This window comes from Colletotrichum siamense (genome assembly GCF_013390195.1).
Source record: "Colletotrichum siamense strain Cg363 chromosome Unknown KSG_Cg363_contig05, whole genome shotgun sequence".
Classification (NCBI taxonomy): domain Eukaryota; kingdom Fungi; phylum Ascomycota; class Sordariomycetes; order Glomerellales; family Glomerellaceae; genus Colletotrichum; species Colletotrichum siamense.
The window spans coordinates 1,371,606-1,424,193 of record NW_023501018.1 but is presented as its reverse complement, the minus strand read 5'-3'; the positions used below and the strand labels follow the sequence as shown (position 1 = coordinate 1,424,193).

At 45.7% G+C, this 52,588-nt stretch overlaps 9 protein-coding genes across 9 annotated transcripts; 6 read left to right on the top strand and 3 right to left on the bottom strand.

Moving 5' to 3' along the window:
• Positions 1-3,723: 3,723 nt before the first annotated feature.
• CGCS363_v008008 (uncharacterized protein) lies at positions 3,724-5,634 on the top strand (the record flags this gene model as incomplete). Its single annotated transcript, XM_036639857.1, has 1 exon — positions 3,724-5,634. The coding sequence occupies one exon, from the start codon at positions 3,724-3,726 to the stop codon at positions 5,632-5,634; it is 1,911 nt and encodes a 636-aa protein (XP_036495209.1).
• Positions 5,635-7,959: 2,325 nt separating this feature from the next.
• Positions 7,960-8,469, bottom strand: lyrm5b (LYR motif-containing protein 5B; the record flags this gene model as incomplete). Its single annotated transcript, XM_036639856.1, has 2 exons — positions 7,960-8,111; positions 8,418-8,469. 2 exons carry the CDS (start codon positions 8,467-8,469, stop codon positions 7,960-7,962), a joined length of 204 nt encoding a protein of 67 aa, XP_036494968.1.
• A 341-nt stretch (positions 8,470-8,810) lies between these two features.
• On the top strand, positions 8,811-10,064 carry CGCS363_v008006 (uncharacterized protein; the record flags this gene model as incomplete). The annotated part of the gene is made up of 3 exons (XM_036639855.1): positions 8,811-9,371; positions 9,439-9,660; positions 9,717-10,064. 3 exons carry the CDS (start codon positions 8,811-8,813, stop codon positions 10,062-10,064), a joined length of 1,131 nt encoding a protein of 376 aa, XP_036494967.1.
• A 6,393-nt stretch (positions 10,065-16,457) lies between these two features.
• acrB (putative ubiquitination network signaling protein acrB) lies at positions 16,458-19,445 on the top strand (the record flags this gene model as incomplete). The annotated part of the gene is made up of 1 exon (XM_036639854.1): positions 16,458-19,445. The coding sequence occupies one exon, from the start codon at positions 16,458-16,460 to the stop codon at positions 19,443-19,445; it is 2,988 nt and encodes a 995-aa protein (XP_036494970.1).
• Positions 19,446-22,408: 2,963 nt separating this feature from the next.
• On the top strand, positions 22,409-24,290 carry CGCS363_v008004 (uncharacterized protein; the record flags this gene model as incomplete). The annotated part of the gene is made up of 2 exons (XM_036639853.1): positions 22,409-23,157; positions 23,210-24,290. 2 exons carry the CDS (start codon positions 22,409-22,411, stop codon positions 24,288-24,290), a joined length of 1,830 nt encoding a protein of 609 aa, XP_036494969.1.
• A 905-nt stretch (positions 24,291-25,195) lies between these two features.
• On the bottom strand, positions 25,196-26,776 carry CGCS363_v008003 (uncharacterized protein; the record flags this gene model as incomplete). The annotated part of the gene is made up of 1 exon (XM_036639852.1): positions 25,196-26,776. One exon carries the CDS (start codon positions 26,774-26,776, stop codon positions 25,196-25,198), a length of 1,581 nt encoding a protein of 526 aa, XP_036494972.1.
• A 3,472-nt stretch (positions 26,777-30,248) lies between these two features.
• MCA1 (Metacaspase-1) lies at positions 30,249-31,817 on the top strand (the record flags this gene model as incomplete). The annotated part of the gene is made up of 2 exons (XM_036639851.1): positions 30,249-31,741; positions 31,811-31,817. The coding sequence occupies 2 exons, from the start codon at positions 30,249-30,251 to the stop codon at positions 31,815-31,817; spliced, it is 1,500 nt and encodes a 499-aa protein (XP_036494971.1).
• A 1,543-nt stretch (positions 31,818-33,360) lies between these two features.
• FT (Protein FLOWERING LOCUS T) lies at positions 33,361-34,190 on the top strand (the record flags this gene model as incomplete). Its single annotated transcript, XM_036639850.1, has 2 exons — positions 33,361-33,511; positions 33,565-34,190. 2 exons carry the CDS (start codon positions 33,361-33,363, stop codon positions 34,188-34,190), a joined length of 777 nt encoding a protein of 258 aa, XP_036494973.1.
• Positions 34,191-35,077: 887 nt separating this feature from the next.
• Positions 35,078-36,912, bottom strand: CGCS363_v008000 (uncharacterized protein; the record flags this gene model as incomplete). The annotated part of the gene is made up of 4 exons (XM_036639849.1): positions 35,078-35,447; positions 35,514-35,612; positions 35,653-36,038; positions 36,907-36,912. 4 exons carry the CDS (start codon positions 36,910-36,912, stop codon positions 35,078-35,080), a joined length of 861 nt encoding a protein of 286 aa, XP_036495210.1.
• Positions 36,913-52,588: the final 15,676 nt, after the last annotated feature.

Sequence of the window (52,588 nt, the reverse complement as noted above, 5' to 3'; positions counted from 1 at the left end):
GCGATCTCATCACCAGAACTCGTCTCAACTCCTGCACCCAGCCGCTCCGTGACTACGTTGGTCACCTTGCCCACGGCCGCAATAAAAGACCACACACTAGGAAAACGACTCTCCATCAACGGGCAAGCAAACAAGACTCTTCAGCTTGCCCAGGTTTCCACTTTGCACGGGTAAACGAGTGCACCAACCAGGACCCGTCAGTTACCCGTCATTCCATCCACCCCGGCTCCGTCTCCACCGGGGAACGTCCGCCCGGTATCCCGCCGTCTCAAGATTTCAGAAAGGACCTGAACCCGGTTCTAGAAGGACGGGGCTGGCTCCAACCCGTCTTGATTTGACTCTTTTCGTCTCTCTGCAAAGTACCAGTACCGCCGCTGAACGTTTTGTTCGTGGCCGGGTGACGCAAAGCATTACGGATACAGCTTCTCACGTGGTGGACAACTGACTAAGGTCAAGCCAAAGCAAGGCGAGACCAAAGACAAGACCAGTCGGCGGCAGTCCAGTCGCAAATCAACGGCCCGGTCCACTCGGGGCGCCCAAAAAGCAAAAAGGGATCAACACAAAACACATTGTCGAAAGTGGCCAGCCAGGGCAGTGCGCCTTTTCTGGTGTCGCTGTCATTGACTCCGCCTTCGGTGAGTGGTGTTGGAAGCCACTCTGTCTGCTTTGGCTCAGCGACCCGTAGCGGTAGATTGAGCGATTCGATTGATTGATTGCTTCTGTGCCTGGATTTACCAGGGGCCTGGTTCCTGGGCTGTCGGATTCTGGCTCACCGTTTATCTGCTGGGCAGAGTTTTCTGCTCGCAACCGTTCTTGAAGAATCCTGGCTGATACCTGGCTTGCGGCTTGTCTTGCCTTGTCGTATCAAATCAGGGGCGAAGGACGACTGTGACGACTGTGACGACTGTGACGAACGACGGCCACTGACCTCAGGATCTGTCTGGTGGAGTTGCGACAGGTCGCAGGCTTGTCACCAAAGGGTGTTGTGACTTGGTTTATCCGTCATCAAGCTATCCGTACTTCTGCGCTACAACTCGGCACAGAGCCGGCAGTTTGAGACAGAGACATCTGGACAAAAGAAGTTCAAGGCCAGGAGATAGGCTAAAGTGCCCCGTGGACAAAGAACCAAGAGGGGGAAGCAAGACGATTGGGGTAGGGTTTTGTCTCTGCGTCGATGAAGAAGTCAGACACAACTGTGGCTGCGAGACAACCAAAGAAACTACCCCAACGAAACGCCTCCCTAAGCCCCCGATCCAGCTCCTCGGTACGCCCGGTGCCGTAATCCTTCCAGAGGAGAAGCAGGACGACAGCAGAGACAAGGGCAAGCTTTGAAGCGAGCGAGGGACAGACACACGTTCCAAGGAAACCATCGACGCCATCGTGCAGCGACTACTGGGACTATCCAGCGGGCCAACGACTTGTGGACTGGCGCTCGATCTGTAGGCAGTGTTGCCGGTGTTAGTGGCCCTGTCACGACGAGCTAACTGAAGTCCGTCAGTCCGCCGGGTCCAAGTTGGAAGCTTTGACGACGCCAGACAGGAGCAGCGGCAGCAAACAACGTCAACAAACGATCTGTGCCGGGGCAAACACACACCAACCAGCAAAACAAACAACAACAAACTGCCGTCATTACGGCTGGCTAGGAGTAACATAGCGGCTGCCAAACGGGCTAGTGCGCCGTCCCCTACGACAACAGGCAAGTCGACAGTCATTGTTCATTCGGCGGAGGTTGCTCGCAACAGTCCGTCCGACGTGGATGTCCTTGTCGGGGCAAACACACTGCAGGACGACACAAACATTTCAGGACCTGAGGACACGGGCCAATTGCAGGCCGGGGAAAGGAGCAGCTCTGGGATTGCGCAGAGTAAGCTGTGGACAGTGACCAGTGGCACCCGTCCGGATACCGTACCGTCCAAACGGATCTCCCCTGCCGGGACGGAGACCAGGGCAGAAAGCGACCCGAGGGCCAAATTGGAGTGGACTCTGCCAGGTCTCCCAGGACAAGAGTCCTTGTGCGTGTGTCCTTGGGCAAAGACTCGAGAGGCGCTGTCACTGGCTGAGGTCTGTCTGAGGCGCGCGAGGTACCTGCCGGCCCTAGTGTAGCGGCGCCGGGCGCTGCAAGGTACAACCCGCCCAAACGAACCTGTGGTGGGGCTGCGCCCAAGTCATTCAGGGCCGCCGACAACGAGGACGGTACTTGTGGCCGCTGCAGAACATCTGCGAGGGACAGGTCTCTGGCCGTCTCGCGAAGTATCTTTCTGGGTCAGGCCGCCGTCTTTCTGCGCAGCAACAGTGCAGTAGCTGCGCAGCAGTGCTGCTGCAGTGAGAGAGCCAAAGAAGAGGGCCGTTGGAGAAGAAGACGCAGCAGACGCAGCAATCAGCCAGCCAGCAGCTTATCGGACCTGCTAAAGAGACAAGAGAAAGAGACGGGAAAGTGATCTTTTTTGTCCCTGCCGCCATCCTTTTCATTGCCTCTGCTGCCGCCGCTCATCTGGTCATTATTCTGATCCTTCCTCCCCTCTCTTGGACTTTGACCTCTCTTTACAAGGTCATATTTCTGATTCTCAACCCCTTCGGCTCTACGATTACTATTCCACAACTGCAAGACTCTTGCTGGTGATTGGGCTGCTACACGAACGAGCGGCGACACGAACAGAGCAGTCCTTGTCTGTTTGCTCTGTCGGCGAGTCCCAGCTCCAACAACTCGCGCGGTCTTTTACTCTCTCGTTTTCTCCAGTCTCCATTCCCGCAATTATTATTTTTTTGCCCTCCTCCTCCTCCCGAACACCCCCGGCGCAATCCACTCAAATTCAGCGCCGACCACCAAAAGCACCCGGCATCGAGCACCAACACCCCCCTCCCCTGTTCTTCCTTACCGGTCACTGTTACGGTCTGCGAATACCACCATCTGCCCTGCCCGCCTTACCTTGCTTGCCTCGCACCCGCTTGCTTGCTGGCTTGCTTGCCTGCTTGCTTCCTTGGCTAGCTGCTTGCTTGCTTGCCTCAGCTGCTTGCTCCTGCGACCTGCGCGCATTCCGCCATCCTCCCTCCTCTGGGACCATCTTGCGCCAGGCCCAGTGCTGCTGTTTATGCCGGCTTGTTGTTGCTGCTGCTGCATGGTACGTACTGGCGCCGCCGTCCAAGTACCTACACACACCCAACGGACAACAACGGGACGGTGGACAGGACAAGACGGGACAGGCGCGGTACCTCGCTCTACTTTCCGGTGGACGGGCATGCTAAATTAAAAAAACATCCCCCTTCCCCTCCCCTTCTCCCCCCTTCAAAATCCTTTCCCCCCCGGTGCTCCCCTCCACCGACACACCCCCTCCCCTCCCAAATTCCTCCCCCCTCCCACCCTTGACGTCTCCCTACAGCAAACCTAGACGCACCCGCCGACAGAGAGAGAAGGAGGAGGATACACTGGCCACCAAAGAACAGCAACGTCGCAGTGGTCAAAGTCACACCCAATCTTCCTCCTCCACCAAATAAAAAAACCACTCTCTCGATTCGAGGGCCCCGTCCACTCAGACTGGAGCTCCCATCTGCGAGCTGGGTCTCGTTGTCCTCCTCCCGGTCCCAGAAGGGTCAAGACCAGGGCAGAGAGGACCCAAGTCCAAGACCAAGAACCCGACAGACCCAAACCGCCCAAACCACCCCAAGGCACCACGGGGACCACGGGGGACCCAACCGCCCCAGAAAACAGAAACAGATTCTGCAAACATGTCTCAATACATGTACACCAGTCTCGCCCCTTTACCTCCCGTCTTCTCTCACCTCCCCGACTCGAGAAGGGCGAAGGCGACGCCCTCCAGTTCCAACTCTTCTGCAGTAGCAACCTCCAACCAGCCCAAAAACACCTCGTCTGCCGCAACAACAGCAGCAGCACAACCACCAACACCAACAGCTGCCTCCACGCCGCCAATCTCAAAGGCAAATCCCGCAGACTCGTCCCGCCTACCGCCCACGAGCAGGACAAAACACCACTACCACCAGCACCACCCCTCCACTCGCTTGCAGCATATCCGCACTTCTTCTTCTTCTTCTGCGTCACGATCTTCTAACGAGACCTCGATCACCCCCACGTCAACCACCCTCTCGATCCCGCAGACAGCGTCTCCCACCGACTCGCGCGCGCCGTCCTCGCCATCGTCGCCGAAGAAGCTCAAGCACAAGCACCACCACTCGCTCCAGGAGACACGTGCTGCCGGCGACCACGGCTTCGGCTCCCTCCGCTCTAGAGCGCCGGCGCGCCTCCGCAAGGAAAGCGGCAGCTTGAGCTCCTACGCCAAGTTCGCGCTCGCCTCCCCTCCGACACCCCGCACCACGGGCCTCACTCCCACGGAGATAAAACATGTCGCCATGCTCGACATGGACATCTCGGGTCGTCATTTGACTGCCGCCAAGGCGACAGGCACTTTGCCCTTCTCCCGCACAGATAGCTTGTCCTCGGCCGCGCCTTCAACAGCGTCCATCTCGGCCCGCACAATGACCTCGACCGACCCCACTTCGTCGTTCGACGCCTCGCGTCCCTTCGTCTTGAAGAATGGGCGCCAGTACTTGTCCGACAACTCCCTACCCTACCCGCTGCCCGTCGATCTGGTCGAGCTGCATCGCCAGTCAATGCGCACGCTCATGCTGATTCAAGTCTTTGGCTCGCCATTGTGCTCACAGGGAAACGAAGTCAAACCACCAAGTCGCGTGCTCGAGATGGCATGCGGCTCCGGCTTCTGGAGTCAAATGTGCTTCCGCTACTTCAAGGGAAAGGGCCACACGGACACCGAGTACACCGGCATGGATATTGGTCCCATGGGCGCAACCGCCGGCGACGTGGATCGCGACATGAAGTGGCGCTATGTACAGCATGACATGCGCACGATGCCCTGGCCCTTTGCCGACGGCGAATTCGACCTGATCATGGTCAAGGACACCAGCTTGGTAGTGACAAGCCCGCACTCCGTCCAGTCCACCATGGACGAGTACATCCGCATCCTGCGCCCTGGCGGCACCATTGAATTCTGGGACAGTGACCACCAGATTCGCATGCTCCGGCCCCACGCCGCGCCACTGGCCCTAGACACCCCAGAAGGCGCCGCCGCCGTGGCGCTCGGCGCATACCCCCTGTCCTCCAAGACACCGCTCAGCGCGCCGCTGAACAACTACCTCGTCGAATACAACTCGTGGGCCCACCGCGCGCTCGAGTCGCGCAACCTCAGCCCCGTGCCGTGCACAATCATCGGTCCCGCGCTCATCCAGGAGTGCGAGGTGCTCAAGGACATACAATCGCGCCGCCTGGCGATCCCACTATCGGAAGTCCGCTGGGAGCGCGAGGGCGTCGGCGGTGTCGTCACCAAGGATGGCAAGTCGTACATCGAGACGGGCAAGGGCAAGTCCAAGCCGGACTCGCAGAAGAAGACGCTCACGCCCGCGCAGGCGGCCCTCCGCCGCACGGCGCTGACGACCGTCGTCCAGCAGATCCAGAGCTTGGAGCCGCTCCTTAGAGAGACCTCGGGCAAGAGCCAGGACGAGTGGGATGGCTGGCTTGGCAAGATGATGAACGACTTGACCAGGGAGAACGGCACGAGTTGGGGAGAGTGCCTGGAGGTAGGCGCATGGTGGGCGAGGAGGAAGTAGTGAAGCACGGCTTGATGAAACGAAAGGTTTTTATTGCATTACTATTGGAGCTATCTCACAGGACCATCTCATCCTCCCCGCTTGAGGCGACCATCACGCCCCGGGAACATACCGCTTCCTCAGCGTTCGGTATCGTTTGAGGTAGTACCTGTGGGATCGTTAGCGTGCCAATCAGTTGCAAAGCAACAGCAAGACACAGAAACAGAAGCAAGGAAAAGCGCAGAGGCAGAGGAACGGTTGAAGTGTGCAGTTCAACATCGAGATACCCCCCATCATCAATCTACATCACATATCAACCAATATTTACATACACCTATATCTCATCTTGACTTATTGACATGTGAAGCGACGTATTGACCTGAAGTTGATCTTTCGATAGTGCGGCAGGTGGGGGAAGGGAAAGGGGACATGGGACTTCGACCGGTAGATGCTCGCTCACGTGGCAGGAATAATATGGAGCTTGTGCTTGCGGCGGGGACGATTCCGCGTGTTCAAGTGAGATCGACATGAGGAAGGCGTGGCGACAGGGGTGGGTAGGGCGGTCTCGGTCCCCTCCCCAGCGTGAATCCACAAAGGGTGCGGAAACAAAAAGGGTGAGTTCAAACTTACAAGGCTTCGATTTCTAGAAGGGGGGAGTGGTTAGCATTGGCCTTTGAGTGATCTTGCTCGACGATGTTCAGGTAGGGGAGGTGGGAACGGGGCAAGGGAGTGAGATATGGATGGATTGACGTTCAGGAGTTGCGGGAGATGTGGGCCGCTGGGCTCTGTGTTTCTTTGTGAAGGGTGATGGCCCTGTGCGAGGCGAGATGAGGTTGGTGTTTTGCTCGAGGGGTTATATGATGTGGAACTGGCTTTTGGGAAGCGACTTCTTCTCCTGGGACGGGGGTCATGAGGGACGGGTATGGAGGGCTGAAAGTATGTTGGGCGTGTTGATGAAGGGGAACATGTTGTGTCGCTTGACACTGTGATGTACATGACGTTGTGATATCTCCTGCGGCTGTGAGGGGCTCGAAAAGCCCCCACGGCCCGCTGGTGTGTCGAGAAAGTCGAGATGTAGGTCCGGCTGCCGCTGGATATCTTGACTCGAGAACGGGATGGTATGCGACAGTGACATCGGATGTGTCCATGTTGTCGAATGGTGGAGAGTTTTTTTTTTTTTTGCCGGGACTTGTTTCTTGAGACAGGAGCGGTTGTTGCAGGTCATCCTTTGGTTCGGGTTTTGCTCTATTTCTCTCTGGAGTCGTGAGGCTCTACGTGGGTTGGTCGTTGATAAGCACCAGTCTGAGCGTGCTGGTACGCCACGGCCATGAGGTGCCGCATGGAAATGCGGTTCTTAGTCCGGATTTTCAGCGGACAGTGGGGTTTGAGGATGTCTTTCGTGTTGGTTGAGCCCCGTGACACTGCTTCCTCGGGAGCAAGACCGTGTGCTGGGGGCTTGGCCAAGTTTCTCGGAGGAGTGCCGTGGTTCCAGCTGAAGCCAGCGGAGGAGGGACAATCTCTTGAGGGGCGGCTCTTAAAGGTGCTGGTGAAGCCGAAACGAGAGGGTTCTCATTCAACATCGACGCTGGGCCGGTTGGGCCTGGCCCTCGGGCTTCTCGTCACCCAAGACACATAGCTTCTGGGCTGAGATACGAGCACACCTTGTCGTGGATGAGCCATCTACCAGGAGATCCGGACAGCCGAGGAAGGAGTGTTCTGAACTCGACTCGGAGGAAAGAGAAATTGGCATCAGCGCCAGATGGAAGTCCGCAGGGGAGTGTTGTGCATACAGCGTATCCTCTAAATGGAGACACACCTCGTGGACCTAGACTCAGAAGTATCCTCGAGGTATCGACGTCCAAGGAACAAGAAAACAATGCCTGTCCGATAGCGGTAAAGATGATGACGCTGATGACCCCCCCAGCCAAGAACACAATCCCATCTTGCCGAGAGCGTAGAAAGAATGAATCAGAGTCCAACTTGGGTCGGCACTTGTTGAACAATAGTAGTCATCAAGGTCGAAGTTTGAAGATGAGGATCGTGCAGGGAAACCGTCGACCAGGCCAGTATGCGAGGTAGCTTCCACCTGGTGCTCCAGGAAAATAGAAATGAGGAAGGGGGATTGCAGTGACTCCAGGTAAACCACCAACCAAACCGCGTCTAACAGCGAACACGGCAGACCTGCCCACTGGACGACGTCACTTGACAACTTGACAACAGTCCACAGAGGCCTTGATAATAGTGAAAGTAATGACCTAGACGGCCCGGTAGAAGAAAAGACGCGAGGCGACAGACGGGAAAAAGGGAGGACAGTACTGGATGTGAAGACACAAGACGAATGGAGCATCACCTACCCTTCTTCACAAACTCGGCCCTCTGGATGCCCTTCTCGATCGCCTCTTCGTCTTTCAGCCCCGCGTTGGCGCTGAAGGCCCGGTGTAGGCGTGGGCGGAAGTAGTCATATCCGAGGGGGTACTCGCGTCCGAGGAAAAGGAGTTCTATGGGCTCATTAGCGACGTTTGGAGGTAATAATGATGTGATCGTAAGTGGCAACTGGTTGAGGACGATGGGCCTTAGAACCGAGCAGCAGGATTCAAGCTTGATTTGATGTGATTTGACGGTTTCCGGTGACTGAGAACGTCAAGCTCACATGCCCCGTTCATTCATCTGACGACTCTTGCGTGTATCCACGGGAAGTATTGTAGGCAACGTTGCGTGCCGCTCATGAGCAGGTATAAGTCATTGACACCCAAGACGGCCCTTGAACAAGACCAATATGCAAGCAAGGATGAAAGCCCACCAACCTTTGTAAATGGTAATCACCCGCCTCCTCAACTCAAGATTTAGGGAGCTCATCTCGAATTGCCGAATGCTACCGCGTAAGCAATCCAGAATTCAGTCTGCGACGGGATAGCTGATGGTGTAGGTCAACGCCGCCGGGATGTCGTCGGTTCCGTGGCGATGAGGTCGGATCCTTGACGAATGATGCAACACCCCTCCGTCCAATTGCGGCCCCACAGCACCGCCAATCCGCTTCTCCAATTGGCCGCACCAAAGCTCAGCTCCTTATCTTATCAGTCGCCAGCCAGGTCCCTCGCTGCTCTGGCCCGATCTACGGCTTCAAGCTTCGCGACAGAAACCAACCATCGATCCGCTGGCGCATACCAAATCGACGCACGAAGCCGATAATCGACGAAATGTTCTGCGCGAGGGCAGCTCGCACAACGCTGCTACGACGCCCGGCACTCCTCCTCGCTCGCCAGACCCCTTCCGCTGCCGCCCTCCGCATCGCAGTATCGAGTCCCCGACCGTACAGCCAAGCCAGCAGCATCACAAACCCCCAGCCGGCAGAGTTGCGGAACGCCACTGAAGACCTCCTCTTGGCTCTCGATCAGGCGGAAGCGGCCGACCTGGCAGCTGTCCAAGACGTTGACGAAGTCGAATACGAGCTTCCATCAAGACCAGATGACGGGCTGACCGCGAAAGAAACAATCGACAAGCTCCTGCTCAAACCGAAACCCGCGCCGCAATACCTCAACGCCAGCTTCTTTCTCAAGCGCATCGGGAAATGCCTCATGTTTGGCTGCAACGAGGAGCAGGTCGCTGTGGCGGCCCGTCTTGTACGCCAGATCGCAAAGGACTTTCCTCGACTGCAAATGGCTCGGTCCAACGCCGTCGTGGACCCCAAGGCCGTGTATACAGAAAGGCTGGACATGACGAAGAGAATCCAGCTCGAGCCTTTGTCCAAGACGTTCGGAGTGAGAAGCAATGAAGCCCCCCAAAACTTGACGCGCTCATCACTGACCCTGTTAATCAATCTTGCAGGGAATCCCGCGACCATTTCCACTCCCGAAATTGGTTGAGGTGGCCGTCTTGCGATATCTCGACTACGTCGCTTCGACTTCCACCTCTGACGTACAGGCAAAATGGGATCAGATTCAACGAATGCAACGGAAGGCCTGGAAGGTTGATTCCCACTCGCTGATCCATAAGCCGGTGTCGCCGCTGGCCATCCAAAACATGCAATGGCCGTCGAACTTGCGCTACGTGAGTTTAGTTTACTAAAAGGGCGTTGTCCCGAAGAGGGCTAAATGATTGCACAGGATCGGACACGTAAAACGCAGAACATCTCTCTGTATACCCGTTTGGAGAGCTTCACTGAGATGGATCGCCGTGTCAAGTTCATTCTCGACGTGGCCTTATGGTCACATTCGGCCAACGCTTTTCTCGTGAACGCAAAAGTCACACTGGTGTTTCTCTACCCCCGGAAACAGTTGCAGGGCAAGTCAACCCGCTGGTTCGCGGAAGAGATGGAACGCATGCTGAATCATGAGACGCCCGAGGTCTGGCAGGAGGGCAGAGACTTGATAGACGCGATCCGCATACTGGAGTCGCAGACTTGGAATAGGGCGGATGCGGTCGAGGACTTGGGCAGTGCTTCGTCGGCTTGAGATACACTGAAACCCGAGCGGCCCATTCGACAGCAACAAGCAACTTCCCACGAGGATATAAATCCAAGGGGTAGTATCCCTCGATGCTAACCAGATCCAGTATCTACCAGAGCCAGGGCACCTCTGCCAGAAGTACGGCGTCGAGATATCTGGACGATGTCTATTGGTGTCTTGGCCAGCCAATGCCAAGTGCAAAGTTGTGGATTGTTGCTTGCAGTGGCCTGGTGGACCTCATTGACAGTACGATCCCCCGCCGAAGAGAGGAGGCAAGAATTGAGGTTCCTACAAGACCTGGCGGATCTCAAACGCGAATGCCATATCATTTGCGCTAGCCGCAGAGTGTCCAAAGCATCAGGAGCCGTTCGCATGGTCTCTGGTCATACTGCGAGCCATAGTCGGCTCACGGCCAAGCAGGCGACAGCCGCTTAAACCTTCCGTGAACTGCAATGATAAGAACTGTCCTGCGTGATACAAATGCGACAATGTTGAAAGCACGCCATGGTCAAACATGAATACTTGTGATATCTGATCTCAACGCAACATTGGCTGGAAGCGCAGACATGACATGGATGCTGTTGTATGATTGGCGGGTGGTGATTGGTACGGATGAAAAGGGTATCCCCCAAGTGAATAGGCCTTGTGGATTGCGCAAGGAAATCTTCCTACCCTGCCGGCGTGACTCCGGGCCCCATCACGGGACGGATCCAGTTCGGCGGGACGAGAAATTCGGCGAGGCTAGCAGAGAAAAATTCTCCTGAAAATTCTGCCAATAATTCACTGCCAAAGAAAAGTCTTCTCGGTCATGGTCCACGACGAGACGGTCTCGTGTCCACTGTCTGGCGCTGCAAAATTCAGACTGGCTTTAAAGGGTCGCAAGCCCACCGAGAGATCCGCATCGCTCGGAGCTGCCCTGGCGCTATTACGTTGTGTCGCCTCACGTCGCCGTGCAAATGTGTGCGCCGCCATCGAGGGGCAGCTCCTCGCGGCCAGACCGCCTTCGAGATTGGGTGTCACAGTGCGAAGGGTGACTTCGAGGGGTTCATCAACCCCGCTAAGCAGCCGCAGAAATATAACGGTCTGCAGGGCACCAATCACGGCCCGACATGCCCGTAGGTTGCCAAGCTTTATTTGCTCTCGACGAGATGGAGGGGAGGTGACCAGGAGGAAGCGGAGGGAGGGGTGAAGCCCTCTGAGTTGCATGGGAGGCGTGCTGCACTGCAGGAAGCTGGCGCCCTGAAGTTTATTCCCGAGTAGTCTCGATGTTAGATCAGGCGATGGTCCTCTGGAATGCTGCTGCAGGCGGTCGATGATTGGACAGATCCTGAAGAATCACAGTCAACAGTCGATAGTCAACAGCGCAATACTTATTCGTAGGTGACATCGCATCTCGTTCGTCGTCCTCGCCAGCACAACTCTAACAAGCTTAGAGCCCCCCGCAGGACGGCCGTGCCACTGACTCTCTGGGAGGATTGTCGTCGGTACCACGAATCAGACATCGCGACTGCAAATTGCTCTCCACGACATTCCGAGTCAGCAGTCCACTGGATTGAATGGGCTGTGACATGGGAGGCAATCTGGCAGCAGGCTGGGAACGGCCAAATGCCGACAGGCAGATCGACTTGCTTTACCGCTCTGCGCCTAGCTCCTTTTCCTTTCTCGTTGTTTATGCTCAAGACCTGGGGGACGAAGTGGGGGTAGCTGAGGCCCTCAGGTTGCATTTGCCAATTCCCTCTGCTGTGACTTGTCAAGTGAAGGGCAGCAGCCGGGATAGGGTGTGCTTGCTCTGCTGAGCGCTGCATCTTCCTGGACTGTTCTCTCCTTTCTTTCGGCACGTTACGACGTGCTAATCGGAGGATAATTAGCTAAACAGGTGGATATGGCGGCAAAAAAGCTTGACCCTGCAAGCAATGCTGCTGGCACCGTACACTACGCCGAGGTCGAGCACCGCGTGTGAGATTCTCCGTTCGATCCAATCTCGAGTGCCCCGCGAGTTCCGTTGGCTTGCAAGAAGGTAAGGGTAATGTTGGTTGACTGCGGGCGAAGCATCGGGAGCGGTCAGCAACCGGCATCCGTTCGATGTCTCGCCGGGTCGTTCGGAGGCCTGAGAAGGAGAGGAGCAGCGCTGTCTTGCATTTTTCCAGAAATGGTTTGTTATGTTTCGAATCAAAGGAGACCAACGCCACTGGCAGAAGGTTTGACAAAGACAAGGGCGACGACGGTCTTTGTCTAGGGCCTGCGACGGGTCGAAAACAGCCATGCGGATCTCTCGACGACAGGCCAGACAGCACAGCGTGTGCAACTGCAGGGCTCGTCCGGTTCATCGCTCGTCGTCTGGACCACCATGAGTTGCTGTGGGTGGTGGGTGCCGCCGCAACAGATGCAGAGTGCAGAGAAGCATGCAAGCGGCATTCCTGTCCTGGTCCAAGATCGACGCAGGAAATTAAACCCCCAAGCCTATCGTCATTCTTGATAGGGCGAGGGGCACGGGTGGGAGGCAGCAGGTGCAGTAGCAGCAGCATTGCGTCTTGCGTGTGTGATGGTGCGTTGTCAACCACGAGACAGGACGAGACGAGTGCGCATTGCGCATTCGAATGTCAGTCGTCTGCCGCCGCCGGCTTGTCACAGTTGAGGTCCAGGTCCACCGACGATGCTCCCATCCCGTCCACCTTGTTCGCATGTCGGACGGCGTGATGGCAACCGTGACTTGCTTGGAACACGACAAGCAGGAATGTCTCTGGCCCTGGGACTAGAGACTGGGCCGTAGTGTTCGGTTGCACTGTAGCGAGGGCCAGGCTAGCTAGCGGCGGACGAACAAAAGTCGCGGGTAAGCCGCTAGTGGCCATGCGTCGCCGCCAATGCTCATCATGCTTTCCACTGTGCGAGGCGCTCAAGGGGTCATGGCACCCGTTTTGCCAGGTTTCTTGGTTTCGTCTCCACGCTACGTGCCTCGTACCTCGCCGATGGCGTTTGGCGCGGCCCCGGTGGTCGGCCTCACGATGTTGATCTGGGACGGCGAGTCACCGAGCGTCGGAGGCAGATGCAGACGCAGATGCAGTCGCAGTGCGAAGCACGCACAGTGATTACAGGTGCGTGCAAGGACCAATGGCGGGTGCTGCTCAAAGGGGGAAGCCGACGACGGCGAGTGGAAGCACTGTACTTTTGGGGCGAGTTGATCTTCCGCCGGAGAGCAAGCTTGCTGCTGCACTGTACGGTACGAGTGAGTGTACGAGACGAGCGAGTGCATTGCACATTGAGTGGTGTGGAGCTGCATTGCTGATCGTCGTCCTGCGGCTGGGGGAGCAATTGGGAACCGACAGTTCACCGCAAAAGACTCGGGCACGGCGGACAGGCGATGGCTGTCGATGGAGTGCCCTCGTGTCTCTTTTTTCCTTTTCTGATAAGCAAATCTGGATGGCGCGGGGTCTGCGATGGGCAGATGGAGGCGGGGAGAGCCCAGTCGCGTGCTGACAAGGAGGTGCAGCCAAGGGCGAGGGTACGGATAGAGTTGGCTCGACATGTGCAATGACGACGATGGGCTGGTCTCCTGCTGGATACGGCAAGCAACGGTAGTTGGCGGTGACGGTAGTTGGTAGGCCTTGATATTTGGTTGCGCTCATGTGCAGTGTCATGGAAGCGCTTGGTACCGCGCACTTGGTGCTCTCGTCCTTGGTAATTCGTCCTGGTTATCCTTGGTTGATGGTTAGCGAGACCAGAGGGCTAACATGCGTCGGTATTACCCTGAACTGAGGTTGGCACGGCCGGGATGAGAGCAAGAAAGCTGACTCGGGGATACTGTGCGGTGAAGGCTTCGGTAGGGCAAGCCGACAGACCGAAAACATGGTTGCGGCGGGCATTCAGGGTGATTGGAGGCGGTGCCGTCTCTTCTCTGCGGTGGGCAGGGTCGTCATGCGAGCAATGAACAACGATGATGGATGCTGCGGAGGATTGACAGCATGGATGGGAGATGGAAGCCGCGAACAAGACGAGAAGAAAAGACGACGGGGCCGAACTAGGGACGAAAGAGGGAAGAGAGCGTCGACGGGGGTGTCCTGTGCAAGACCTGACATTTTTCTTGGGTGGTGGTTGGGTCTCTGATGAATTGTTGGTTGGCAGGACGAAGCCGTTGAAGAAAAAGAGTGTCGATGAGGAATGCCATGATGGATGAAAATGTCAGTTGTATGCGAGGAAGGACCTCTGCAGCTAGGAGGAAGGAAGGTGCAAGGCGAGAAGTTATCTTGCATGCGCCTTCTGGCAGGAGCATGGCCGATGGCCGTGGTTGCCCTTTCGAGGTAGGTAGGCACAAGCAGCGGTTTGGGTGCAGGAGCCATTTGCAACGTGGAAGGCAATTGAGTTACCGTTGTCAGTCAAATTACGGTATGTGAGGTGCATCGGTAGGGACCTGGGCAGAGTCTTTTGACTTGCTCAAACTCTTTACTCTGACAATGGAAACTCGCAACTCAGCCTCTGCCCTTTGCTTGAGTTCCAACAACAGTAACTGACTGCTATTTTTACTCTGTTGCCGCGCTTCAGGGCGGCTGCGGATACTCTACCGCCCAGCGCCCTGTCTGCCCTACGGCCTGCAGACCAAGCTGAGGTGCGTGATTCGTACATTAAGGTACGGGCTGCTCGTACGGGACGGACAGCCAGGCCAAGGACGGATACCGATGCAGGATCACTTGCTTGCTTGCGCGTTTTCCGTTCCGTCTGGGTCCATCTTTTGCCAGGGCCTGGAGCAGATGCATGCAATGCGCTGCTGCACCACCGCAGCAGGCCTCGGAAGAGACGAAGAGGGGAGGGCTGAGTTGGATTGTTGATTTTCAAAAGATTGATTGGAAGCTCGTCTGCTGCCAACTCAGCACCAAAGTCCCTACGTCTGGTCTGGTTTGACTGGACATGATCCAATGTCCAATGTCCAATCCAATGCCTATTGTCTACCTCAGGTAATGCTAACCAGTGGCCACCTTCCGCGTATCGTCGCTCAGTGTCTAGCGCGGCGTGCTGCATGGGCGTTGGCGGCTGCCTCGGTCGGGGGTACCCCAAGGTACAAGCTTGTCGGACGAAATTGCCCCTTGAGCTAGGCATAGTTTGGCCGAGTCAAAAGTACCTGCCAGGTCGAAGATCCGAGATCCTGATCCTGATTGCTGATTCTGATCGGGGGAAGGAGAAGAAGGAGGGGCGGAACGCTCAGGAGACAGCTGGACCAATGGCGCGACCCGAGACTCAGCTGCCCCCCACAATCCACACTCTGCAGTCCACTCGTCGTCCTCGTCAGGAGGAAAAAGAAAGACGCTAACGCAGTACGTACCACGAGCCAAGGCCAGACAGTGCGAGGGGGGCGGCTCCCGCACCATCCGCCATCCCTGCTCTGGTCCTGTTCCCACGTCCTTTTTTGAATAAACTTGAAGCGAGGCGCCTCCCACTCCCACCTTTCAATGTCCCGAGACGGCCAAATAAAAAAAACCAGAAGAAGGGAAAAGAGAAGAAACCCCAAAAATAAGGCGCTGTCACTTGACACTGACTCTGACTGCCAGTGTGCTCCTGCTGCCACTGCCAGACAGACCGCCGTTAGCTGCTATTGCTGCTGCTATTGCTGGCTGCTGACTGTCTGAACTTTGCATCTGACACTGCACGCTGCATACGCTGCTGCATACACACAAACACACACAATACCTACAGCACACAGCTGCAAATTCCATTCTTTCAGCTCTCCGTCTCTTCTGCCCGCTCACTCAGCTATTTTTTCCTCTCTCGCCCCTCTTGCCTTGCTCCCCTCATACGACCTCCTATTTCGATTCGATTCATTCGATCCCCAATTCGCCAGCTCACTTTCGGCTCGGCTCTTACCCGAACCTTTGCCGCCCCATACACGCCCGGCAGTGCACCTCACAGACGCTGTTAACAATTTCGTTAGCTGCTCCCCCCAAGCCTGCCCACCTGCCGAACCCTTCCCTTCCCGCGTAATAATTGCACCCCCAAATTCTTACCTTTTGGCTTAAACTTCGCCTTGCCTATCCACCCACCTTGTCGCCTTCCCACCACCACCACCACCACCACCACCACCACCAACCACGCTCTCTTCTCCGTCTCAGGACCGGAAAAAAAACCACCACCCAATTCCACAACATCACCACTCCCTCGGTATCCCTTAGAAACCTACACAACCGTAACTCAACGACGCATGAGGCCCCACGGACCCCTCCAGACACTCTGCGGCTCTGCCCTCACCCTTGCGTCGAGTGCATAGTTTCTCAACAGCCGCTGTTCTCCCGGTCGCCCTCGAGACGGGACACGAGATCGCTCCAGCATCCAGACCAGTCCAAGTCGTGCTGCTGGCCCTCCCGACCTGCCTCTACAGGCTCCCGGGTCGGTCCACAGCAGAACAAGGCGCTGCGCATGCCTCGTGCTTCGAGTTCTGCGAAGCGACAGCAAGGCGCCGCCGCCAACCAACGCGACACCAGGCACGAAAATGGTCTTGTAGGCCCCGCCAAACGAGTCTCCAACAAGAAGAGTCAGCCGAACCTCGACCCGAACCCTTCTGCTTCTGTTTCTGCCTCTGCCTCGACCTCGACCTCGACCTCTGCTTCCAACTCCCGTCTGCCGCCAGACCAGAATGCATCTGCCTCGGCTCTCCCATCGCCCCTGCCCAACGGCTCCTCCAACGGACATCTCAAGAACCCGGCCCCCGGTGCCACGATCGATACCATGCCTCCCGACCACCGCAACGGCGACGCATCTGCCAGGCGAGGCTCGCTAGGCGGCTGCTCCGAGACGTCGTCCTCTGAGTCTCTCGCTTCCAACATGGGCAACGGCGCCGTCGACACGAACCACCGCCAGATCGATGTCAACGCCACCAAGAATGCCGACGTCCACCGCGATCCAGGCGGTCCTATCGAGTTTGCCGCCACCGTCCTGAGAGCTCTTCCCCTCTACGATACCCTCGCCATTCTTATTCTTCTGATGCAGGTCCCTCCCGTCGCCCTCTCCGGTATCTACATGGTCTTTACCTTTCTCACCTTTGTCCCGCCCGTTACCACCAGCTCTGGAATGAACATCAACCTGGCCGAGATCTTTGACTACAATTCGACCATGCCTTCCCTGGTCACGGTGCTTTGCATGGACGTGTTTATCTTGCTGGTCTGGCTCTTTCTGTGGCCGCCCATGCAGCTTGCCATCCTCGACTTTGCGAAGCCCGTCATCGCTGCCACGCTCGGTGGCGGATCGAACACCAGGGAAGGCGCATCTCGGAGTGTTACTAGCTGCTTTCTTCTGGTCATAGGGTCTCATCTTCTCCGCGGCTCCAGGTTCCACTGGTCTCGAGCTACAAAGTTCCTCCCTGCAAACTGGCGATTCTCTCCTGATTCCGACGATCCGTTAGAATCCTTCACCCGCGGCTTCGATAAGAGGGGGCCGCATGGGTGGATCAAGAGCATCCTCGCCATACATATTTTGACGCAGGGTATAGTCCGGTATATTAGAGAGTGGTATTTGAGACGAGAAAAAGGGAGCGCATCAGCCCACAGCATAACAGATCCCGAAGCCGGCAAGTCGTACGCTACCGACACAGCGACGGAGAACGGATTTGCCACGCCCGACAGCGATGCGACCTTCCAACAAAATGCAGCAGTATCATCTACAAAAAAGAAGCGAAAACAAAGCACACAGGTGCGTCTCCAGCAGCCGCTATGGGCGGCTCTGGCGAGCACCAAAATTGTCATGGTTAAGGAGTACGAGTTATCACACGCGACTTCTGAGTCAGCCGGCTCAAACGCTACCGACATTCATAACCTGGGGAACGCCCCATTTGACAGTCAAGCCGAACAGATTTGGATATCCTACATCGGGCACGACGAAGTATGCTTCAACACCAGCCATTTCCCCGATAGCCCTACTGCCGGAAACGGACATCTTGCGCGACCGGCGGGCGTCGACACGTCAAAGCCTTTCTACGTCCGGGTCAACAATGCCTTTTGGCAGCCAACACGCATTTACCGTATCCAGGACGAAGCTCAAGATGAGCACCTCGGCCACCATCGCTGGTGCGGGGACATCTATGGGCTGCGGCCGCTGTCCAAGTACGTCTGCGAGTTTGTTGACACCCACACGAACAGAGTCATCTTTTCCACGAGTATCCGGACCTCCTTTGCGCCCAACAAAGACCAGGAAGGGTCCGTCAACCCGCCCGTGAGCACGCCTCAATCCCTCCGCCCCGACTCGCCGGCGACGACGCTGAAGAGCACCATCAAAGCCAACAACGACCGGTTGGCGGAGGAGAAGTCCAGGCTCAAGGCGCTGCGCAAGGAGTGGAAGAGCAAGACTACGTCGCTCAAGAAGGAGAATGACAAGCTCGACAACATGATTCAGACGGCAGGCAGCAACGACGACAAGCACAGGCAAAAGATCATCCAGCAGGAGACCACGAAAGCTCAGTCCGAGAAGGAGACGGCCCAGCTCGACGCAGAGCTCAAGGCGTTTGAGAAAGCACCCGATGGACTCTACGAGCGCAAGAGACAGACGGAGAAGGAATGGACCGCCGAGAAGGCCGTCTTTGACACCGCATCCAAAGAGTTTAAGGACTACAAGGCCGGCATCGCCAAGACTGTGAAGGTCAAGGAAGATGAGCAAGCCGCCATGCAGACGAAGCGGAACAAGATCGCGGCACGCATCGCCAAGGTGGACAACGAACTGGGCCGTATTACTGACGCCAACAACCGTGGTCTGGACGAGGCCGAGCGAAGACGCCAAGCGCGCGCCGCCTGGCAGGCGGACAGTTCCAAGATTGAGAACAACTTCCTCGGCAGCATCGAAACACTGCGGTCGGCCAACATGAACAAGCAGAACGATGTCAACGCGCTGTTGGCGGGTCTTCAGCAGATCCACGAGTACGTTAACAACGCCACCGCCGCGACCATGCCTTTCGATCTTGTCGAGCGTCAGCCAGCCCAGCTTCCGTCTACCTTGTACAACCCTGCCGCGCCTTCCTGGACCCCCTCTCCCGCCGGAGCGTCGCAGTTCACGGTCCCGGCAGCGTCCATGTGGCCCACCGCAGCGACGACTGCCCCTGGCTCGACGCTTCCGCTGCCCGCGACGACGGCGTCTGCTGTCTGGGGATTCCCGCCGGCGCATCAGAGCACGGTGTCTCTCAAGGCTAGAGGCCGTTCCTCATCGATGCTTAGTGACGTCTCCGGGTTTACGCAGTCCAGCGACGGCGACGAGTTCCTCTCGCTCAACAACACGCCGGCGCACGGGCACACGGTGCACCGCACGCCCGTGTCCTTTGCGTTCACCCGGCGCCAGCGCAGCGACGGCGCAGGCTCCGGCGGCAGTAGTATCCACAGCGGGAGCGGCAGCGGAAGCTTGCGGGATCCGGCGAGTCCGATTTGAGATGTGCAAAGTGTCTGTGTCTGTTTCTGTTTTTAGGTAGTCTAGCTTTCTCGGCTTGGGACGTGGCGTGCTGGATATTTCGTCAGCTCGACGGGATGTCGGTAGCGATTTCTCATAATGAAAAGTGTTGCATTGTTTAGAATCTTGTGTCAATTGCTGTGATGTCTATTCCACTGTGACTATATCCATTCTACATTGCAGACACGATTTGAGTGCGGTGGGTCATGTTGTCGCGAAGACGGCCTTGTGAAAACCTCGGACGCGTTGCTCGGCTCCAAGTCCCCCGAAAAGCAGCCGGGGTGCGTCGTCGCGGATAGAGTGCGCCCCCCTCGTGTCCTTTTTTTGTCGGTTCGTCTCAAGTCAGAGGCTTGGCTCCGGCATGGTCCCGGCAGTTGGATTTGGCGGCGGCGGCGGTGCCGGGTTTTGAGTTGACGCGCTGCAGGTGCGGATTAAGCTGGCTGTAGATGCAGAGTTTAAACACAGAAGATTGATGGTTCACGTGGGATGGGTCATTTTTTTGTGATATCGATTGCGTTTTCTGTTTATCACGATGATGTTACTAAGAGACGAAGTAGAGAAGCGGAAAGTCCAGGCGTCATGATGCCGTCGAGATGAATTGTCTCATTAAAAAGGTTAGGCAATTCGTACTTGAAAAGATGCGATAGCGATAGGATGGGTGGGAGTAGATAGTGTACGTTCCCGTGGTTCATGCCACGGCTGGCGGAGTGGTTACACAGGACGGGAAATGATTCGAAGGGTGAGGCGTTGGTGCGATGGTTTTTTGGCCAAGACAGGTTTTTAGGAACATTGAATTTGGTTTTGCGGTGAGATGGGACGTTTTTACACATTTGCAGAGAATGAGGCGGATAATGGCTGACAGGCATATCTTGTCGCGATGAGACGAAGCGGTGAATGTACGGCTAGATACCAGTGACTGTGCGTCTGTAGATCTGTGCGAGGTGAAGTTGCGGTGCGGTAGGCGCCCTCTCTTGCGAGAAGACAATCTCACGAGGACGTCCTTCTTCCTGGACCGGGGTGTTTGATACAGTCCTCTTCTCTCACGTGCGTTGAAGAAAAAGTGATTCCCGAGTCCTGCGGGCGGTTGGAAGTGGAACTCTCTTTTTCTCGTTTTACCTGCACACTTTCCAAGTTTTCGTGCAGTGAGGCGGGGTGTTTGCGGTTTAAAGGCGAATCATCAATGTGAGGATGGATCTCACGATAGGGAGGGGTAAGGGCGGTGGTTGGCGTCTGCTTTTGTTCGCATCTGCAAGTGTTGACTCACTGGAATGTATAGAGCGGGGTTATCTGTCCAGTGGTCGAAACAAACTGCTTCAAATCTGCAGGCTTCCAGAGCATGTGAACGCCTGGGGACACGAAGAGAGAAAAACAATAGTCTAACGGGAGCACAGGGGGCGGGCGGTAGAGGTAGACCAGGTACGGAGGAGGATGGATGGATGGATCTAGAGCAGCGGTAGCGTCGTTTCTCGGCGGCTACGCGCATATGGGGTGATGTTTTGATTGATTGAGTTTTTGGGTGATGGGGGTGGTTGGTTGGGATTGTGTTCCACTTGGAGAGCGAGTACGGATAAGAGATGGATATTGGAGGTAGACAATGCATAGATGTACTTTGCAGCTCTGCATGAGATACCTATGTCAATAATGATTTGTCTACACTGAAAGAGAAACAAAAAGGCACATGCATCCGCCAATAGAGAGTCTACCGCGGCCAATGCTGTTGCTTGACCGGCGTCTCGGCTACGCGCAGGGAGTCCAGCAGCAGCACCACCACCACCACCGGCTGACTTACCCCCCCTCCACCCTCACCTCACCCTATGAGCGGCGCGGGTCAAGGCGGTCCCTGCGCCAGAACGCTGGAAGAGGGGGTCAACCACTCACGGGGCGGGGCTTAGCTCGGCGAATGGGAGACGGAGGCGGGGGGTCGACGGGGGAGGTGCAGCGCGCTGGAGCCGTCTCTGTTTTTTAAGCATTCTTTTGGGGCCATTGGTAGCGTCTTCTTGAGTACCTAAATTCATAGCGGAATGATACATCGGTCCATTGATGAGTGGAAAGTGTCTTGGTCGGCTTGTTGTGCATGGGCAGAGAGGCTAGGTGCCGCCAGGGGGTGAGTGTGCAGTTGTTGTCTTTAAAGACGACACATGACGCCTGTTTTCGCGTGTAGCACCGCATCGTCGGCCTTCTCTCGTTGCCTCCCGCTCTGTGTAGAAGTGTTCAGCTGTTGCCCCCTTTTTCTGGATCCTCCCAAGGGTTGAATAATTCGGATTCTCCCCCTTTCGAGCATCCTCTTCGCATACAAGCTGAGCCTCGATTGCGGAGTCTTCGCCCCAGCGGCAGATCGCCAGACGTTCCCATCCCGCCCGCCGGTTGTTGCATACCGACCGCAACAGCATTCATCCCGGCACGGGGCCTCACATACTCTTACCGAACGCCGCTCACCGAATCGTCCGGAGGTGGAAGGCGCAGTCCAGGTGGATTTCTATTTCCGTGTAACGGACCAGCAGTGACGACATTCTGCTTTTTTTTGGCTTGTGCTCTCCCACGAGGCGGACGTTTCGGGTTTGCGTTTGCATTTGCGCCTTTCAGCTGGCCTTGGATGACAAGTCAGCTGCGCCGAGCGAGCCTTCCGTCTGGTCTTTTGTTTTGAGAGACCGACGAGGAGTTTGCTGGTTCTGCCTTGGCCTGGTCTGCGCTTTTGGCACGCAAGACCGAGGCACGAGACACAAGGACAGAAGGGCGGGTTTGCCTTATTTACGCCGCCTTGTCGGTCCCCCTTGGACAAGCGGTCTGCTGAGGGTGTGCTTTCTTGGCGTCTAGAAGCTTGTTCTCGAAGGAAACAAATAGGCAACGCTCCCCCTCGGAAAGTTTTGAGTTCGAAAGGCTTGGGTTTTCATGCCAAGATTCATGTTCGTTGACGGGAAACGTTGACATACTCCATGTAACCGAAGATGGGCTTCTTCGACCGCAAAAAGATCCGCAAGGCCGAGCCGGCCCCGGTCCCGGTGAACCACCCGCCGCCGCCTTCACGGTATGCGACCTCGACCACACAGACGCCTCAATACTGGCACCCACCACCACCATACCCAAATCAACAATACCCCGTCCAACACCCCCAACACCAACAGCCCATCCGCCACCCCCCAAACCGGCAGTACCAGCAGCCCATCGTGGTGAACCAGCACTACTACATCACGCCGCCATCCTCCGCACCGCTCGCCCTCCCGGCCCCACCGCGCCCGGGCTCAACCGTACCCTCATCATGCCCCGCCGGCCTCGACAAGTTCACCGGCCCCGTGGCGACCATCGCCAAGGACTTCGCCTCGCCGCAGTTCTTCGACGAGCCGAACTTCCACCCGCACGCGACGCAGCTGATCAACTCCACCGCGGCGTGCGTCGATCAGATCGCGGGGTGCTTCAACGACGTCATGACCATGATTGACGGCGGGAAGCTGTCTGGACACGAGAAGGCGCTGTTCACGTATCAGCAACAGCCGGCCCCGAGCGAGCAGCAGCAGCAGGTTGTGCCGTACGAGGGCAAGAGGAGCGGTGGGAAGTCGAGCAGTAGCAGCAAGAAGAAGAAGGAGAGCCATTCGAAGGGGCAGGGCGTGGCGGAGAGTGTCGCGAGCGGGAGCTACTTCTCCAAAGTGGACATGTACGCCAACGCGAGGCTGCCCCTGAACCTCCCGCCTCTTCGGCTGTAAGTCTCAATCTCCTCCCTCGCAAAAGGTATAGGTTACTAACGATCCCAGATACATGCCCACCTGGCCGCTCCTCTGCATGGCCGCCCAATACGCCGAGCGCGTCTACGAGACCCCAAAAGGCGCCGAGCGCGACACCCACGTCAACGCGGACTGGAAGCACGGCACCAAGGCCATGGTGATCAAGTCCGTGCCCATGGACCACATGAACACCATCGTCTTCGCGATCCGCGGCTCCGCGACCTTCATGGACTGGGCCGTCAACCTCAACACGGCGCACGCCTCGCCGACAAACTTCCTCGACGACGCCGGCAACTTCTGCCACGCGGGCTTCCTGACCGTCGCGCGGCGCATGGTCAGGCCCGTCGCGGCGCGGCTGCGCCAGCTGCTCGAGGAGGACCCCGCGCGCAGCGGGTATAGTTTGTTGATCACGGGCCACTCGGCAGGCGGGGCGGTGGCGAGCTTGCTGTATGCGCATATGTTGGCGACGAGCAAGGCGGCGCAGAGCGAGTTGAACGTGCTGACGGGGTGTTTTAAGAGGGTGCATTGTGTGACGTTTGGGACGCCGCCGGTGAGTTTGTTGCCGCTGAAGAGGCCGGAGAGGGCTGAGTTGAGGAAGAGTTTATTTTTGACGTTTGTGAATGAGGGGGATCCGATTGCGAGGGCGGATAAGGCGTATGTGAAGTCGTTGCTGGAGTTGTTGGCGTCGCCGGCGCCGAGTTTGGGGAAGCAGAGGGGTGGGGAGGAGAGGGAGAGGGATAGGGATAGAGAGAGGGAGAGGAAGGGGAGGGGGGTGGTGGCGAAGGCGAGTAAGATATCGTTGAGGGGAAAGGAGAGCAGTGCGGTTGTGAAGGAGGAGAGGAGGGCGAAGAAGCCTGTGTGGGAGTTGCCGGCTTGCACGCTGAGTTCGCCGGGACGGATTGTGGTGTTGAGGAGCGGGGATAAGAGGGAGAGGATCAAGGATCGGAAGACTGTCGAGGAGAGGTTGAACGAGGGGGTTGTTGCGCAGACCGTGACTGATGAGGAGCTCAGGGGGGTGATTTGGGGAGATCCGGTTTGCCATGTCATGAAGCTGTACTCGGGGAGGATCGAGATCTTGGCTGTTGGAGCTGTGACGGGCAGGCATGGATGACGAGGAGGACAGGGACTGGCGTTTGGGCATGTTGATACCATTGATTTCTCCTGTTTGGATGACATGACTTAACGATTTACGACAAACAACACTAGAAATCACAGAATCACAGAAGAATGACTGATAACTGAAAGATTTCACTTCTTGCGCTAGTCTGTAGGCTGGAGTCTCTATTGGTTCTATTGTCCCGAGTGTCTTTCATTCAGGGCCTTCTACTAGGAGAGCTTCACCGCACCATGTCGCCTGTGTCCCTGGGATATAGATACAAGTCAAATCTTCAGCTTCAACAGGCTCATCCAACTTATCATCGTCGTCCATACCAGCACCTGCCAGACGGGCTGGATCGATGTTATCCGGGCCGTTATCATGTAGCTTCAGCTCCTTACGATGGAAAAGCTCGGTCGTGATCTTCCTCAGCTCAACAGCGAAGATCTGCCCAGTCTTGCACTTGGCCTGAACGCTGGTGGATGCTTAGCAATCGTCTCTCACCGCCAGCTCAATTAGGGATTATGGTGATCGCAACACTTAGCTCGTTGGCGTCTGTGACATCCCTGCTCGAGAAGAATTCCGTGACGGTGTTCTCTTGCAAACCTGATTGTTGTATCGTATTGAAGTGAAGTGTTGGAGACATATTCGGAATATGGAGAGAGTTAATTCACGATAATAGCGGAGAAAATGCCATGTCCGGGCTCAATTTGCATCCCTGCTCTGTGCCTGAGAGCATTGCATTCCATAAACGACGGACAGAGTTGAAGATGGTTCATGAAGAAAGACTTAGTAGATACTAGTATTTATTTCTCAGTGAAGCAACTCAAGAGGTCCTTCAACGGCTTCAATTGATCAGTAAAGCAAGTTCGTACCACGACCTCAATTCTCAAGCCACCAAGAACTACTACATTGTTCTTCTACGGACCAACATGGATGTAAGCAGCCCAGATTGCCGGATTGCCCTCGCTGCGAACTGCATAGTCCTCCAAGCCCCTAAGACTGTTGGATAAGTCTCTGTCACCATTGAACCAACTCACTGCGTTTCTCGCCTCGCCTGGATTCCCACGGTCGACAAGTTTCATGTCAGCTCGTCGAGCACGCACTTCACGACTTTCGCCGCTTGTTTTCTGTCGAAGAAGTATCGCTGCATTGTGCACTCCCAGTGCTACAGATTCATCGGTCCACCCGCGCTCCTGGATCGTTCGATAAACTTCTGCAGCCGCATCCGCTGAACATTCATCGTCTATCATCCAGAGGGACCCCACGACGTGCGGAAAGCCTGCCAGCTGACATGCATTTACAAGATGAATCGACTCGTCTTGAAGTCGCTCGGCCTGATTCTCTCCTGTAGAACACGCTGAGAGATAGGCAATCCAAGGTGTTTTTCTAGAAAGATTTATAGAAGTTAGATTCTCGACAGTCAACGGGTTGTCCATCCAGTCTTGTAGGAGTAGGCAACTTTGTGAAGGATCGAGGGGGTCCGAAACGCCATGTCCAGCAAAGTGGAATATTGTGCACTTCTCAATATGGTGTAGGATATCCTTTTTGCATGGCTGTCTCAACTTCGTTCTTGATATGTCGGCTGACAAAATATTATCTAACAGTCTAATTTCTTCTCCTGCAAATCGCAGTCCCGTGGGGTTCAGATTGAAATGGGCAGGTGTGGTGCCCATTGATACGAGAAACGCATCATGAGAAGGTTTCGACATTCTCTTTTGCCTGGAGCTTCGACGGGCATGCAGAAGCCCCTTGATTGAGGTGCTGTATGATGAGACAACGCGGTCAAGTACTGTTTTCGAGCAGCCCTCGGAGTGGTACCCGGCGGCATGAAGTGGCAATCGACTCAGAGCGCCCACTGAGATCCACCAGACATGTGGCAAGCCTTCATCAGAAACTGGGTGTTGCAAGAAGCCAAGTCTGTCCAAAACGGGCTGCGCTATGTTGTCCCATAGTGATTCAAGCAACCGCAAAGAGACAGGACCTTTGGTCTCCAGCTCCGAAAGTTTGAGATTAGGAAGGGGTAGAACTTCGATCGCGCTAGATGTAACAAGAAACGCATCACAACGCAAGCGACTAGCGTTGATGAAAATAATGGGTCCTGGAGAAGCTGCTTCTAGTAGCTCTTGTGTACCCGGTGGAAGCAGAAATCCCTGAAACCCAGGTTGAGACCGAATATCGGCGATCACTTGTCGAAATTGGCCATCTACTTCTCTTCTTTGTTTTGTCTGAACCTCCCAGGAAGGCGTGTGGCCCCCAGGTGTCAAGAGCGGTGCTTCATGGGTTGGAGAATCCAACCTGTCTCGGAGAGCCTCAAATCTCTCTGCCAAATCGGGATGCGCCCTTTGCAGATCAGATATTTCTGTTCGAGTCTCCAACAGCAGACTTGAGATGACGCCACGACCGACTTCTAAGAGTCTTAAAACGTCATTGGGCGAGTCACCTGCCTCAAGGGCAGTTGCCGCCGCATCGGAAGCTATATGCGCAAATCCTGCTAGCATATATTGCTGGTCCGCTGCTTTCAGTGAGCGAGGGCTCACCGTGGAAAGAATGTTTATCGCTTGTTTCGCTAATATACTTGCTTCTTTCCATCTGAACAGGGCACCCAGGATGCCGAATGCCCACCATGCTGAAGTGATGCGAACCGAGGGGGGCGAATTGTCACAATCCCATGATTGCAGATAGTAGTACAACCTTTGCTGGAGATCGGGAGCAGAGCGGGTAGCTTCAAATCTATGCCCATAACATCCCGCGAGGATGGCCAATACGTTGGCACGGTCGTGATGGTCTTTGGGGATCAACTCAGACGCTTCTTGTGCGAGGTCAATGGCCTTTCCGATATCCGTGGATGATTTCCTGGCAAGATATCGTGTTCCAAGCCAGTGCCCGAGGTTACACATCCGCACAGCACGCTCTGGTAGATTACTCAAGGTAGAGTCTACCGCTTCCTGGAGTGAATCAATGGCTAAGTCGAGGTCTTCGTTCGAGCGAAGATGCGCATATCTCGAGCCTAGCCAATTACCAAGATTTGTCTGGTATATTGTGTAGTATGGATGGTCCTTTGGTGTGATGTCTATGGCGTTACGAAGCACGCTCACCGCGCGATTGATGTCGTCAATTGAGCGAGTCCGGTGGAAACGCATACCACAAGCGCTGGCAAGATCACTGAAAACAACAGCCCGCCCAAAGTGATCTTGCGGCATGAGGTCATTCTTGATCGCATCCTCGAGAATGTCCACGGCTCGGTCAATGTCGTCCAAGCTGCCTGTGCATTCATGTCGCCTGCAAAGGAAAACACTGAGGTTGGTGATATAAAGAATTCCGTCGTGGAAGGATTTGGGAGTTTCATCGACGCATGTACCGAGCGCTTCAATGGCTGCGTTCAGGTCATGCATTGAGCCTGTACGATCGAAACGCCTGCCCAGGCAGGTTCCTAGAGTGCCCAACAATTCGGTCGTTGTAGGGTCACTCTGAAGTGCCATCTGAATACCGTCATTCACCACTTTTATCGAGCGGTTAATGTCATCAATAGATCCTGTACGTTCGAATCGGCGACGAAGTTGTTGTGCAAGATTTTCCAGCCGGTTAGGACGGTTGCGGTGGTCCTGGGGAGTGTAGTCCAGGCAAAGCTCCGCGGCTTTGACGGCCGCATCAATATCATCTATTGAGCCGGTACGGTCGAATAGATAACCCAAGCGGTTTGAAAGATTGTTGAGCCGCGAGGGGTAACTCGAGTGGTTTTCAGGGGTCTCGTTGACGGCAATTTGGGTAAGTTCGATGGCTCGCTTTAACAAAGGCATAGAGTCATCGTGTTGCGCCCTCTTCGTCAGTATGTTGGCGAGTGTATTTAGACGTGCTGCGCGTGTGTAATGGCCTTTGGGCGTGAGTTCAATTGCAATATTCAAGAACTCGATGGCCTCATCTAGATCTCCAGGCACGCCACTGCGATCATAGCGTAGACTGAGTAAATTTCCAAGATTGTTGAAGATGCCAAGGCTTTCTGCGGGATCGCTATTGAATCCTGGAAGGTCCGCGCTCCGAATATTGTTTTCGGCAACCTGCCTGAAAATATCAATAGCGCGCGCGAGGTCGTTCGCAGACGGTGACTTAGATGCCATGAACCGTTCGCTTAGACATTGGGCGAAGTTGACTGAGCGAACCACGCGTCTAGGATGGTCATGGGGCGTGTTGCTGGCAATAAGACTCATGACATCGACAGCAAGGTTGTGGTCGTCAATTGACCGACTAAGTCGATACTGACTAGTGAGAAATCCGGCCAGCTTTTCCAACTGACCGGCGTGATGATGATCGTTTGTCCCGGTAGCCTGAATGCCTTGTCTTACAAAGGTGATGAGCTCTGGGTTTTGGAGTATGACTGTTCCGCTTGAAGATTGAAATCTCTGATCCAAGGCTGTAGTATTGTCGATATACGTCTCAGGGTTGTCCATTGGGCCAGTTGAAGAGAGAGCTTCGACATCAGACGCATTGATGACATGTATCTCGATCTCCATCTTCCAAACCGTGTTCACCCATTCTCGATGTTGCGCGAAGGGGAAAACCCCGACCTCTACAGCTTCCGAATGACGCAATGACTCCAACCAAGCTTGAACATCGTTGCAATCGTGTTGCTCCTTTGGCAAACCGATGACCCATTCATTTGCGTGGCACTGAATGGCGCTCACAGCGTGTTTATTTCTCTGAAACTCGAAGAAGTCCTGCTCCTTAATGTGATCCTGAAGAATTCCGAAAGCAAACCACGTGTGAGAGATTTCATGAGTTCCGGTCGGTTCAATGTCGCTGTTGCAGAACCCTGAAAACTCTATAGCATTAGCGATTTGGCAACGTATTCATCCGGCTTGCGCGCGGCTGACCTTGATCATGGGACCAAATCTTGACAAGTATGCGTTGTACGCTTTCGGGTCCGAGGGAAAAGACAAGATAGGGCTGCAAAGGCGTGCTCTCGTCAAAATGGGCGAGCCCAAGACGACTAAATTTCCTTGGAGCTTGGAATGCCATGTCAAGTAACTGGATTTGGGTTGTTCTAAGATGTTTTGGAAATGAGACTCTTGCAGAGAGAGAATCACGGCCACTGTTTCACAGAATGACGAGGCACCGGATGTACGCTAGGTGTCGAGATGGGTAAAGGCGCGGGGTTGGAATCGGAACACAGCAGCTTGGCAATTCACGTTTTTCTTGTCAGAGAGATTGGCGCGTTACACCACCCACCCAACTGTGGGTGTTTTGCGGCAGGCTGCGTAAATACCACCAACTGTCATCCACTCAAGGTTGTGGATGGCGTGGTCCATCTTCGACCTATCAACCTGATCATGCGCAACCCTTGCATAGTGGGCTTTCATGGTGCTACCTAAATCAGGCTGTGCAGCATGCGGTGCCTATTGTGCTGGGCTCGGTGGCTGTCGTTTCCCGATGTTATTTCAGATGGAGTGGAGATCCATTATTCGTACTTGAGGGATATGATGCTTGAGGGGTATGAATTTGTCTCAGAGATGGGCTTCCTATTGACCAATTCAACCATGCGTGCGTGATCTGAGGCGTCGCTCGGCAAAGGAATATCTCCAACGAGGTGTAGCAGCGTACCTTATGGTGTATCTTGCAGCCATCCAAATTTGCTGCACGCAAGATGAGGCGAGAAGCACGCTGACAAGGATGAAGTAGACATGGTGTGCAGATATGGTTTTCCATAGGTGGTCCCAGTAAGAGGAGACGAGGGGTGGCTGGGGCTCAGCAGGCAACCGCATTGTCTCCGGGATTTCCGTCTGCTGCTATGAGAATAAAAATCACCTTTCAGCCGGCAATAGCGCGCGATCATACACGACAAACAAATATGTCTTCCCGGATGCTTTCGACACGAACACCGTCATCGCGATCACAAATTTTAATTTGATTATTGAAGGACGCTGCCGGCTCTTTACGTAATTCATTTGATCGTACCTTGTTGAACAGGAAAGGAACATGGCACCGTCGAAGCGTGCGCTGCTCATCGGGAGTCCACTGCATGGTCTGCTTGGAACCGGAAATGACCTCAAGACTATGTCAGACCTCCTAGAAAGCCACGGGTTCGACGTGGAAAATGGTGCGTACGTTACGAAACTTTTCCGCGACAACGCCACCCGACAGAATATTCTCGAGGCTTGGGAGGCCTTGATCCTCAATACCTCACAGGGCGATGCTGTTGTCATCTACTACTCTGGGCATGGGGTTTGCGTCAAATCGGACGGCACACGCGAAACATCCGGAAATCCGTCTCAGATTCAATTCATTGTACCATACGACTTTGATTGCTCCCTGGACACATGGAAAGGCATTTCAGACGGCGAACTCTCTTTGTTGCTCCGGAAAACGACCGAGAAAACGAAGAATGTTACATACATCCTTGACTGCTGCCATTCTGCGCGCGCCGGCCGCGACCTTGCTACTTTCTCAGTGCTACCAAAGGCATTCAGTCTAAGCGAAGTTCGACCAGAAGCTTTCAGTCTGACCGGCAGGTCATTGTACACTGATCTTTCGAACATCATGAAAGACCTCAGACTGGCTGGAAAGCTAACGGAAGATCATCTGGAAACCAACCCTCATGCTGTACGCATAGCTGCCGCTGCGACCAACGAGACTGCCTGGGAGTACCATGAGAACGGTTATAATCACATGGGTCTATTGACCAAAAACCTGGCCAAAGCCATCATGAGACCTAGTAAGCATAGGTCTTGGAGGGATATTATGCTTGAAGTAAGCACACTGGTGGAGCAGGACTACCCAGAGGGCAAACAGCATCCACGTTCTGCGGGACCTGACAACCGTACACCCTTCTCTTTGACAACGACAGTTACAGGGGCATATCTTGCAACGATCTGGGATGATGAATACACAGTTATTGGGGGAGGTCGACTTAACGGAGTTCAAGTGGGAGATATCTACACGATAACACCTTTTGGATCACACGGTCAGTCTGGAGAGGAAATTACGAGAGCTACCGTCGTAGACGTCAACGCTTTCGCGGCTACGATCAGCCCAACCCCCAAGCCTTCGGAATACGGTTCCAGTGAGGAACACATCATGGGCCTAGCAGTTCTCCATCAACGTCAGAATCGTTGGGCAGTCTCTGTTTCCGAGAATATGCAAGGGGTTGATTTACAGCTTCATCGGTCGGTCTTTCTCAAGCAATCTGCATCCGATGAAAACCCTCTTGTCACACTAGACCGTAGGGGAAACACAGTCTTTCTGTACAGTGGCGAAGGATTACAATTGGCTGAGGTGCGGCTCAATGACAAGATTACTCTGAAGAATGGCCTGAAGAGATTATTGGATAAAGCCAGAGACTATGGCCAAGCCCAGAACATTCAGTTACTGAGATCGGGAACGGGAGAAGAGGCTTTGGGGGCCAATGTGGAGATTGAGCTGGGGTTAGAGCGCAGGGGTACAAAGCAGGTTCTATTGCGTCGGAGCGAAGTGTAAGTCCAAGCCCATCTTTGCAGTTTGGGATCAGTTGCTTACAAGGATATTTCATTAGGTCGACCAAGACGATGATCGATCGTGTGCCTGTACACATCGACGAAAACGATCGGATGTATGTCTATGTCGAGAACAGAAGCAAACGCGATATTTTCGTGAATGCATTCAACATAGACGCTGCTGGCAAAACTACCCTGGTATCCAAAGCTTGGGAGCGAGGAATCGACATTGGTCCGGGGCGTTCACAAACTTTGGCGACGAGGGCGTATCCGCTTCGAGGCATACCACTGCAGTGGCCTAAAGGGATACCGAAGCATGGATATGTCGAGGAAAGGATGGTTTTTGTGATCACAAACAGAGAAGTCGATTTGAGAGACCTTGATGCAGCCACGAAAGCATATGGTCGTCGAGGTACAGAGAGGGCGGCAGCACAAGATAACGGCATTACTCCCTACGATGTTGAGCACGTCCGATATCATCTCAGGCCATCATCTCAGCCGTATTAGCAGGTTTATGAGGCGTCAATACACCATCGAGTCGATCGACAAGGATATCCTTTTGTTCATGAATTTCTGTCAAAAGTCGACTTCGGAATGGGACGTTGGAGTTATCAGCAAGCAAGTACTCCCCAAAGGACCCGGCTTATTATTACGATGCCGAGGACTAAACATACCTACTTATCATCAGTTTTGTTTTTCGCCAAGCACTAATGGTTCGCGATAATTCTGACACAATCTATGAGATGTGCTTTTTTAAACTTTGTTTGTTTCTTGCATGTTTGTGTGTTTGGTTCATGTTGTCTTTCACCACTTGACTCAGGATCAAGTTGACGATTCATGAGTTTGTTATTGACTTCGTCCTCACCGGAGATGAGTGAGATTTTACGCCGCTTACTTACTAAGACGTCCAGTCTATGCAAACCGGGCTGCGCCCCTAGTGAACTTGAAAAGCGATCTGACAAATTCCATCGCCACTGGACTCACCGCGAGCAGTTTTACGTCGTCTTCAATTCTTGGCATAACTCCACTGTGTCTGATATCCAGCTCGCGACCCCTGCCTGTTCGTTTGAAGTCAAACGTCGCTGTCACACAAACTAGAGACTGGTGGGTCGTCTGAAAAGGAGCCTCAACATCAATGAGCCGCAAAATACTGGAAAGATCAGTTTGAGCTCGTTTGTTTTCCAATCATTGTAGACATGAATCACACACACATCAGATAGCACTGGGTTTTCACGGATGAGAAGCTCATCGTGCTCAAGTAGCCTTATATGCAAGTCCCCATGAACAATCTACAGACGCGCTATTTGCCCGTGGGAAGACCGTCATGATGCTGCATTTGACTCGGCAGTTGGGTATTACGAAGCAGTGCCTCAGTTCAAAACCGTTGCGTAAGTGCCCAGGGACGCCTGGTCTGCATTATGGTCAAGCTCAATGATCCGTGCGGTCTGCGGGCAGACCGGTGGGACGTGTGCGAGCCGCATCCCTGCTCACTTGATCGTGCGTTTCATCAAGCGGCTTGCGACATTGATATAAGACGACAGCCAACCTCACAAAACTTTGCCGTTGCCTCCGATCTACATCCCTCAGCGCAGCGCAGTTTTCCTTCAAATATCGTCCCGATGCATCAATCTACCGTCGCCCTCCTGGTGAGCAACGCCCTGGTGGCTTGGGCTGCGACTCCCTCAGGCTTTCAACCTGCGTCCAATGTCGACCTGATTGTGGCCTATGGAGACCAGTCGGCTCTAAACGGCGTGGATCTGGCGAAGAGTCGTAAGTGCTAGGGAACCACAAGACACGAGAAAGACTCGGACTAAACGGAACAGTCACACAACAGGAGCCTACGTTCGGTACGACCGAGCCGTTGACCGGAAAGAGCTATGCCATCATCATGGTTGACGTCGATATTCCGACCAACAATCCCCCGCAGACCGGCACCTTCCTGCACTGGGCCCAGACGGATCTTACTCCCGTCGCCCAGACGACAACAGTCAAGCTGAACGACGGCGAACGCACCATCCACACTCTGACGACCAACTCGGCTGCGATTGCGGACTATAAGGGCCCCGCGCCACCAGCAAGAGTGCCCCTGACGCATCGCTATATCGAGATTCTCGTCGACACCAGCGACATCACGGCAGAGGGAACCGCGGCGCTCCAGACCCTGTCGACCCGCGGAGGCGTTCAGGTCAACGACGTGCTCACCCAGGCAGGACTGGCAAACAAGGTCGTGGCCGGCAACTTCTTCACCGTCACCAACCCCGGACCCGCTGCGAACGCTGCGAACTCGAGAAAGAGCAACAGCAGTACCACCGCTCCCACCGGAGGTGTAACCCCGTCAGCGAGGCCCACAAACATTTCCATGGGACAGAAGTCAACAGGGTTCTCCACCACGACGGTCTTGAGCGCGGCCGCTGCCGGTCTCCTGGCCCTCTTCGCCAGCTCGTTCTAAGCGCGCAGGTTGGGCCGGTGGACACGATGTGTTGGGCTGGAGGAATTTTCTGACGCCGGTATCGCCAGAGGAGAACGCGCGGCGCGCGTGCTGCATGTTGTTTCTGAGCGTCGTATATCGTCTCAGGTAATTCATAATACAAGCCAAGTTTCATCTGATTGTCGAGTGCGTGCCCCCTGTTTCACAACGGCGATGACACCGAGAGGCACGGACCGCCGGAGTGGGGCCGGCAACGGCGAACGGTAGACGGACATCGTCCGAGTTCGCGCCGAAAAGGATACTTAGCTACCTGAATTGAGGTGTGTCAATTATCCTTGCATTAGTTGTTGTATTGGCTCTTAGCAGCTGCCCCTTTACAGCGTCATTTTTGTCTTTGCGGTTTCTTTTTTCATGCTTATTTGGGTCTGCAAATCCATTCTTCCCCGTGATATTGAATGCGACGAAAGTCTCTGGAGAAATAACGGGTCTTTACATGTCGATAATGTTGTATCTGCGTTCATCCTTCCGATATCAGTTTACAACCATGATCATGCACCTGTCTCATTCGTTAGTTCAGTAGGAGGATCATCATCTAATAGGTTAGTTTCTGTCCTCAGTGTGTTTGTGCTGATTGTGACCCCGCATCTGAAATGTCAAAAGTGAATACCATGAGTGTATGTTGGAGACAATCATGAGCTCGGTATGACCTTAATCGAGACTGAGTGAATATTCGATACATAAATGCGCCATTCAATATGTTGCATCAGCTGCAGCAAATGACCACAATCATTATTATCCTTGAGAAATATCTGATTGCCCAAAAGCCTAGACAGGCCGAGTTACCGGGGGAACTTGACTGGCTGGCGATTTTCATAGTCTAACAACAGCAAAATCTGTCAACTTTCCATCTAGGGGCATTGGGTGGAATCCGTGAGTGAGAAGTTGTCGAGCAAGAAATCGGCGACAGCGGGGTTGGCGGTGTCGGCGCAAGAAATCGCAACTTGAAACGCCGGGTTGGCGTTGTAGCCCGAATCTGGGGTGTAAATCTGGTCCGACAGTTGGTACTCACCTGCGGGCGTGTTGCCCACTGTGATGGTATTTCCCACTGAATATGTCCCAGACATTTGTAGCCTCAACTGGCAGTTGCCGTATGCTCCGGTCTGTGTCAAAATACCCAGCCCGTAGTAAAACTTTAGGCGGTAGGGCCTGCCGACTGTTAAGCCGACAAGAATCTGCGCAATAAATCCAGATTGAACGCCGGAGTAGAATGGAGTAAACCTATGTCAGGGGGCGAAATGATGAGTATTTTGAAGAACAAGTGGAGTTGACCCAGAAAGCAGTCACGCATATTTATTGCCGTCCTGCGGGTGGTCGTACACACCGACAACGCCGGTTTCAACAGTTGTTCGATAAAGAATCCAGGGGTTCGCACCATCTTCAAAGCTAGGATTTTGAATAAGGTTTACTGGCACGCAAGACGAACTGCTCGATGTGCTTGACGATGTAGTTCCCGTAGAACTTGTGGAAGTAACCGTAGACGTTATGGAGTTTGGTGATGTGCTGCTTGACGATGAAGTGCGCGATGACGACGAAACCGATGATGAGGTGCTTGACGGGGTAGCACTTGTAGAACTTGCGAACGTGAACGTAGACGACGAGAGGCTTGACGATGAGCTGCTTGAAGATGAGGTGCTCTCTGATGAGGTTCTTGATGACGAGATGCTCAACGTCGAAGTGCTTGAAGATGGCGTGTTTAATGATGATGTGCTTAACGACGAGGGGCTCGACAATGATGAACCCGATGATGACGTCCTTGAAGAAGATATGCTTAGAGATGTGATGCTTGACAGTGTGGTGCTCGTCGACGTCCTCGATGTAGATGGTACCAGGTCACTAGTTAGAGAAAGCCGCGAGAGTTCAATGCTCGAAAGTGTGGTGTTTGAGAAGTTGAACCTGGAAGAAGTTCTGCTTGAGGCGGCTGTGGGGTCATTAGATGGCGTGGGTACGCTAATGGGTATTGATAATCTTGAAGACGTTGAGAGGACTGAAGGGCCTGGGGTATCAAGAGTCACTGATCCCGAAATACTCGTGGGAATTGCCACGGAAGCAGTGGTGCTACCTGGGTTGACCGAGATTCTAGGGGTTGTGGATGCGTCTGAGCTGACTACCGCCGAAGGAGTCGATACAATATTGGAAGAAGCCAGGATGGTGTTACTGCTACTGCTTGTTGTGGGTGTCACCAAAGCCAACAAGAACTCGAATTGAAGGTCGTTCGGAATCGATTGGGCACCCACCAATGCGACCGCAGCGCAAATGGCGGCCAAAACCCTGTGAGAACCCATATAAGAGAACTGATCGAGGAAATGCGCCGGCCAAGGAGATACTTGGCGGTCTTCCGAAGCGGCTGTATTTAGTATCCGAAGACTTCGTACGTTGAATCGTGCGTCGCTAAGGAGCCAATCCCTGATGTTTGGGATCATCGATTATGCCTGCCGGGATTGAAACATAGATCAGGGCTGAAATGATGCCTGCAGTAATCGTTCGGTTGTTTACATCCCAAAGGCAGCGGCAGGAATCTGTCACACGCGGGATACCTCTGAGCAGGCGTTTTCTCCCTCAGAGTTTTAAGACATGACGGGGCTCCGACAGGCTGAGCTGAACGGGTCCATTCCTCGCTTTCCCAATCAACATGATAATCAGTGTAAGGAAAGAATGCAATGTTATCTCTCTATTGTACGCTCATGTTTTCACAGGCCGCCCCTGATAAAGCCAAGTCAATCCCCACGCCAAGGACGTGTCGGTCGCGCCTCGGCACAGGAATGGCCTCGGCCCGCTCTGTGAGGGCTATTTTCATCTCAGCGCTGGAGCATTAGGTCCGTGGATGTCTGCTGGGGCTTGAAGCTACTTGAAAGTGGAAGCGGAAGTTGAAAATAAGCTTATTAGCTTGACCTTCAAGGGTGCCAAGACACAATCACAAGCTGGTGCATAATTGCCCTAAACTTGAAGGAGGGAGAAAAGCGCCACTCACGCATTACCACGCACTTCTCACCCGAAAGCTTCCCTGACAAGACGAACCGAACAATGTTCCGCGAAGACATGAACTCCATGTGTCTCCAGGATCCCGTTTTCCCAACGACGGACAGCACCGGTTGATGAGGAACATAGTGATCGTCGCCGGTAGCAATGTCTGCCTCAAAACATAATGTCACGACCTCTCCACAGAACGCCTACTAGGGTTTTAGCACCCAAAAAGATTTACGTACCTGCATTGGAAGTTTAAAAGGGTAGGTGGCCTTCTGCAGTTCACTTTTCTTACACCAAAGCCGACTTTGGCCAGAAGCAAACAACAGAAAACGAGGGTTTCTTCTACCGCCAGCTCGATCACATCTCAAAAGCGCAAGCGTTCGACATAGGCAGTGAGTGGTGGGGAGGTCAATCTGGCGTCGCAACGCTGTCCTTTTTCCCTTCTAACTTTTTTTTCGCAGTTTACCCATGCTTGGTAAATTGAACTTGCCTATGAAAGCCTCCTGCTGCTACTTTGCACTGCATGTGGCTAGCGTTGCCAGGTTGTCATGCATAGCACAGGCGGGTCGTCCCGGGTCGGTGTGGTCTTGCAGTTATCTAAAATACGACACATCAGAGCAGGCAAATACTTCAAATGTTCTGGGCATTGGGACTTCATGTGAATTGCGGGGGGGAAGCAAGGTTGTGTGGATCGCCTCAAGGGCGATCGTTCTTGGGGGTTGCCATTTTTGACTTGACTTGCATGAGCTGAGAGATAGGGTCATGCAGCGTTTGCTTACCTCAGCCTATTCGTGCTCGCAATATTTCCAGCGGTAATTAATTTCGTTTTATTCAAGACAGACGACCATCTTCGGTGTTCGAGGGCCATCACGTCCTGCTTAAAGATCTTTTCAGCACCTTCCAATCACTCACTCATCATCCTGGTCTGACCTTCTACGTCATGGCTGCCGACACTTCCGACGCCGTGGCGCCAGACCTTGTAGGCTGGACGGCCGGGCCAGAAACCCGCGGTACTCTTACGCTTGTCTGGAGCTGCGTGATTACAATTTTCGCTTGCACATGGACTGTGCTACACCTCAACGTCCCTGGTCGAGATGAGGGTCCATCGACGATAATATTGCGCAAAATCAAGTGGATGGCTATCAACATTCTTTTCCCGGAGTTCATATTTGCTAAAGCGGTTTGCGATCTGCGGCTTGCCCTCGAGGAACTTCGCGAATTCGATGAACTCGAACGACAAAACGAGCCACATGGGAGACAACTGCTCGGCAAATGGACTGTTTCTGATGCATTTAACAACTACGATTGGTCCTGGGAGTTTGAATATCCACCACTGGCAAAGTGGCTTTATCGTCTGTTGCGCCTCAAACCCCCGATACCGTCTCCAAGCCCCAAGCCGCTCCCTGGATGGGTATCCACGGTTTGCTCGTTACTCCATTCCAAAGCCATGCCATCTGAGAATCCGAGCGATATAGAAGCACAATCTCGGCAGGATTTAGATGTTCACAGGTGCTCAAACAGAAGAAATCATCTACCAGACTCAAAAGAAACAACGAGCACCCAGCAAGATTCAAGTGCAAATTCTTCGAGAGCACAAGCGAGAGCTAGCTTATGTCAAAAGTCACAAGAAGACTTGCGGCCTTGTTGGCAAATCGTCCAGAAATGGACTGTAGTACATTCGTACTATGCCCAGATGGGGGGCATTTTGTACCCGTACTCCCAAAGCATACCCTCAGATACCATGCCTCGTTACTATTGCTGTACGGCATCCATGCTGACTCCGCGATATGTGTTTATCCGCAAAACAGAGCAACCTCTTTTCAGTCACATGGTACTAGGGGAGAAAGACATTGGGGACAAGAGCAAAGCAGATTGGGTTCTGAAAGGAATCGCCATTACCCAGGTCTCCTGGCTCATACTGAGTGTGCTTGCCCGCAGGATTGTGGAACTTCAAATCACGCAGCTGGAAGTCGCCACGATTTCATTTGCTGCTATGGCAATCATCACCTATGTAGCTAACTGGTGGAAGCCAAAAGACATTTCCCACGCAACCATTCTACAGACCCCAGCATGCGGTGCTACTTCGGGGATGGATTTACCGCAGCCTTACATGCGCACACGATCATTCATGCTGCGCATTAAGTCACCAAAAAACGCTGTGGAAGAGGCGAAGAACATAGACAACATGTTACAACGAGTTCCGAATGATCTAGTGTCTATGGAGGACAATAGTCCCACCGTTTTCGTTCTCATGGCTATCTCCGCACTTGACTTTGGTGGTTTGCATTGCCTAGCGTGGTTCTTCAAGTTTCCTTCCCAGATTGAGCTTCTTTGCTGGAGGGTTGCAAGTGTCATTTCGGCTGCGCTGCCTGCCATTACCGTAGGCTTGAGCCTTGCCCTCCATTATGTGGTCTCTAGTTACATCGACTTCCGACTCGTAACACCGCTTTTACGCAAGCTTGAACCATTGACAGAGCTACAATCAGAATTTTGGAAACATATTACACACCCGAAGTGGAAGGAATGGAGTATCGATGCCCAGATATATCTAGTAAGAAATCCCACGGGTTTGAGAGACTGGGAAAAGGAACCACCGACAAACATATCAGCCGGCGAAACAAACTCCATGGCCGGCATGGGGTATTGGGATTATAGAAACTTTTCAAGTGCATTGAACAGATTTCTACATCAGTGGGAGGATGCTCAACAAATGACTCCCTATGCAGCACGCACCATGCGTAAAGCATGGTTTGAACATGGTTCTAATATGCAAGAATGTTTAGAAACGGAGGGGATTCTCGACTTTTGGCAAGAGTATGAGAACCATATTAGAAGCAAGTACGACATCTACACTCCAAATATTCCCGACCCAACTTACATCACCTTTATTCTTCGAGCTTATCAGGAATCGATCAGAGAAGGCCGGCGATGGGAGAGTGTCCGGGAAGCATGCGACAAAGCATCACTTGTCCTTACCATCGTCAACGGCGTTATCTACACAGTTGCCCGCTTGGTCATTCTTGTCCTTCTCTTTACCTGCCTCAGAGAGACACCAGCTGGTGTCTACCAGGTAACCCCTTGGCTCAACTTTCTCCCGAACTTCTCTTGAACAACCCGATCTGTCCTTCGACAAGCCTTCACAGGGCCGATACCTTTGACTCGAAATATCCTAGTCAAGCGACAAACTATGGTTACTGAGAGATAACAACTTAGCGAGGAGCAGCTGGGTATTGAACGGTGGATGAGAGCGGAGTAGAAGAGACGCATTAGCATGAGTAGTGTTGCATAGGGTTTCTAAGACTGCCTGTAATCTCTGTTTTATGGTTGTCGCGTAGTAGGGGTTGTAGAAATAGGTGAAAATGGGGTTAATCTCTTGGAAACAGGGATATAAGGCGAAGGTGTATTAAATACACTTATATTACATAAAGCTATAAAGCTATAAGTAGCTAAATAGCTATAATATACCCCCCTAACTTTATATCTATAATATAAAGCTATAAAATAAAACTATATATAAACGAAAAGAGGTTTATTTACTTTACTCTCTAATAGATAGTATATTAGTATTACTCTATTATAATCTCTACTAAAAGTAGTCTCTATAGATTAGCTTTATTATTATTTCTATCCTCTAATAAGCTAATACTACTTTACTATAGTCTCTACTAAGGGTAGTTTTTATAGATTAATATTACTTAAGTAATAAGATCTAAAGTACTACTCTATTATAGTCTTTACTAAGAGTAATCTTTATAAATTAATATTATTTTATATAACTATATCTAAAAATAACTATAGTAATACTTATAATAGATATAATACCTCTATAATTTATTTTTTACTTTAGAGCTAATTTTAGAGATAGCTTTATTTTAGCTTTAAGAGTGCTTTTAGAATAGTCTTTTTTTTATTAGCTATAAAGTAAGCCTTATATTTAGCCTGTTTGCTTTATAATACTATCTCTAAGTAGCTATACTTTATAGCTAATTATTAGTACTTTCTACTATATAGATATTTTTAGAAATTATTATTTTTATAGCTTCTATTTAAAATAGAGTTACTCTATATAGAGTTTTCTAAAGTTATAGAGAGGGGAAGCTTTAAGTAGCTTCTAAGTATAGTATAGATATTATATTAGCTTTCTTAGTTTATATACTATAATAGAGCAAGGGAGAAAACTTATTAATTATATTAAACGCTCTACTCTAAGTAGAAAGCCCTTAAAAACGCCTAAATATTTATATATCGATTTTCTAAATAACTATAAGAGATATAAAAGTGAATATATAAATATAAACCTAACTAACTTATACTTTATCTATATTTTTCACTCTCTTTATACTTTAAGTTATATAATCTTTTAAGAGAAAATAAACTATTAAGAAAAAGTTTAGTAGTATTATCTATATAGTATTCTACTTTATCTTTACTTTAAATAATTAAAGAGGTATAATAGAGATTAAAAAAGAGGATAAAAATAAAGCTAACTAAAGCTAAAAGAGCTTAAAAATATCTATTCTTATTTAATTTTTAAAAAGTAAGAATTAATAAATTTTTTCTATAAATTAAGTTAAAGAAACCTAAAAGCTCTTCTAAGAAAGTAGTTATTAAAGTTATTAAAGAAAAATAGGAATTTATATAAAAATAAGTATATTTCTTATTTATTTACTTTAATCTTTTTTATTATAAGCTAATTAAGCTTCTATCTACTTATATAACCTTTTTCCTCTTATAATAACGCTTAACGCTTATAAAAATATTTATCTACCTCTTTTCTTTTAAGTTAAAATTACTAAAAAATTTTAAGTTTTCTACTTCTTTCTATATATCCCTTAAGTTTTTTATATATTATAGAAAGAAAAACTTAATTAGCTTTACTTTATATATATAAAATTATATTTAGTTCTTAAAGCTCTTAAACTACTAACTTCACTTTAAGCTAAGTTTTTAGCTATCTTTTACTCTATATAAATAATATCTTTATTTTCTTTTTATAATTCTTTAGTATATTATATACTAAATAGTAAGTATCTTTTTAATATAATTAAAGATAAGTAAAAGTTTTAAAACTTTATCTTCTAAGTAATATCTTTAATTAGGTTATCTTATATTAAAAAGAAGTTATCTAAAGTATAATTATTTAGTTTAGTAGTATTTTTAAGTAAATTAAGCTTTAGCTTTTACTTTTTAACCTTTACTTAATATATACTTTTTTAGAGATTTTCTATTTTAACTTATTAATTCTACTTCTTTTTAATACCTTTAATAAAGTAATCTCTTTTTTTAATATTATCTTAATAAGTTAAAAGGTTTAGATCTCTATTTTTAATAAAGTTATCTAAGTTATAAATATTTAAAGAAGTAATTAGGTTTTTTTTAGTAATTTAGATTAAATCCTAAATAACTAAAGATTAATTAGAATAAGCTAAGTATAGCTTTTTAACTTTTTCTTTAGCTTAATTTATATTAATAGATCTCTAACTTTTATTATTTCTAGCTATAATATCTATAGTATTTACCTATTTATTATAGGTCTAATTAAGTTTAGCTTAAAATCTCTTAATATTATTACCTTTTTATAGCTTAAATTTATTAATAATAAGCTAAACTTAATAATTAAGAAAGAGTTTATAGTAGTTATCTCTTATAATCTATTTTTTAGCTATATATTATAACTAAGTTATCTCTAAGTTATAATTTCCTTTATAAAGTATATAATAAATAAAATTAGCACTATAGAGGTTATATTTCTAAAAGTTATTTAATAATTTAAATTAGAAGTTTAAGATAATAAAGGTAGTATAATTAATAAAGTTTTATATCTCTATTAATATTTTATAGATTTTATATTAGTTTCTAATAAGTTTTACTATATCTTAGAAAATAGTTTAAGAATAGTTTAAAATATTAAAAGTAAATTTAAAGTCTTAAGTAGGGTTTAAATAGAGATATAAGCTACTTCTTTAGTTAATAATTATAATTAAAAACTAACTACTTACTTTATAAGTCCTAATAAAGATAATAAAGTCTCTTTTTTCTAAGTAATTTTATTTTTTCTTATAAACTTTTATTATATTATCTTTAGTTTAAAAAGTAAATACTATATAAATCTTTATATATCCTTCCTTATTAATATTTCTAATAGTAAGTTTATAAGCTAATTTAATATATTTAGCTTTAAGAGGGTTATATCTCTAAAAGAATCCTAAAAGGTTATAAAAGTTAAGAAAGTATCTTTTTTAAGTCTCTTAACTCTATTTATATTATTAGTAATTATTACTATTCTTTCTAAATATATTACTTTATTACTTAATTAGTATTATATTTATAATATCTCTACTTTTATATATCTATCTAAGTATAAAGTAGTTTTTAGAAGCTTTAAGTTTTAATATATTTAAAACGTTCTATAGATTAATTAAGGCTTTAATAGGCTTAATTATATTAAATATAATACTAAGAAGGCTATTTTTAGGATAAATAAAAAAGATATAATAGCTTTTTTTAATTATTATATTAACTATACTAAGAATATTTAGATCTAAGTAGTAATTTAAAGTAAAAAGGTTTTTAGTTCTTAGAGATCTAAATACTTCTCTAACCTATTTAGTCTTTATATATTTAACTAACTAATCTTTATAAAAGAAGTAAATATAAGTTTAAAAGTTCTTATAAAGGTCTTTAATATTATTTATATCTTAGATATTCTTTTAGATCTTATAAATAATAAGAGAGTAAAGAGGGCTTAAAAGAGGAGAAAAAGTAATAGATATCTTAATATTTTTAGTTATTATAGAAGAGAAATAGAAGTATAAGAGGTTATAAATAAGGCTAAATAGTTTTATATTATAATCTTACTAAGAGCTAGTAGTTAGAAGAAACTAAAGAGTTTATAAAAAGGTGTGTATTACTTAAGAGGAAGTTATCCTCTTAAGCGTCCTTAAATTATAAGCTTATAAAGCTTATACTAATTATATAACTTACTCCTTTAGTAAAGCTTATTAAGAGAGCTATATAAAGTAGAAGATATATTATAAAATAAATTATTATATACCCCTTTAGCTATAAGAATAACTAAAAGTACTTTATATATATATAAAAATATTTATAAACTAAAAATATTATATAAAGACTAATTATATATATAAAATTAGAAGCCTCTTCTTAAAAAAGAATAGCTTAAAAGCTTACTCTTTATAGTACTATTAAAAAGACTTTAATAAATATTTTTAATTTATAATATATTTAGTTAGCTTTATAAATATATAAAATATATTAACTTATATATTTTATATTTATAAATAAAAATAGTTAACTAACTAAAAAGTAAATAAAATAGAAAATTTTTCTTAAAGTATATATAAAACTTTTTTTTCCCTTATATAACTTTTTATATTCTTATAAGATCTTATTTTTTATTTATAATACTATAATAACTTTTCTTAAAGATTATATATCCTTTCTAAATCTACTTAAGAGTTATTTCCTATTTTATAAGCTATTACTATTATATTATTTTATAATACTATATATATATACTATCTCTAGATATAAGCTAAATAAACTATAATAGTAAGAAAGTAAATTACTTAAGCTATTAGTAATACTTATAAGTTACTTAATAAACTTAATAAATACTTTATTTTTCTTTTTTATTATTATTACTAATAAGCCTCTTTATAATCCTTAATACTTATAATAAAGCTTATAAGGATTTACTTTAAGAGGTTTATACTTATAACTATCTTTATAAATACCTTCTTAAAACTATTTTTAATAATTTTATTAATAGTTATACTTATATTATTAATAAGCTTATTTATTAGAAACTTATTAATAAAAATTTTACTTTTAAGAATCTTACTCTTAAGGAGCTAGCTTTTAAGAAACTTATTCTTAAGAGTTCTATTTTTAAAAAGTTTTTAATTAAAGATCTTATTCTTAAAGTTATTCTTATTATTAATAATAAGTTTAACTTTAATTAGATCTCTTATAAAGATTTATAAACTATTTTAAATCTTTAGCGTTATAAAGGTTTAAATATTAGCTTCCTTTTTTTTTATAAGTATAAATATATTTTAAAACGCTTCTTTTTTAGTAAAAATAAAGTAATTATTCTTTATAAGGATAATATTATTAAAGAGGAGCTTAAATTTATAAAAAATATATTTTTTCTTTTCTTTTTATAAGATTATTTATTAATTTATCTCTAAAATTAGCTCTATATACTCTTTTTAAGCTTTAGAATTATTAAAATAGTAATAGTAATATATCTTTTTTATTTTAGAAGTAAAAAAGTAGGTTTAACTTTTCTCTTTTATATATTTATAAGCTAATTATTTTTAAATATTATACTTATTTAAAAAAGAAAAAATAGCTATAACTATAAGATTAATAAGCTAAATAAAGTAAAATACTTTAAGTATATTATAAATAATAGTTATAGTAATAATTATATATATTATTATTATTCTTTAAATCTTAGTTATTATAATTTATATCTTAAGAGCTATTATAATAAGTATATAATTATCTTTCTTAAAATTACTATAGAAGTTAATAAATTAAATATTACTATTTATAAAATAAAAGTTACTTATATTACTATTAAAATTAAAAAAGCTTAAAATATAAGTTTTTATTTTATAAGTTTTTTATTTTATTTATAAATATATAATATTTTTCTAAAGTTTATAATATTTAGAGATTTATATAGAATAAGTATAAAAATAGCTATTTTATTTCTTAATATTATAAAACTTCTAAAGTTTATAATTAGTTTACTATTTAAGAGATAGCTATTACTTAGAAGTATTATAAAACTATTAAAAAAAAGAAAAAGAAAACTCTTTAAATAAAAAAAACTTAAAAGAAGTTTATTTCTTATAAAAGTATTTATTCTTAGAAGTTTTAAAATCTTATTCTATTTAAAATTAAATAAAAGCTTCTAAATAAAGTATTTTTTAAATTATTTACTTCTTTAGTTTTTTATTATATTACTCCTCTTTTTATAGCTATCTTTTATACTATTTAGTTTTATAAATATTATAATTTTTAGCTAAGTTAAATTTATTAGATTAATTCTTCTAAAAATAATAATATTACTCTTAAGTTACTATTTTAAGTTTATTAATAGATTTATAAGAATAAATATATCTTAAAGAGTAATAATTATTTTATAAATATTTCTCTAGCTATTTTTTTAACTTAATAGGTTATTTCTATTAAGTATTTTTAAGAGTAGTTTATTTCTTATAAACTTATTATTAAGAAGCTTTATATTAATTTATTTAATATAACTTTCTCTATTACTTCTTAAGAGATCTATACTTCTTATAAGCTTATTTATATTTTAATCTCTATTATTATTAATAATCCTCTTTTTAAATTATACTTTTTAATTTTAGCTACTTTATAAATTAGAATTATTTTATTTATTTCTTAAAGTAGAGATTTTATTACTTCTATTTAAAGTATTATTTTAGCTTATATTTATTTAAGAGAAGTAATTTATTATTAGTTTACTTATATATTATAATTTATTTTTAATTATTATAATTATTCTAAGAGGGATTTCTTAGATATTTATAATAAAATTAAAGTATTATTAAGAGATAGTAAGATTTCTATTTATAAATAAACTATTATAGTTAAGAACTTAGAGAATTTCTTTAATATTAAATAGTTCTTTAATATAGATCTTTCTTATACTATTTATAAGTTTAATAACTTATATTAAGCTTTTAAATATATTAATCTTTATAATAGTTTTAGCGTTTAGTAGATAACTTATTTAGTTTAAGGTTCTATAAGGTTTTTAGTTTTATAAGAAACTTTTTAAGTTTTATAAATAGTTTTCTTTTAAGTTTTATATATAATAAAAGAAATCTTATTTTATTTTATAATCTTTATAAATATATTATAATTATATATATTATATTTATAAGATTTAAGAGTAAATAAAAATATTTAAACTTTACTTATAAGAGATTTTTTATAAGTTTATCTATAAGTATCTTATTTATTAATATATAAGTTACTTAGAAACTTCCCTTTTAATACTTCTATTTTAACTATATATTATAAATATTAATATACTTTAAGTAAATATTTATTCTCTCTTTATTACTTATAATAAGTTTAATTATTTATTAGTTATTATAGTAAATATTCTATATATTATTAAGCTTAAGTTTAATATCTTTAAATAGCTTCTAAAAAGCTATTATCTCTTTTACTATTTCTATTAAACTTAAGAGTTCTATTTTAATAGTTAATATTATAACTATTATTTATCTAGTTATATTTTATTAGATTAGTCCTCTAAATAATATTATAAAGTATCTTTATAAGGATTAATATATTACTTTATTATCTATAAATAAAGTATTTATAACTATAAGTAATATTTAGGTATCTATTTAAATACTTATAAACTTACCCCCTAAGATATTAAAGTAAATTATAAGGTATTAAGTCTTATATAAATACTATATAATATATCTTATAGTAGCTAGATACTCTTAAGATAGATTTATAATAAATTAAGATAGAAATACTATTATAAATATAATATCTACTTTAATAAATATAGCTATATAGAGTATTAATCTAACTATTTTTTAAAAAGTCTTAACCTCTTATAATATTATTTATTTTTTATTTTTCTTAAGTTCTACTTAAAGTAGAGAAGTTAATAAGTAAGTAGTATATTATAAGTTAAACTTCTAAATAACTTTCTTAATATATAAGTTATAGATTAAAAAGATTTTTTAAGCTTTTTAATCTCTTATAACTCTTACTCTTAAGTATTATTTAATATCTCTTTATTTTTTAATTTTATACTCTTTTTTAATCCTATTAATAACTTTATAAGCTTTATTCTTATTATCTTTATAAAATAAGATAAGAAAATTATTAATATAGAATATAACTATAACTTTTTAGTTAGGGTTTTAAAAGAAGTAGAGGTCCTCTTTTAAGTTCTATAGATTAAATCTCTTAAAAATAAAGCTAAATTCTTTATACTATAAAAGTAATATATTTTAAAGTTTATATAGAGCTTTATTTAGCTTAATAATATATTTAGTAAAGGAATCTAAGTATTTTATAAGTTCTTTAATACTTTAAAGTATCTTATAAATAATTAGATTTCCTCTTTTTAGTATTTTTATATTTAAAAATATATTAATAATATTATATTAATATACTTTATAATTAAATTATATAGTAATTATTATTATAACTTAAAAAGTTTAAGAGGTAAGTATTATAGTATAAATACTCTTAAGATCTTTTAGTTAGAAGTTTCTTTTTATAATAATTTAAGCTTTTATATTTATAAAATATCTATCTATATTTAGTTTATAAGTAAAGATTTATTTTAAGGGGAGGGGTTTTAAGTATATTTTTAAGTAGTTTAGAATCCTCTATATCCTAAAGTTAATAATCTTCTTAAACTTCTTATAGTATATAGTAATAAATAACTTCTAGAGCTATTTAGGAAGCTTTTTAATCTCTTTCTAAGTTTTTAGGAGTAATAATAACTAAGTATAATATATCTTATTAAATTATAATAGGGGATTAAGAGGAGGTTTTAAGATTAATCCCTTATAGATATTATCTCTTAGAAGTTTAGTTAATTTAGCTTTTACTATTTTATAAAATATATAGTAAAGTTTTTTATTTTCTTTAATAACTTTCTGTTTTTTTAATATATAAGATATAAAGAAATTATTTTATTCCTACTTATTAAATATTAAGTTTTTATTTTTTAAACTAATAGTATTATTAATATAAATAATAAAAATACTTTTAAGTTTACTCTAAAGATTACTTCTTTTATAAAAATAAATCTAAATATAAGTCTTTTTTATATATAAACGCTTTTTCTTTAATTTAGAGGTTCTTTTTTATATATCTTTAAGGTTAAGTTAATCCTTAAGAAGAAGTAAATTCTTATAAAAGCTATTTATATTTATTAATCTAAAGTTTTCTATATCTTTTAATAAGGATTTTATTCTACTAATTAATTTTAGATTCTCTTAAGATTCTAAAGTATTAGTAATAATATTACTTTTAAAACCTCTATTACTTAAGAGCTTTAAAGTTTATTTAAGAGGGTTATTTCTAAATATCTAACTAATAAGTTTTAAAAACTACTTAAGAGTAAGAAAACTATATTAAGTTATTTTAAGTATAATCTTCCTATTTTCTATACTTTATAATAACTATTATATTATAATTCTTTTATTAATTATAAGATTATTTTTATCTAAAATATTAAAGCTTATAAGTATATTAGAAGCTAAAAGTAATTCCTCTATCTCTTTAACTATAGCTTTTATAACTATTAATTCTAATTTTTCTTTAATATCTTTCTTTAAGAAAAACTTACTCTTATTAAAAGTAATATTTTATAAAATAATTACTCTCTTAAGTATTAGAATTTAGATTTTATAGAAATTATATATATTAAGTATATACTTTATAAGATATCTAATATAGCTATATAAGATTACTTTAAACTCTCTTCTTTTTATCTCTCTTTCTCTTTCTCTTTTAAAGATATATACTTTATAACTATAAGTATATATCCCTCCCTAGTGAGGTTAAGTTTTAAAGCTTTATAGTATATTATAAGCTAATACTTATATATTAAGATATCTTTTAAATTATTCCTCTTTAACTTTATTAAGAGACTTCTAGTTTATTAATATATAAGGATTTATATTATATAGGAAGATACTTATAAGTATTAATTATTATAAGCTATACTTATTATTAATATCTAAGTAGTACTATAAACCTAAGAGAATTCTACCCTTAGTAACTGTATTTACTTAACTACCGCCTTATACCTATTTTTCCTCTATATAAGGGGCTTCTTAGAACCCTCCCCTCTTTAGCTTAGATTCTTATAATTAAAGCACCTCTAAGTTAAATAAACTAAAAGCTAGCTTTTTATATATCTAAGCTTAATTTAAATACCTACTTTACTAATTATATAGAGTAATAGATAGTAAATAGAAAATAGAGCTAATTAAGCTAAAAGTAGCTAGCTTAAAACTAATATTAATAAATAAAGAGGTATTTAAAATAATCTATATAGCTATTAATAAGCTTAATAACTAGTTTAATAACTTAATAATCTTATAATAGATTAATAATAAGTTAGCTATAGATCTAATATAAATAATAATAGCTAATAATATATTAGTATTAATAATATTAAACTTTATAGTAACTCTATTAGTATTATTACTAATATTACTACTACTCTTTAAACTAAATATTACTTAAGAAATAAGTAGTATTTAGTACTTAAAGCTCCTCCTTAACCCCCTTAAGTTTAAGGGAAGTTATAATAAATATACTATATAAATATAATAGATATATAATAAAATTAGAATAAATTAAGCCTTCTACTTAAGTAACTAAGAGGCGTAATATCTTATTAACTCTTACTTAGAACTTAGAGTATAGCTAATAATTATAGCTTTCTATAGCTTAAGAAGTAGTAATAGTTTATTTAAGCTAAACGCCTTTTTAGTATACCTAAACTATACTTATAGTAACCTAAATATAGAAAGTAAAGCTTTTAGAAAACTATTAAAGCTTAAGATAAAATATAATAAAGCCTTTACTTTATTTTTTCTCTACTTTAAATATATTATTATAGAAGTAAGTAGTATAACTTAGCTAAATAGTATTTAGATTAATTACTTATATAAAGTATTATTATATAAGCTCCTTAATTATTTAATTAACTACTTAACTTCTTATAAGTATACTAAGTATATAAACCTTATATAGGATATTATATAGAAATTAGAGGGATTATACTATATTTATAATATTTTATATTAACTTAAGACCTTTAAAATGAAGTTATTACTTCTAAAGGTAGATATAAATAAAGATATTAGGATAATAAGTTTAATATATACTTTATATAAAAGAATAAATAAAAACCTTAGTAAGGAAATATATTATTATTTTAAATATAATTAAGTTAGCTACTTATAGAAAAACTACTAAAAAACTAAAAAGTTAAAAGATAGCTTTAGAGTAATAAAAGCTATTAAGGAAATAATATACTTAAACTTAGAAAAAACTAAGAAAAAAGAAAATATTTCTAACTTAGGAAATAAATAACTTTAGTATAAAATTAGGTATTAAGGATAATAGAAGAAAAGTAAGCTAGTTAGAAATAGTTCTAATTAGAATATAATATAAATAAGCCTTCTATAATATTAGTAGTTAAAGTTAATAAAAGTACTCCTATTAACGCTTTAATAAATTATAGCTATAATATCTATATAATAATAAACTACTAATATACTTACTACCTCTATTTACTATATATTAACTACTAAGTATAATAATTATAAAACTTTACTAATAATTCAGCTTAAACTATTATAAAAAGAGTAGCTATATTATACCTTAAAATTAAGGGTTATATATAGTAACTTTTTACTTATATAATAAGAAGATTAAATACTAACCTCTTCTTAAGGAAACTATAAATAGAATAAAATAATATTATTTATAATATAATAGAGAAATATATATTCTATAGAAAAGTAGGAGTTATAGTTACTTTATAGAGATAAGAAAAGCCCTAAAAAGTAAGGGAAATCTAAAAAGCTTACTAATTAAATACTACTTTATTTATAGTAATTTATTAAAAAGTTAATAGGAATAAGCTATTTAAAGTAGTAGTAAAGATATAAACTATAAACTTAAAAAATATTAAAAAAGTACTTAAAATAAAGAAACTAGAAGATTATTCTAAGAAACTACTATAATATATTTATAAAGAATTTATAGAGCTTTTTAAAGCTACTAAATTATATCTCTTACTTTTAAGTTACTTTAATATAAATTATAAAATCTACTTTAATTATAATACCTCTAGCTAAGAGATACTCTTACTTTAAAACCTCCTCTATAGTATATTAAGAGAAAAGTTATTAATATTTAAAAAATATTTACTAACTTATTTAATAAGAGGTTTATTTAAGCTAATAAGTTACTTATAAGTATACTAATCCTTTTTATCTAAAAACTAAATAGGGGATTATAGTTCTATTATAATTATAGAGTATTAAATATAATTATAAAATAAAACTATTACTTTCTATTTTTAATCTAAGAGACCTTTTAGAGAGTTAGTATAGTAAAGTAGTATACTAAACTAAATATTATAGTAGCTTTCTATAAGATTTATATAATAGAAAAGTATTAAGAGAAGATTACTTTTTATATATAATATAAGTTTTTTAAGTAATTAGTCTACCTATTTAAGCTAAATAGAGCCTTAGTAATATTCTAATAGTATATTAATAATATACTCTAAGAGTTTCTTAATAACGTTATAATAATATATA